Source organism: Nuphar pumila, chromosome 1, assembly GCF_984573655.1.
Source record: "Nuphar pumila chromosome 1, dmNupPumi1.hap1.1, whole genome shotgun sequence".
In the NCBI taxonomy this organism is placed as follows: domain Eukaryota; kingdom Viridiplantae; phylum Streptophyta; class Magnoliopsida; order Nymphaeales; family Nymphaeaceae; genus Nuphar; species Nuphar pumila.
The window spans coordinates 24,747,189-24,819,277 of record NC_143249.1 but is presented as its reverse complement, the minus strand read 5'-3'; the positions used below and the strand labels follow the sequence as shown (position 1 = coordinate 24,819,277).

The window sequence follows — 72,089 nt, the reverse complement described above, 5'->3', positions numbered from 1 at the left end:
GGTCATCGTGCCAGCCCAATTAGAGCCCGACGGGCCAGACCCATATTCAGACCCGAGCCCAGCCCTATCCAGTTATATTCGGGCTCGGGTTGGCTAAGGATCAAGTCAGATGGAGCCCTTTAGGCCCTACCCAGTTAACTGGTCAGGACTGTCAGGCCCTGTGCATTTTGCACATGGGCCTGGCCCGGGCAGAGCCCGACCCGATTTAAATCGGGCCGAACTGCAAAATGCAGTCCGAGCCTGACCCGATACAAGCAGTTACCAGACATCCTATCCGATGGCCACCCACCCCTAGGTAAAACCCTTGAGATCACCTGCCCACAGAGAGTACACCCAGCTTCTACCTTGCTTTCAATGTGACTTTTCATCAATTGGTGGCATTCACAAGTCTCCCCTACCTTGTGAACCGTTGGCAATAAATATTTGTAAGTGGGCAATAATTACCCTTCACATCAAAGATTGATATGGTGGTCAAGACTCGACACAGTTTTAATCACAAGACACCTTGCCCATGGTGATTGCATTAACGGGGATAGTACTAACATGAGAACCATCTGTATGATGTTGTCATTTGCTGATCATACTTGACACCCTTGTCAACGTTTAGCATAGTCTCATGGGCAGGGGTCCTAGCTTAAGAGTTTTATGCTGCCAGCAGGACGATCGTAGATATGACACCCTTATTGTCTAGCTTTTTCCTTCCATCACCGTGTGGTAAGTTCCACTTGGTGATTTCAAAACCAACAGGATATATTATTGGATGCCAATGAATTTCCAGAATTTCCTTTCCTTCTTCAATTACCTATCATGACTTGGAACTTCAATAGCCAAGAGTTCTGAAGTTAACATCAGAGTGTATGTTTTGGATGCCATTGAGAATCTAGGAAACAGAATGCCAAAAATCAAGAACCTCTAGATTTCTTGTGGCATCCAACCAACCAGGGAGGTGGCTGGGGGTTTGCATGCCCCAGCTATCACAAAATCCCCACAACTTCCTTTCATTTTGAAAAAGGACATCAAATTGCATCACTACAGTATATTTCTGCCCAAGCTGAGTCAAACTCTACACTCATACTGGGTCAAGACTTGATATACAAACCCAGCTATGCTTCGTTTATTTCCACCATAGACTCGAGCCCATGACCAACTTCAATCTCTACAAGGTTAATTCGAGTCCAATTGTCGGCTTGTTTGGACCTGCTTTACCACTTAGTCACTCTGCCAAAAAAGATAAATGGTAACAATCTACCTAGGCTGAGTCAACCTTCCACTGGATCTCAACCAAGATTGGTCCATACCCAACTGCTACCATATAGAGAGTTGACTTGTAAGCCATACTTTATTTTCAAATCATATCTGTGGGTTTTCCTTCACACCATCCACCATGGTGAACTGCAAAATCCATCTCAAGTGAAACAAGTCAATTCCAAGAAAATTGTCCATGTTGGACTGAGTTATTAATCTAACTGGGCTAAGTCAATCCTTCTTGGCACTCAGCCAAGTTCATGATACAACCACCTTTACTGGCACATAGTTGGGTCGAGTCAAACCATACTTTATAGGGCCGGAATCATGTCAAAGCTGCCCGCAGCTAGCCGACTATGGCCATGTTGACCCCAGCCAGATCATAGTTTTGACAGGCTGGGTTCGACTGAACTCAGCCCATTGACAGTCTGGTCAGACCGTTTAGAAAACCGATCGAGCCGGCCTGTTGCCCACCATAAATTACTTCAGCTTCCCATAGTCACGGCCTTTAATTATAGTCCTCTTTTTACACCACACCATTCAGCATGGTGTGTCTGACTTTGATGAAATCAGTCATCTCTTGGAAATGAATGAACTCTAAAGTTTTGGTGAATAATGCATCTTTCTCCATTTGTTTATGTGTTTCACCATGTCTTTTGTAAGACCAAGGAAGCGCAAATCCATCCAAATATCACACCCAGACTTTTACCATCACCTTTTCAAACTCGAGAAAAGACAAAGGGTGCTAAAAGCTGAGGTACATCTACCGCTCCACCGTTGGACGTTACTTTCATGCATTTCATTCGCAGCCAACTGATGGCCCGACATAGGCTTTTATCGCCTCTGCCTCCTCCACACGGCATGGTCGTCAGATAAATATTTTTACATGTGACCAATTTTGTGTGCCCTCATACACAGTGGTCCAATTTTAGAAGCAGGCAGACATGTAACATTTTCCCTTCATTTCTGCTGAAATTGGGGACACCCAGATTCATATTATTCCATGTCTTGGCTTTTCCAATCACAAAGCTCAAAACCAACCAAAATCATGTGGGTACCTAAGAATAATTGCATATATTTTATGTTAGAGTCTGTGAGTTTGGAATCTCTCTTGAGTGGTTGATTGGCATTTGGAGAGAGAGAGGGGGGTGGGGTGTGTTTTGGGGAGCAGAGGTGGGGAGTGTTTCTTGAGATGGGTAATCAGGCAACATGCATGCCTAAGAAGGATGGGAAAGATGTTGTTAGATCTGGGAGTACGAGGGCGGCAAGGTCTCAGAGGAAGATGGGTGCTGAGGAAGAGGCTTTGCATATGCAAGCGTTGGCAATGGCCATCCAGCAGCACTCTCAGAGGTTTGATGGGTCCATGTCAAGGAGGATTTTGGGTGCCGATGGGAAGCAGAGCCTTCCTGGGGTGTCTAGCTCTAGGAGGAGGAACCTGTCAGAGTCCTTCGCACATGTCAAGTTGGTTAGTCCCGGAACGGTTCGCTTTTTTGTTTCATTTTGTGACTCAATTCCATGTTGGTAGTTTGTTATCTTTCGAGTAGTTGGATGTTCTTAATGGAATTAGTTTCTTCGAGGAGAATTGAACACGGGAAGCATGAATATCTGTGCTTTTTGTGGTTGCGCTCAATAGCTTTCCGGTGTGTCTGTCTATAGTTCAATTTTGCTGCTTGGTTTTGGGGTTGGTAGTTCTTGTTTTTCACTTTAGATTATGGACCACCAGTTTTTCTTTGTTGTGTTATTTTCATGATGGAATATATGGAAAGGTGTGCTAGGCTTTTGATATTTGTGTTTCTAGGATCTGGTCCGTTCTTCTCTTCTCTTTTGTATCTGTTTCAATTTTCAGTTTAACAATATTTTTGGAAGCAATAGCATCATTATGAATGATGAATCTTTCTTCAAGAAAAAGAAAAAAAAAGAAATATGACTCGATTCTCAAGCCTTAATGGACGCCTAGGTGAAGTGCCACTCGGGTGTGGAATGCTACTAGTAAAACATGCATAGTATGATTGTGAATTTACCAGTAGCATTCCAACCTCGCATACTTGTGAATAGAGACTAATTATCCAATGGCTTTGAAGTCATCTAAGTGGGGGGGTTTTGGCATATTTGTTGTTTTACTTGGATCAACTTTCAGCTTTTAGAGTTCATCATATGTTTACTAGTTCTGGCTTGTTTATTTGCCTCAATCCATTGACTGCGACTAGCTCATATAGTATTCCATATCATATTCATGTGTATGCATAGAGTATGTGCTGTTTGGAACTTTAATTGTGCTCATATTTGTTCAATGTTGGAACCTCATAACAGTTTCTAGTTTATCATTGGTTAGGCGGTGATTCCATTTGAGGCAAAGTGTATTCTTTGTTACCAAAATGAAATTCGCAATCATGATCTAGCAACATGTTGATCCACAACATGAGATCAATTATCTGTTTAATGTTGTGCTAAAGTCCAGCATCATCATGTTCCTACATTCCTACATTGTCGTCTTTAAGTTCCCAAACGTGTATCACACAACACATTTAAGCTATAAACAAGTCATCAGTACCCATAAAAAAGCTAAAGAATGATAACTATATAGAATGGGCAAAGGATAATGGTTATCCTAATACTATACGCTATTTACAGGATATACATTTCAGGCTCCATTAAATGATTATGAAGGCCCATGATGACAATGAACTTCCTGCCCTTAAAGCACATAACTGTAGCATGAAGGTAGAACATGTGGGGCAACATTATTTTGAAGTAGCAAGGGCCAAACCAAGATATATCATGAAACTGCTAAGCATTTGTATCCATCACAATTAGCATGCATTTGCTATAGTTATGCCCTTAAAGCACATAACTGTAGCATGAAGGTCGAACATGTAGAGCAACATTATTTTGAAGTAGCAAGGGACAAACCAAGATATATCATGAAGCTGCTAAGCATTGGAATCCATCACAATTACCAAATAGGTCTAACACTTTTGCATGGTCATAAAGCATGCATTTGCTAGCAAGATGTTTGCATATTTCTGTAGATGCTCATCACACACGTCTTCAATTGAAGATTGGTTGGTGAAAAGGATTTCACTATCTAGATGGTCCCAAAGTCCAGATAAATCTTTGAAGAGAAAATAGTTCATCAATGGCTGTATTAGAGTGCTAGTATCCCAATTCGACAAATAAAAAGGAACCTTGATCAACCAAGAGTGGAAAGTTGATTTGATGTATGCTTCTCTGTTTAGGATCTAGCATACTAGAGTAAGCATCATTATGTACTTCTGGGTTACAATGACATATATATGACATGGATACAACTATGAGGTATGGTATATTACTGTTTCCAGAGTTTTCCATCTAGCGTTAAGTTTCATGGAGACAAACTGTAAGTACAATAGAGTATCAACGTGGAATAGAGTGATACTCTCTCTCTCTCTCTCTCTCTCTCTCTCTCTCTCTCTCTCTGTGTGTGTGTGTGTGTATAGATATTGTGAATGCAAGTCGGTCTCTTTTAAACTTTTTCAAGCCTTCTTTTTCTGAAATTTTGGTTAGAAATATGAAGGTTTTGTGCACCAGACAGTTGATTGTCCCATTTGGTTCAAACAACAAGTGCTTTATGCATTGTGATTTTGATTGGTGCAAGCAAGTTCACTGTACTTATAACACAATTATATTTAGCCACTTTGGTTTCTTTTTAAGATCTATTTTTTTTTTTTTGGATTCCACTGAACTGTCATGTTACAGCGACTTTCTCCAATCAGAACAACAGAAAATGCCTTTGTTAATTAGCTTACAAGTTATCTAAGTTACATATGCACCATGTTCACCATGTTTGATTTACAAAAGAATGTTTCTAATTGCACACCCTCACTGAAGTCCATCTCTAGGCACCAGAGATTTTTGAGAGTTTGGAAACAAAAAGAATTGTCCTAATTCATGGAGAAGGATTTGGAGCTTGGTGTTGGTACAAATCAATGTCCTTTTTGGAGGAAGCAGGATTTCTTCCCACTGCACTGGATCTCACTGGATCAGGTATCAACGAGGCTGACACAAACAGTATAGCATCGTTAGCAGAGTATGCAAAGCCTTTAATGGATCATTTATGCAGCCTACCTGAAAATGAGAAGGTGAAATAAAATAGGTTCTTGACTGTTTCTCCGATAATTTTTGGAACTTTTAGATTGCAGATTTCCCTGCAGTCCATGTATAAACCATGTGTCTATACAGGTTATTCTGGTTGGCCACAGTTGTGGAGGAGCTTGTATATCTTATGCCCTTGAGTTGTACCCAAAGAAGGTCTCAAAAGCTGTTTTTTTAAGTGCAACAATGGTATCAAATGGGCAGAGGGCATTTGATGTGTTCTCTGAAGAGGTATGCTATCAATAACTTGCAGGTTATAACTTTGTAGTGACTTTAGCCAATTAAAAGATGTTGAGGTATAGTTCAGAATTACTGCCTAGTTCAATTAATACCAATGGATATGCTTCTTGGCCCAAGTTTTTTTTTCAGCCTAATTGACTGTCAAGTTGACTTGGTAACAAGTCTAGGCAGATGAAGTCCATTAGATCCAAGTTTGCCAGTCTTTCATTAAAACTGTGCATCTGTTACTTGCTATGTAGTGTTCTCTAATGGCAACCCTTCTTCTTCACAGCTGGCATCTGCAGATACTTTTACACAGGAGTCACAGATGTTGATGTATGGGAATGGTAAGAACTTGCCTCCTACAGGACTGAAGCTGGAAAAGCACCAAATCAATGAATTGTACTTTAATCAAAGCCCAGCTAAGGTATGATGGGAGTTTTCAGCATTTTTTTATGTTATTTATGGTATATTCATTCTGACATTTTGAAAATATCGTGATGTTGTCTTCATGAAACAATGTTCAAGACATGCTATCCATCTTGTTTGTACAACAATTTGCCTCTGATATTCGTTAATATTTCCAATCCAATGGTACAACATTGAGTGGAATAGAGTGCTATGTTCTGCCACCTCAATGTTGATCTGAGTGTGGAGTACTCTCCCTATTGCACCAACCATAGTTACCAGAAGCTTCTTGCTGCATGGGGAAGCTCGCTTCCCTGGAATCTTGCTTTGGAAGCGGGAAACTCTTCACTTCCCCGAAAAGAGGGGAAACTTTGAAAAACCCACTTCCAGAATATGGGAAACTCGATTCCCTTAGTGGGAAGCCCACTTCCTCTTTATTTCTTAAATTGATTCCCTTTCGCTTCCTTAATGTCTCTCTCATTTCTTGTCATTTGTCACTCACTTTTCCCTCATTTTCTACGCTTTTCATAATAGAAAGTTAAAATATTTTTATAACAAGCTTGTGTGTTGGTTTTATATTTATTTATGTTTGTCTTTACGTCATTTCTTATTTGCTTCTACCCCCGGTTCATATTACTTTTTAGGTGCTTCTTTTTCATTTTTCATGTTCTTGCATAATTGCTTCACAACCGTATCCTGCTTCCCGCTCCATACTACTTTTTAGCATTTGCTTCCCTGCTTCCGCCTCACGCATTGCTTCTCGTATCCATTTTGTTTCCTGGTAACTAGGGGTGGCAATCGGGTCGGGTTGGCCGGTCGTGTCGGCGGGTTGGCAGGTCAGCATACCTCAACACGAACCCGACCCGTTTATTAAACGGGTCGGGTCGGGTAAACGGGTTGGTGGATCGGGTTCGGGTAAATGGGTTGACCCGCCCGCCTAACCCGTTTATTAAACGGGTCAGCCGGGTTGGCGGGTTGGCATACCCCTAACACAAACCCGACCCGTTTAATAAACGGGTTAGGCGGGTCGATCCGTTTACGACACGAACCCGTTTAAGCCAAACCCGAACCTGGCTAAGAAGCGGGTTGGCGGGTCGGGTTGGCGGGTCGTGTCAGATTTTTCCACCCCTACTAGTAACTATGGCACCAACACAGTTGCAGGAAAGTGAGGTGCATGTATCGTGATTAAGTTGCAGCAGATGTGGTTGATTTTTGCAACAAAGTACTTCTGCACTTGGGCCTGAACAGGGCAGTGACATCTCCCACAGCAGAAAATGACCTATAGCACAGCAATAGAACCGGACATGCTATCTTGCTTTCAGAAGAGATCAGCATTTTTCATCATATCAAGATGTTTGGAAAAAAGATTAATGAAAACTTTTCCAATATTTTACAATCTAGAATCCTTATTTTTAGTTGTTTCTGTTTTCCAGTTTCTTTTTCTAAAAAGTACTGAAATATTCTGAAGATTTCACCAAGAAGATTTAAAAGTTGAAAGGGTATTTCTTCAAATTTCTAGTTATTCTTCAAGTACATGCATATTTGGACAGGATATCATTAAAGGGATTAATGTTTATAACAGAATTTATCGGGTCTTACTTCTCTGTAAAAATGTAGGTCAATGGCTCCAGATTACAATCGATTTATTGGCTGAGGCTGATCTACTGAAAAGCGATAAGTACTAGAATGTTCTTGATAATGAAAAACAGAAGTATGATTCTGGAAAAGTGTGCAAGCAATCTGAAAATCATAAATCTATTGAAAAGGGAGAAGCTAATAGTAGAACAGGGAAAAAATTTGTATATAAATCGATAAAGTGTCCAAGAAGAAAAAGGGCAGTGAACAATTTATTTTTTACATAATTGAATATGATCATGTTTCTTATTCCCTATATTTTTCTACCATTCAGTATCTTCCATGAGTTTCTTTTAGAATATTGTGAAGATATTTTTCATAATCTTGTTTCTTTTTTTCCCAAAATACCAAAATTTCTCAAGACTTTTAGGAAAACGTATAATATTCTGAGAATTTGCCTCATGGAGATATTGCTAAAGGATACTGGTGAATATGTTTTCATCAAACCAACTAGCTACTGACATTTTAGAAATAAAAGGGGAGGTTTACATTTGTCCCTATTTTTTGGGCAAATTCCTAAACCCCTCAGGTTTGGGAATGCCAAATAAACTCCCACAGTTTGATGAACGTTCCAAGCCCTCTAAGTTGCCTTATGACAAAAGAATTCAAATAGGAAAAGTAACTAAGGTTTGTATGTGTTTGGGACTCAGGGTGGTGAAGAATGTAAATCTCCCAAAAATGAAAAGAAAATACAGTGAACAAGGAGGTAAATTTTCTTTCTCAAAAAAATAAGGAGGTAAAATTTTAAATCAATAAATTCATTTCACCCTGATAGCTTGCAGTAAAAAACAAAAAAATTTGTTTAGATAGTCCTCAACATTTTTTTATGGTCCAGATTTTGGCCACTAAGTTTGTCTTTTACTGTTGAAGCTTAACCAGGGGTTGATTTGTGCATATTTAGTTTTTATCCTAGTTCCTTCAACTGTATATGGCCCATTTGCACAGCCATGTACTACCATCTTTTTGGAGATCTCTATGGTCCATTTCTGAATGATTTTGATTATAGTGGATATGCTTCTTGTGCATCTTGGGAACATGAGTTCTGGTCCACGTGATTCTTTTCATACATCTATGGAATTGCTCATAATTGGGGAAGTGAATACAATTTGGTTTGCATTGGAAGGTCTCACTCCATGTGGGGTTTAAACAGCAAACTTGTCTCACTTTGTCATCTATGTGTTGATATTGTTATAAATTGGTTCAGTTCCATCTCTCATTTTATTATAATGCCACTTTCCCCCTTGTTTGCAGAGGAATCTGTCTCCCTTCGTTATTCAAGACTGAGGAAATGTGGAATATCCCATATAGTCTTCTTTGCAAGGGGTTCACTCCTTATTTTGTTTACATGATTCCCCTCTTCATCTTTTATATTATGTATTTGGTAAATAATAATAATAATAACAATCATTAATAATAATAATAATAGGAAATAAGTTACATCAATGCAAAATATCTGAATTTTGCATGTTGCTTTGTTGATTTAGATTTTTCTCACCATTCAGCATAGATGTTTGCAAATTCGTTGGAGATGCAAGCATTTTTTCTTTCTGAATGATGTTATACATAGTATGGGATTATGTGCTCACCATTGCAAAAGATAAGAATTTTGACAAGGAAGAATCCTACTTGCATTGAGATCTATTGATAGTGAAAACCCCATATGAAAACAAAGATAACATCACTGGAATGTCTATTGGTACAACCAATAACAGATACTTGTGCAAGAAGTAATGCCCTGGGCTTATGTCACATGGACACTTCAATTAGTGTGTGTGTGTGTGTGTGTGTGTGTGTGTGTGTGTGTGTGTTGAAACCACATGACAGCGACAGTAAATACACCATGGCACTCCATGGACACAGTCAAACCTGTGAGACATAGTCAAGATTGTGTCTAGCATCATCTATTGCTTTTTATGATGTTTGACTGTATATTTGTGTGTCCTTCCATATTTTTCTTTCAACTTGTCATTGATTACATTGTGTTTCGGTTTGCATTTTGGACTTATTATTTATTTTTTAATCATAATTATTTAGAATTAATATTCAAGAATTTGCACTAAAAATTTTATGCTTTAATCAGTTTAAGAGTTTTGTATGTGAATTATCATATGGACACAATAAATAAATAAATAAATATATATACTGCTACAGTCATACAATCATTTGTATGTACAAACACTTAGGAAATCCTTTGTTTTTTAACTTTTTTTAGTAAATCCGACCCATGGATGTGATCTACATTCTCCGTTTAGTGGGGATCACCATGTGGATCGTCGGTTTCTGACACCATAGCATGCTTTTTCACCGATTGAAAAATCAACTGTCATCAATGCTTCGAATTTTTTGACTAAAAAATAAAAATGTGTTTTTCATTAAAAAAAAACATGATCCAAGGGTCAACTCCCACTAAATTGGGCATGTTGAACACATCTATGACATCATATTGAGTCAAAACATTGTAGCACACACATACACACACACACACACACACACACACACACACACATTACTACTCTTGTTAATATGAAACCCCCTAGTTGGAACTCAGAGAGCAAGGTTTTGACTAAATCTGACCCTATGGATGTGTTCAACATGGTCAAAGTAGTAGGAATTAACCCTTGGATCATATATTTCAATGTAAAAATCTGATCTGATCTTTTAGGGTTGAAATTTTGTATGTTGTAAGCCGTTGATTTTCCAACCGCTAGAAAATCTGACATACGTCAAGAAAACATGATCCAAGGGTTGTTTTCTACTAAACCAAACATATTGATACATCTGAAGGGTCAGATATGCATTAAAAAAGTAGTAGTTTTCACTGGGAGGCTCCTTACCCATGAGAGAAGCATATATTATCCACACACACACACACACACACACACACAAAACAGATGGTTGTATCCCCATGTCCTAGTTTTACAAAATTCTCATGTCATCCCTAGCACATCTGTGCCCGTGTCTCTGTTTCACATAACCCCTGTTACATCCTAATTTGTGCTCACCTGTGCAACTAGGAACTTATTTTTAAAACTAGACCCTAAGATCTAACATATGCACTTAGGACTTAATAATTAGTCCCAAAGTCATCTGTTTCAAACGCTTGTGATGCCCTGTACACCTTTTGTGTATCAGCTTCTTTTGTCCCAAATATGAGCATTTGGAGTGAACGCAGTGTCACTTTGTTTTTTTCGCAGGTCATCACATTTAGCAGAATCCTACTTTTTCATACGGCTTCCCTTTAGTGTGTTTGTTTTTCTTTTTCTTGTACTGGAGATATTTATTTTAATGGTTTCTAAAGAGGAAAAGGCATTTGGAAGGACTACAGCACATCCCAAATGAAATTCATCTTGTTGACAGCCACTGTTTGTGTTTTTGGTGTCTTTGACTTTGAAGAGCTCCATGCATGTGGTTTAGCTTGTACTTTTGATATGCGTATGTTGGTACATATTTGCTGACTTTAACAGGTTTAAAGGAAGAAGCATTATCAAGCAGAACCACAATCACAACTTTCACTTTTTCATGTTTCACTACACTTGAGAAAATACCATGGTTGTGATTTGCAATCATGGGAAACTGAGAAATTCCAAGAATCACAGGGCATTTTAAACGTGCCCATAAATCTCCTCAATGTTTGGATTTTACATTGATTTTGTCGTAATCATATCTTCTTGCCATGCCCAGGATATAGCCTTGGCTGGTGTTGCCATGCGGCCTGTACCTTTGGGACCTATAATGGAAAGGCTGTCGCTAACTGAAGGAAATTATGGAAGCGTCAGGCGGTTCTTCATTCAGACTCTCGATGATCGTTTGCTCTCACCCGACATTCAAGAGAAGATGGTGAGAGAGAATGCACCGGAGAGGGTGTACAAGATCAAAGGCAGTGATCATTGTCCCTTCTTCTCAAAGTCACAGTCATTGCATAAACTTCTGGTTGAGATTGCACAATTGCCATAACAGAAACAACGGAAAGCTTGGCTACTGAATTTTTTGGAGCATTCAGAAAAAAAAATGAATATGGGATCGACATTCACTGGATCTTTCTGTTGATAGCTGCTGATCGAGAGAGGTCCGCACTTCCAAATCGAACACTCAAAAGTGCTACCACAATATACAGTTGTCTGTTCAAAGGACGACCTTTTCCGTCATTTCAATTCAGAATCGTGGATGAGTTTTTTTTTATTCAGTAAATTTTCAATGTTGAATAGTTGAGATTAGCATACTCTCCTATTGGAGAATGATGTTGCACAGTATGTAATATATAGTGTGCATTATGATCTGTGTGTGTATGTGTGTGCGCACGCTTGTGTGTGCCAAGATCCTTCAGTGTATGATGGCAAAATTTAGGCAATTAAGAGTGGCTAAGACTGGCTTAAATTAGAGGCACAAAATGGATCGGATATAGTTGGATATTTGATCCAAATTTGACATGTTATTTTTTGGACATGGATACTTGAGTAAGATGTCAGTGTGCGTTATGTTGGATATTGATATGTTATATCCGATTGTTTTTTCCATGAGGGCTCTGCTCATCTGGTATGAGCGACTTGTGAACGACATCAAGTTGACTGGATGCCATGAGTTTGAAACCCCTATGGGTGCACCTCTTTGCTGCTAGGTCAAAGTGGGTGCACTCCTTAGTGTGCAACGGAAACCTACGGTTTTATGCTAATGAACTCAATTATTAAAAGAAAAACATGGGTTTTTTTCAGATTTAGATTGAAATTCGATTAGTATTTTAAATCAGCTCTAATTTAAATTGAACACGGACCTAATCTAATTGCAGTTTTTTACAATTAAAAAAAAAATCAATCTTTCTTTTGCTGATCACCACATCATAATTTGGGATCTAAGTTCAACCCTACCTCATCGGATATATTGTTCACATTTTGCATTCAGATTCAGATGTGGCATATTTGCACCTCTATCTGATCCGTTTCAATTTCCATATAGAAAAGACAAAAAGATCACAGTAATCAATCACAAAGTTTTCCAAAATTGATGTTCAGGCACACGTGCGCGCACACACACGTAAAAGGACTAAGAAGTCATTTTCCAAAGAAATTTCACTTTAGACTCAGACATTCATTCGATGCTGCACTTCTGCAAATTAGAAAACAGTTCTGACCAGTGTTGTCAGTATCGGTGTGTGCGTATCGCCAAAAAATCGATATAATGGTGACCTGAATTGGCTATTTTTTAATAAATATAAAAAATACCTTAAATTTATTTTTTTTAATATTATTTTAACCACTTTAACACATGTCTCGTTTTGATTGACAGGTATTTTTTGACCGATTAAGAACAATTCACCTGAATGGCCCAATTCCGATACTGACAACATTGGTTTTGACCAAGTGGTATCCCATGTGGTAAGCAGGGTCCTGTGTCAAGCTGAAGGCCAAGGATCGAACCCCACTGACACATAAGGCAGCTGTTGATCTGGTAGGAATCTGCCTAACCCCAGCTTGCCTTTAAAAAAAACATTGGTTTTGACCCACTTCATAAGAGTGTTTGAAAATGCACCTGTGGAATCAACGTGTTCAGCAGATCAGGTCAAATGCAGAAATTGGATCCATGACAAAAAGAAACGAGGAAAATGGACGCCACAAAATGAAGGATTCTCATTTCTTGAAAACCAAGAATCGTTGATTCCATCAAACTTAACATGATAAAGCATCACCTCGGAACCAGCACCGGATAAAACAGAGCCTGCTAGCACCTGAACCAAGGGTGCAAGCAGTTCCGTTCTGGTGAATCATGACTGATGTGGTTCAGAGCCGACTCTTCGTGCAGCATCGAGTGCAGCATCGATCGATCAACATCCAAGCATGGACAAGCTCAGCTTCAAGTCAAATCTTGATTAGACCAAGGTGGAACATGACATAGTCAAAGTCCACGCAAGAAAGGGTTCTTTACCAGCATAAGTTCAGAGTTGATTAAAACCCGACTCGAGCATGCGTACCCAATTCCAACAAAGTTCAAGAGGACAAGAACCGAGCCTGAATATGCAGACAACAATGTTCTGAGTTGGACCCAAGTCAGCTTTATCAGCAATTCATGTAGACCATCAATATCCTCATCTGTTTAAAACTTTAAAGTGCTCTCTCTCTCTCTCTCTCTCTCTCATGCTGAATGTAATAAACCATTTTTGGTGTTTAACAAAACAAAGGCCCAATAAAATTCTCCCTCCAAAGCACAACATATCATCAAAACAAATGCATATATATCACCATCATCATTAGCACCTTCATAGGAAAGACTGATTGATTAGATACCTATAACCAAGGCTTAGTATACGCCTTGTGAGGCCACTGAAAAAAATATACAGCATCACCTGAAGACTACTTACAATCACTACAAATGTTCTCATTTAGCAACACCAGGAGCACCTAAAAACCAAATCACCATAATACGAACCGAGCCATCTGGTTAGCATGCACACCAGGCAACTAGTCTTCCAGCAACAGGCCACCACTTACATTCAAACCCAATCCAAGAGACTCTTATTTACCTTAACAAGTTTTCCCTGTTATAATTCCTCCCAACTTGAACTATATCCAGAGTGGGTAAATGCAGCACCTTCTGATTCAGTATGTACAATGGTTAAGTATGAACAAACCGATCAAATTACCAAAATGTCCTTCCAGATCTCAGCCAAGTGAGTAAGACCGCCAGAAAATAGAGCAAGAGGAAAAGCCAAACCTGCTTTGTAACTTTACAGCACCCAAAACAAACTTTCACTGCAAATGGCATAGATTGAATCTTGCATGATGCAGCAAGATCTGTTTGTATATTTCCTAATACCAAGGGCCAAGAGAAAGTCCATATCCCCTTCTTCCAATACATCAGCTTCAAGAACACTGTATAAACAATCTACAATACCTTGACACCATATGTTTGAAAACTTCTCTCCAACCTGCAATGTTAATTTTGATGCCTTGTTTATCAGAAAAGAAGTTGCTCCCCTTGACTCCCACAAAATTACGGTACAACCATATCTTGCATGTCACAAAACCATCACGGGTTCATGTCACAAAAAAACCCAGAACTTATGGGGAAAGCAAGGTCCAAAAACGTCTTCACTTTGATAATCCTGCTCAGGAGATAAAATAATCAGAGAGCAGCCATTCGTTCAGCTTTTTTATTGCATCCGTGAAAACAGCTATAAAAGCAAATATGGAAAAGAGAGAGCATCTTCTCCATAGAGTTTATTGTATCATGTTATATGCCAATGCAGGCATGCATGTGCTCTGAAAGGGAGAATTGAAAAGCAAAGCAGCAACCTCTAGTCATTACAAGTGATATTTGGAACATAGTCGCAGATGTGGGCGACATTTTGAAAATATCACGATAATATCACTGAAAATTCCTAAAACAATATTAAAGGCAAAATCTTGTGACATTTTGCAAATATCAGAAATTTATAGATGCCGTGATATTATCACTATGATATCACGATATAATCAGTTACTTTTACTTTTTAGTACTTCTTTTCTATATCTTGAATATTTTCTTATTTTTTATATTTTTTACTTATTTTTTGTCATGTGTATTTTATTATCGCCGACCCCAATTGTTTTGGGATGAAGGCGTAGTTGTTGTTGTGTATTTTATTATCTAAACACATTATTTTCTCACTTATATCTGCTATTTTATATTTTTCAAAATTTTAAGGCCCGATCTTTTCCCAAGATTTATCAATTAAACCTATATTATCATGAGAATTTTCCGTTTGAGATGTAGCAGAGACCGATATTCGTGACTGTGGTTTGGATAATGTTTAATGACGGAATGTTGTCAATTCTACATGTATAAGAACTAAGCTGAAAATTGCTAACTAAAAAGGAAACAATTACTAGAATTCTAGTGCTACCATACCATCTCCCTTCACTGACCAAAAAAAATAACCATCTACTAAGTTACAAGAAACATAACCTGAACTTAGGAACTAGAATCACAAATTTACACACTGAAAAACAATTTCTTGTAGGTTCTGATTATGTCTCTGCTTCATTTGAGTGTTTACTAAATTCTTACTTTTTATTCGCTAAGGATAGGTTACCTTCATCTCCTCAATCTTTCCCTTGAAATGTACTAATATTATTGATAGTGTGTTCAGAACTAACTTCTCTACGGCTGAAACTATCAACTTAATGATCTAATCTATTCTTCCATATGCGGAGACAATTTTTCTAGTCTGCAAACTCGTATTGGATGCAATAAAGGTGCTTGAGCTCCTCTCATAAACTGATGACCTTTCTATTTTACTTGGTTAAAAAATGCAAACACCCTCCAGTGTAAATAGAACTCTTCAAACATTTCCCGCCTGAAATTGAACATTTTAATGTTTCCAACAATTACAAAAACTACTAAAGGGAAAAAATATTACATTCGAGGACGTGAGTACTGAAGAAACTCCAACATGAAACCATCAAAGACAAAGAATGCATTATCCCCTAATTTATCTTCTCTAGTTCTTAAACTCATCAGAAAACTGTTTTACTCAGTATTTTATATCAAGTTCAAAACAGATTTCGACACTCTAAGACACCATCTTATCATACTAACAAAATCAGACATTAAAATTGTTCAGCGAGATGCACAAGAGAGGCAAGGAGATGCTCAATGAGGAAGATAGAAAAGCTTCATTAGTCTTAACATTAGGGTTACAACAAACAAGATAAAAGGGAGTGTTGACCCCCATAGTGTCCACTACAGGACAAAACAGAAACAGTGTAGTGGGATATAAAGTTTACAGTAATACCCTTAAACTAGAATGTATATACAAAAAGATACAATAGAAAGGGCATTACACACAATAGTCATATGGCATTTCCTTAACACTATCCCTCAAGCTTGAGGTGATGAGAATACAATCAACCCAAGCTTGAACAAGAATGATTGGAAAGCCTTCATCGGTAATTTTTTTGTAAAACAATCAGCTATCTGGTTCTGAGTTTCAATGTATGTCAAGGATATAACTCCATCCAGATATGTCTGACGAGTAAAGTGACAATCTATCTCGATGTGCTTAGTCCTCTCATGAAATTCTGAATTTTTGGCTTGATTGTCACAATGCAAAGTAGTGGTCGTGTCTATGTTAACTCTCATGTCTTGCAATAACCACCTCAACTAAATGATTTTTGCATTCACTTGAGCCAGTGCACGGTATTTTGCCTCAGTAGTGGATAAAGCAATTTTTTGTTGCTTCTTGCTCTTCCACGATATTAATGATTTTTCAAGAAACACTTAGAACTATGAGATAGAATGTCTATTTTGAGAAGATTTCTCAAAATCTGCATCACAGTATGCTTTCAACTCCAATAATGATGTAGCAGAAAAGAACAATCCATAATGCATGGTACCCCTAACATATCTAATAATTCTCATAATTGCTGCCAAATGAGATGATCTAGGGCCACTCATGAACAGACTCACCACATAAACTGCAAACATAATATATGGCCGCAAAATGGTCAAGTAAATTAAACTCCCAACTATCTGCATATAAACTATAGGGTCATTGAGTAGTTAAACATTTGTATGTTTTAATATGTAGTTAGCTTCCATAGGAGCATTCACTTGCTTTGTATCATTTGCAAGCATTGCCTTCCCAATCAAGTTTGTTGCATATTTGTGTTGAGTCAACAAAAATCCTTGTTTGGAGTATGCAATCTCAAAACCTAGAAAGTATTTGACTTTTCCTAAATCTTTCATTTCAAAGTTTTGAGCTGCAACCATTGCCCTATCATCACCAACAATAATCATATCATCTACATAAAGCAAAAGAAGACTTTGGATTTTATCTGAAGATGAATCCCAACCTCACCATTGCAACACTAAATTTCTCAAACCAATCCTTGCAGCTTGTTTCAACTCATACAATGTTCTCTTCAATCTACACACCCTGACTTCCTTATCAACAATTCCTTGAGGTAGCTCCATATACACTTCTTCCTCTAAGTCCTCATTAAGAAAAGCATTTTTCATATCCATTTGTCATTGTTCTCATCCTCTTATTGCAGCCACTACTAGCAAGGTCCTAATAGTAGTCATGCGGGTCACTGTTGCAAAGGTTTCACCAAAGTCTTGTTAAATTATGTATCAACATTGTAATCTCGTATATATATTCATATATAGAGAGAGAGATACATATACATATGTACTATGTATATATGTATATGTATCTCTCTCTATATATAAATATATTTACCTATTTATTTTTTGTCTTGTTTTTCACCCGAAAAGGGTATTTCTGTAAATTCCTATTTTACGCATATTCCATTTGGAATATGATTGTAACTTCTTTTAATTCTTTTATTTTTCCTTTTCTTTCTTTTTATTTTATTTTTTTGTAATATGTGCCACATAGGGAGGCTCCCCAAAGAGTCGTTGGGGAGCCTCCAACGGTCTCATAAATAGGGGCTTCACCCCTTTTGTATTTTCATGGCTTTGGGTCAAAGCCCAAGTTTCTAATAAAATTTGATTATTTATTTTTATGTTTTTTGTGAATTTGTGAGAGTTTGTGAATTTGTGCTTTTATGCACAAGTGTTCTAAGTGTTCTTATTGTGCATGTGTTGTTCTTTATCAAGAATATTGAAGTTTTGATCGTAGTATCTTGTTGAAGATACTTTCACATGGTATCATAGCCTCGTTTGAAGGAGGATCGTGCGTTTCTTTATTTTTGAGTACCTCGAAAAATGTGCCTTCAAGCTAGATCATCTTCTTCGGGCAATATTTTAGAAGCCTCCTTTATCAAGAAAGACTTGAAAAGCCCTTGAGGTACGTATTGTTTTTCATCATCTCTCCTCTCTAATGGGTGAAAAAGACTCATTTTTCTCTTGGCTTCAAACTCAATGGATCCAACTATCATGTTTGAAACGAAAACATGGAAGCTCACATCAAAGAAAAAGGGCTTCAGGGCTATGTCCAAGGCTCGATTCCCGAACCGGAACCTAAGATAACCTTGCTAGAGAAAGGAGAGATAAAAATTCTTGAAGGTGATGAAAGAACCAAGGCTCTTGAAGAATATATGAAAAATGATGAAGAATGGGAAATGAAAAATTTTAAAATCCTCTCTTGGATTCTTTCACCAGTAGAAACGAGAATTAATGCAAATATCATCAAGTTCAAGAAGGCTTCTTAAGCATGGGAATATCTTGAGAAGATGTACACCTCTAGGGACTTGTCCCATAAGTACTATCTCCAAAAAAGGGCGTTAACGCTTCAACAAGGGGAAATGACTATAAGAGAGTACTTTGCCGAGCTCTCTTCTATTTGGGACGAGCTTGCTATGATCGAACCTAAGTGGAGTGGAGAAGCCATAGAGCTTCACCATAAACAATTGGAAGAATATAGATTTTTCAATTTTTTGAATGGGCTTAGGCCCGAATTTGAACAAATCTGATCTTCCCTTTTATCCACCTTTACTTTCCCCTCTCTTGAAGATATAATTACTAAACTTAGTGGGGAAGAGACTCGGATGGGTATAAGCAAGAAGAACCCAAGTGTTCTAGCTACACCTTCCAACAATGAAGAAAATGAAGGTGTTAATGTCGTCTCAAGACCGGGGAGCAATTTAAGGACCTATAAGCCTCCTCACTTCAAGAATCAAAACTCAAGTGGTCAAAAAGCAAAGAGGGACTATAGCAAGCTTACATGCCACTTTTGTAAAGAGTCGGGGCACATTAAACCTATTTGCCCAAAATGAAAGAAATTACTTGCAATGGCTATGACATCTCAACCAGAGGAACAGTCATCACCGTCAAATGGGTCTCTTTCTCTTCAACAAATCGTAGAAGCTTTACAACCTCTTCTCAAGGGAGGCATTTTCGGAGCCGCTATGTCTACATCCTCACCTCCAGGTAAGACATCTTGGCTTCTAGATTCCGATGCATCTTTTCACATGACTCCAAGTGCTTGTTCTCTTTCCAATTTTTTTAAAAACTCTCTTCCATCTTTTGTCTCAACGGTGGATGGAACACCTCTTGAAATTAAAGGAATAGGCAATTTTGAAAAACAAGATTTCTTTGTTCCAAAAATTTGTCTTATACCAAAACTAAATTTAAATTTACTTTTGGTCTCTCAACTCTCGGACCATGGTTGTGATATAAAATTCTCTTCTAACAAATGTTGGATACAGGATCGTCGGTCCGGGAGGTTGATTGGGGAAGGCTCTAGGAGAGGAGACCTCTACTTTGTTGATTTTCTTCAAATTCCCAAGAACCAATTTTGTAATGTTGCTTAAAACAAAAATATTCATGTATGGCATAAGAGACTAGGACATCCCAACATTGTTAAAATCTCTTATTTGCCTTTTATTAAACATCTTTGTAAAGATGATTTTTTATGTAATGAATGTATTCTTGGAAAGATGAAAAGTCAACCTTTTACTCAAAGATCCATGTTTACGACAAAACCCTTTGAAATTGTTCATTCTGATGTATGGGGTCCGGCTCTTGTGATATCTAAAGGAGGATTCTCATACTCTATAATTTTTGTGCACGATTACACTAGATTTTGTTGGATATATTTTCTTAAACATAAACATGAAGTTTTTTCAACATTTAAAACTTTTCATATGATGGTTTTAAATCAATTCAATGGAAGTTTAAAAATTCTTAGATCTGACTCTGGTGGCGAATACCTTTCAAACGAATTCAAGAGTTATCTTGAAAGTTATGGTATTCTCCATGAAAAATCTTGTCCAAAAACCTGACAACAAAATGGGTTAGCTGAACGAAAGCATAGGCATGTCATTGAAAAAACTAGAACCTTGCTCATTTCGCAAAATATTCCGAAGAAACTCTGGGCTGAGGCAGCTCTTACATCGGTGTATCTCATAAATAGGCTTCCATCAAAAAATTTGAACAAGATTTCCCCATTTGAAAAATTGTATGAGAAAGAACTTGATTATAGCAGGTTAAGGGTTTTTGGATGTAAATGTTTTGTCATTACTCATAAAAACCACAAACTTTCCCCAAAGGTCATTCCTTGCGCCTTTCTTGGTTATTCTGAAACTCAAAAGGGTTTTCGATGTTATGATGTTAAAAATGACAAATTGTATGTTTCTAGAAATGTAAGTTTTTTGAAAAATCTTAGTGGTTTTGAAAACCTTGAATCTAATGACGAGAACATAGATTATTCTTATCTATTTGATCTATTAACTGAAAGTGATGATACTAGTGATGACGAGTCAAATCAGAATGACTCAAGTGATAATGAAACCAAGGAAACCAGTCCTATGTCCTCTCCATTTCATCAACATGTCGATGAGGAACCTCCTAGAGATCCCATCACCTATACTCGTAGAGATAGAAACACCTTTAGAAGTGCCCTTGAAAGATATGATGATGCCAGTAGGACTGCTCCTCAAAGTGAGGAGAACCTTCGTAGGACCGAAAGACATAGAAAAACTCCATTTAGGTTCATCTCATATGAATCTTTTTCACCTAAACATAGAGCCTAGAAACTTCGAGGAAGCACAAAAATGTCCTGAATGGATAGCCGTCATGGATAATGAACTCGGGGCTATGAGAAGAGCCAAGACATGAGAATTTCAAGACCTTCCTAAAGGTAGGGTATAGATGGGTATTTAAGGTCAAGACTAAGAGTGATGGATCCCTCGAGAGATATAAGGCCTGACTGGTTGCAAAGGGGTATAGTCAAGAATATAGGATTGATTATGAGGAGACCTTTGCCCCGGTGGCTCGAATGGTCATTGTCTGATGTATTATAATTGTTGCCTCAATCAACAAGTGGAACATCTATCAAATGGATGTTAAGAATGTCTTTTTAAACGAAGATCTAACTGAAGAAGTTTATATGGATTCTCCTCCTGGAATGAAGACTCCTAAAGGAAAGGTGCTTCGCTTTCAAAAAGCACTTTATGGTTTGAAACAAACCCCCAAGGCTTGGTATGATAGGTTTAATTTCATAATGAAAGAAAATGGTTTTTCATCCTGTTTTACTGATACTGCTTTGTTTGTTAGAAAATCCAATGCAAGAATTGTCATCTTACTGTTGTATGTGGATGACATGCTCATAACTGGTAGTGATCCTAAAGGGGTTAAGAGCATAAAATCAATTTTGAAAGATAAGTTTGAAATGTCTCATCTGGGTTTTCTGGCTTATTTTTTGGGTATTGAAGTAGCATACTCTCATAGAGGGTATTTCTTATCTCAAACTAAGTTTGCTTCTGAGATCATTGACAGATCAGGTATTACAGATGAAAAGGTTTGTGAAACTCCTGCTATAGTAGGAGCTAAAATGAAGATTGATGATGGTGTTCACCTTTCGGACCCTACTCCCTACAGACAGCTTGTTGGATCATTGATGTATCTGAGTATCACCAGATCAGATATCTCTCATGCAGTTCATACTGCAAGCCAGTTTCAGCATGCACCAACTTCAGTCCACATGAGTGCCATCTTGCGAGTCGTAAGATACATAAAGGGTACTCTAAATAAACGAGTTTGTTTGTCCTCTTCTTCTGATTTAAAAATATTTGCTTATATTGACTCTGATTGGGGAGGTGACCCAAATAACCGTCACTCCACCACTGATTTTTGTGTGTTCTTAGGAGACTCACTGATTTCATGGAGATGTAAGAAGCAACAAAAAGTGTTCATATCATCAACTGAAGCCGAATATCGTGTCATGGCAATTACTACCATGGAAATTGTATAGATCCATCAGCTGCTTGAAGACATGGGGATCACTATTGAAGGGCCCACTAAGCTATGCTGTAATAACAAGAGTGCAATTTATATTGCCAAAAATCATACTTTCCACGAGCGGACTAAGTACATTGAAATAGACTGTCACTATGTTCGTGAAGCCTATCTAAAAGGAGTCATTGATCTACCTTATGTTACTTCAGAATATCAGTTAGCGGATTTCTTCACCAAAGCTTTATGTACACCAAGATTCAACTTTCTCCTTGCAAACTTTCGGTCATTATGCCCTAAGTTTGAGGGTGAGTGTTAAATTATGTATCAACATTGTAATCTTGTATAAATATTCATATATATAGAGAGCAGTGTTGTTAAAAACGCGCCTCAAGGCGCAAAAAGCACGCCTCGCCTTAAGGCGAGGGGCGTTATGCCTTGAGGTGCATGTGTGAAGCGCAAAACCCTCGAGACGTGCGCCTCATAGGCCTTGAGGCGCACGCCTCGAGGTGAGGCGCGCCTCAGAATGAGGCATACACGCCTTGATTTATTTGGTCAAATGAGGGTCAAAACCCTCATTCGACCAAACATTAAAGCTTAAATGAAGCACCCCCGACCCTAATTAGGGTCTGGGGCCCTTTATTTTTTATGCTCATTTTTTTCTCTCTACTTTTTTTGCTCACAACCGTCTCTCACTCTCTCAACTCTCACGGCAGCCTCTATCTATCAGCTCTCAAAGTAGTCTCTCTCGTGGTGGAGCCTCGAAATAGGTATGCTCTCTCTCGTCTCTGATTTTTTTCACTTAGTCTCTTTCTCCAACATTCTCTCTCTCTCTCTCTCTCTCTCTCTCTCTCTCTCTCTCTCTCTCTCTCTCTCTCTCTCTCTCTCTCTCTCTCTCTCTCTCGTGGTGGTGGTGGTTCCCTAAAACAGGTACTCTCTCTCGTTAACTATATATGTAAAACAGCATAAAATATATGTAAAAAGAGAAAAACGTGTTATTGGTTTGGCTGCGTGGCTATCTAGATTTGTTAATCTCTCTCTGTCTCTCATTTGTTGGATCTCATCTTATATGGTACCTATACATGACTTATACCAACTATACGAAAATTCAAAATTAGGATTTGTATTTCATGGCATTGAGCAATTCATTTTTGTTTTATTTCAGATTACCTGAATCAGATCCATAGGTTGGATGGTCAAACGATCAATCAGATCCAAGATCATGCTTAGGCAGCATAATCTGAATCAAATTCATATGCAGATTTGATATATATGGTGCATGAAAGTAAAATTAGTGGTCATGCATGCTTGAGCCTGCATATTACCTGCTTCTTGAGCAGATCAAAATTTTTACTTGCATATCCAACCAAATCATGTCCAGTTTGATTCACAAGCAAGCCTCATCCGATTGGAAAGCAAGCAATCAACTAATGGAAGAATAAAAATTTAGGAAGAAACCTGTATATTGACAATGAAAAAAAACTCACTACCACCCTACGCTGCATATTTTTGCACATACAAGCATGTAGATTAATAAAAAAAGATACACATCACTTATTAATTGCTACAAAAGATTTCGACCATTCAATCACCTGAACAATACTTCCAGGACGACATGCAAGATCATTTTCTCGCCTATCTGACTTTAGCCAATCCACACCCTGCGCTGCATATTTATTTGAGATTTTTTATTTCTTGTTGGTTGTTGCTTCATCAATAAAGCATTTTTTATTTATTTATAATTGAAGATATTTTTTATAGTTTTTTTAAGTTTAAAAAAAATTTTTGAGGCTTACGCTTTACGCCTCGCCTCATATTTTGGTGGAGCGCCTCGCTACGCCTCAACGCTTTTCACAACAGTGATAGAGAGCGATACATATACATATTTACTATGTGTATATATATATATATATATATATATATATATATATATTTACCTATTTCTTTTTTGTCTCATTTTTCACCCGAAAAGGGTATTTCTATAAATTCTTATTTTACGCATATTCCTGGAATATGATTGTAACTTCTTTTAATTCTTTTGTTTGTTTTTTTCCTTTTCTTTCTTTTCTTTTTATTTTTTTGTAATATGTGCCACATAGGGAGGTTCCCCAAAGAATCGTTGGGGAGCCTCCGACAGTCACATATGTGACCGTTGGGGGCTCCCAACAACTCTCTTGGGAGCCCTCTATGTGGCTCCTTTGTAAGGTTATAAATAGGGGCTTCACCCCTTTTGTATTTTCATGGCTTTGGGTCAAAGCCCAAGTTTCTAATAAAGTTTGATTATTTATTTTTATGCTTTTTGTGCATTTGTGAGAGTTTGTGAATTTGTGCTTTTATGCACAAGTGTTCTTATTGTGCATGTGTCATTCTTTATCAAGAATATTAAAGTTTTGATCGTAGTATCTTGTTGAAGATACTTTCACAAGTCTATCTCATGTTACTGTCTATATCCCTTTGCTACAAGATGAGCCTTATATCTTTCAATAGACTCATCTGCCTTAGTTTTGATCGTATACACCCACATACAACCAATTACATTTTTCTGTCGGCGATTCAACCAACTCTCGTGCTTTCATTCTCTCCAAGGCCTTCAACTCCTTTGTCATTGTCTTTTGCCACTCTGGATATGATGCAACCTCAACATGAGATTTTGGTTCACTACATGACTAAATCATAATTATAAATGCTTGATGAGTAGCAGAGAAGGAATTATAGGAAACAAATCTAGAGGAAAGAATAGAAAGTCTACAACTACTATGCACCTGAGGAACAAGAGGAGACAAAGGTTTTGACTATGAGGATCGGCTTAGAGGATATCAGGACTTGGCTCGAGCAAGGGATCTTTCCCTTAATCATTTTTCTCGAAAAAGGGTTGTGTAGGGCCCCTCTAATGGTCTTCTATTGTATGTGACTCATTCCTTGTCATTTCTTCTCTTAGAAGTCCCTATGAAAAGCACCAAAAAGGATAAGGTAGATTCCATAATCTTCTTTGACTCATTTTGACTGTAGAATGGCATATGTTACCAAAATTATACATGCTTTCATGTCCACACTTTCCTACTTCCATGATCAAAACATTTATTATAGCCTTTTTTTGTCCTTTAGGATATCCTATAAAACAATACTTGATTGCCCTGGGGGACAACTTATCTTTGAATTGTTGAGAAATTAGAACAAAACATATACTTCCAAATACCCTCAGTATGCCATAATATGATTCTTTCTCAAACAGTCTCTTATGAGGAGAGATCTTTTCAATTACCTTAGAAGGCATTTGATTTATCAAGTGTGCAGTGAGAATTGTTCTCACTGCTTCCGCCTAGAACTCCTTAGGCATTACAGTGTGAAATAACAATGCTCTGGTAGTCTCCAATATATGTATGTTCTTCCTCTTTGCCACTCCATTCTGTTCTAGAGTATAAGAACAGGATCTTTGATACACAATCCTTTTCTCAAGCATAAATTCCTGCACCTCAGTACTCTTATATTCTCCTCCTAAGTCAGAACGTAAGATTTTTATTTTCACTACAAATTGAGTCTAAACATACATAGAGAATCTTTTACAAATATTAGTCAACTCACTTTGATTTTTAATAAAATGAACCCATGTATATTTGAAAAAATCATCTATAAATGTCACAAAATACATGGACCGTCTTTAGAGTTCAGTATTTCAAAAAGGACTCACACTCAATTTTCTTAAGATTGAACATGAGAGCATGACTCTTAAATAACCTACAGCTCTCACAACACTTTACATCATTAGAGACTCCATACTTACAAGAAGATCCAAGCAAACCGAGGATAACAAAAATTAAAGTCTAGAACTTGACACATGACTCAACTGTTGATGTTACTAATTTACATCTCCAAGTTTGGGTTTCACTGAAGTCCCATCAAGAAAACCACTTAGACCTTTGTCATCAACGATGGCTAACACAAAATCAGACCAAACAAAATAAGTCAGCTGAATATATGAGTATCTTCTTTCTCCATTTCAACCCAACCGCCAAACTACACCTTTTGATGGCTACACAAACCAGCAAAATACAGCAAAAAGAACCACAATATGTTGTACGAAATCATAAGAATACGATAGATTCTCAAGCCACTAAGCTTCAATGACACCTCTTTTCAACTACCCACATAAACGGACATAGCATACACACTTCCAAAATGCTGCACTCAGTCACACCACAAATATGCAAAGACCCAATACAGTGTATAGAGGCGAAACTGTGCAATAGAAGACCCAAACCCGATAAACTTGAAAGTTCGAGAGGCACCTGTGAAAGAGGAAAGAAAGGAGAACAAAGGATGCGGCTGTCACGATTTCAATCCAAATGAAATCGTGACCTAAACATTCTATTAATAAGTGTAAATCAGTATGGGTCCGGGTCTGGTGTAATGTCCAGACCCGAAAGACCCAAAATGAATAAAACATACAGACTCGGGTCCTAATATTCAGACTGTACATACAATGGATCCGGTACATACAATGGATCCGGGTCTTACTATCCAAAATACACTTTTTCACCCCCCCCCCCTCAAGTTGATCATGGTTTTGGACCATGAACAACTTGCCTTTAAGCATCCAAAAACGATCTTTTGTCAAACCCTTTGTAAATATGTCTGCAACTTGTCTTTCAGTATTGACGAACTCAGGCTCGATCTTTTTTTCTTCAACCTTTTGTCTCACAAAATGTTGGTCGATCTCAATATGCTTAGCACGACTGTGATGTACAGGATTAAATGACATGTTGAGAGCGCTTTGATTGTCACACAGCAAGGTAGAGTGAAATATCTTTTCTCCCACTTCAGTTAGTAGATGCCTGATCCATGTGGCTTCGGCAGTAGCGGCAGCCATGGATCGATACTCAGCCTCAGTGCTTGATCTAGCGACAGCCTTTTGTTTTCTACTACTCCAAGAGACTAAATTTCTACCAATGAAGACACAATATCCTGATGTAGATCTTCGTTCATCAGGATCTCCTGCCCAGTCTGCATCACAATATACAGTAAGTTCATGCTCATCCTTGCTGCCAGATGACTGTGGTGAATATATCAATCCGTCCCCAATGGTTCCTTTCAGATATCGAACGATCCTCTTAACTGCTTCCATATGTCCAGTACGTGGTGCATGCATAAACTGAGACACTTGATTGACTGAATAAACAATATCAGGACGAGTGAATGTGAGATACTGTAACATCCCTATTAGACTGCGATATCTGGTAGGGTCCTCATACAGGTCTCCATCATGAATGCTAAGTTTTTGGTGAAGCACACTTGGAGTTCCTAGAGGCTTGCAGTCTTTCATACCTGCCTTACTGAGAACATCTACAGTATACTTGTGCTGAGTGAGAGTCAAACCATGAGCTTGGCTGTCAACTTCTACACCAAGAAAGTAACGCAAGACACCAAGATCTTTCATTTTGAACCTCTGGCCTAGCAAGTTTTTTACTTCTTTGATGTGAGCTTCAGAGTTTCCTGTGATGACAATATCGTCAACATAGATTAACAGAAGGGTGGTCACATTCTGACTTCTAAAAATGAATAATGAGTGGTCCAGTAGAGAACGTGAAAATCCATGCTTTTGAATCTCAAGCGAGAAGTTGTCAAACCAAGAACGAGATGCTTGTTTTAGACCATAAATAGCTCTCTTTAGCCTGCATACATGGGTTTTGCAGTTTTGTTCTTGATATCCAGGAGGTTGTTCCATATAGACTTCCTCCTTCAAATCCCCATGCAGAAACGCATTTTTTACATAAGCTGACTCATCTTCCATCCATGTTCAACGGCTAGGGAAAGAATGATTCGAATCGTTCCCATTCTCACCACCGGGCTGAAGGTCTCATCATAATCTTGCCCTGCTTGTTGGGTGAACCCTTTTGCCACCAGTCTTGCCTTGTATCGTTTAATGGTTCCATCTGGTTTATACTTTATTTTGTAGACCCATTTGCATCCGACAACATTTTTGTCAGGTGGTCTGAGAACAATTTCCCAGGTTCCACATTCATGTAATGATTCATTTCATCATTCATGGCTTCGACCCATTTGGTAGAAGTAGTTGTCTGACAGTACATAATAGGTTCATCTTCCTTATTGAGGGCTGTTAAAAACAGCTGAAAATCCAAGGAAAAGTTGTTGTAACTTACCCACCTATCAATAGGATGTCATATGCGATTTGATCTCCTAACGTCAAGGGTACGAGAGGGAGTAGGGTCGGTTGCTGATACGGGATTTAGATAACTTGATGTTCTCGTTCTCTGTCTAGAATAGGAAATGCCCTTGTATCTGCCTGGTACGGATGATGATACTTCTTCCTCATTCTGTGATCTCGATGTCCCGGTGGTTTCAAACACTTCTTCTTCTTGTTGCACACAATCTGGAGGACAGACTTCATTAGAGCTAGTAAAAAGTTCTGAATTCAGCCAAGAATAATAAACTTCAGTTGCATTAGGGGACATGTCCGTTGTATCGACTCTGTGATCAAAATTTTGCTCGTCAAAGACGACATTCCTTGAGATTTTGATGCGCCTGTTGGTTGAATCATAACACCTATATCCTTTGTAGTCGTCTGCATATCCCACAAATCTACACTTTTGAGCCTTGTCCTGAAATTTATTTCTCAAGGACCGATCAATGTGCACATAACAAACACGTTCGAAGGCACGCAAATCATGATAATTAGGATGAGCTCCAAAAAGACAGTAATAAGGGGACTTATTTTTCAGAACAACCATAGGCAGTCTATTTATCACATGTACGGCAGAATGAAAAGCTTCGGTCCACAGATTGATGGGAAGATTACTGTCATGAAGCATACTCATGGCACTTTCAACGATATGTCTATGTTTTCGCTCAGCAATCCCATTTTGTTGAGGGGTGTGTGGACAGGACACCCTTCTTCCTATCCCATTATTTTGAAGAAAGGAAATAAAGTCACTAGAGTTGAACTCCCCACCTCCATCACATTGGAAAAATTGGATAGACTAGAATTGAATTTTTACTAAGGAAAGAAAATTTTGAAACAAAGAGAAAACTTCCGACTTATTTTTTATGAAATATATCCAGGTGTATCGAGAATAACTGTCAACAAAGATTATGTAGTATCTGCTTCCAGATCCAGAGGTAACTGGGGCGGGTCCCCATACATCAGATTATCTCAAAAGGTTTTAAAGCTCTCTTATTAATGGAACAAAAAGGTAATACATGACTTTTGCATAAAAGACAACTGGAACACTTCTGACTGTTCTCGTCCCCATTGAGACTTTCTTTTGGGATGAGATTATTCGAGACAAGTTTCTCAATAAAATGACTCCCACAATATCCTAATCGACTATGTCATAAGAAAGGCTTATTACATTCAGAAATACTAAAAACATTTGCAGAAGAGGAAGAACACGACTCTAATGAAGACTTCGAATCCAGATGAGCAGGGGAGACGGAATGACATGGAGCTTCTTCAAAGACATACATATTGCCTCGTCTCTTTCCTTTAGCGAATGTTTCCCTCGTGCGAAGGTCCTTGACCTGCACAGAGAAGGGAGTGAATTCAACTGAAGCATGATTATCATCAATAAGTTTGGAAACAGAGACAATATTTTTCTTGATGTTGGGAGCATGAAGAACATCAGAAAGTTCAAGGGTGGAATGTGACATGGGAATGACAGTTTTTCCAACATGAGAAACAGGATGGTGGGATCCATCGCCAGTGACAATTTTACTTTTGCCAAAATAAGGAATAGGGTTGGAGAGTTTACCTGCATCACCAGTCACGTGAGTTGCTGCCCCTGAGTCAACAAACCAAGCACATTGATCATTCTGCTTCAATTTCAATTCTGACAAGGCGGATATCAACAGATCTTTAATCTCTCCATTGTCTCTGATATTGGTGAAATTTCTTTTGTGTTTTGTCTGTGAAGCCTTTCCTTTATTTTCTGGATTGTGCCAACAATTCGCCTTGATATGCCCCCTTTTGTTACAAAGGAAGCAAGTGGGGATGGATCTTTGTCTCTGTGCATGAGTCATCATGTTCGAAGTGGGGAGCAAACCACGTCCTCCGTGTCCACTTCGCCCTTGCCCCCTCGTCCTTTTCCTCGACCGTAAGTCACCCCTGTGGCAAGAATTTCTTGGGAATTTGTATGAACATGAGTTTCTTCAGAAAAACCTTTAAGAGTCGTTTCATACTGAATTAATTTAGCTCGTAACTCATCAAAGGTAGGAAGGGCAGGTAGACACAATAGTGAAGTAACAATCATGTGGTAGTCAGATCCCAATCCACTCAGAGTTTGTTGCACCATATCACCGTCACTTACGGCACATCCTATAACTGCAAGTTGGTCTGTGATAGTCTTCATCTTGTTCAGATATTCCATGATGGTCATGGAATCCTTTTTTAGCAACTGAAATTCTCTCTTGAGAAAAACCATTCTCGCCTGTGAAACTTGTGAATACGTCTGAACCAATCTTTCCCAGAGTTGCAGGGATGTACAATTGTCGGGAATGGCAACAAGAACCTCTTGGGACAGGGTAGAAGTGATATATGCAACTACTGCTTGATCTTTCTTTTCCCAGTTGAGATACTCCACATTTTTAACATACACAATTGAACTTACCCCTTTGTCATCTTTCTCTTCTCTCGTAACAAACTCTAGTGGTACTGGAGTGGTTCCATCCAGGTGGCCTAAGAGTCCTTGGCTCCTTATAAAAGGGATGATTTGTCTCTTCCAGATCAAGAAGTTTGAGGTGTTTAGCTTTTCGGAGACAAGCTGATTTAGAAAACTCGAAGAGATGCTCGATTGAGAGGAACGAGAATCCATGAAGAGAAAGGAGGGAGGAGAAAATTAGCAATAATAATCACGAAGTGAAATGCTCAATTTGTTGCCGAGAAGGGTACTGGTCACCCTCTTTTTTTTTCTCGGTTGTCACTTTTCAAGAGATTGACGATCTGAGTCTGTCAGATCCAAAAAAATCTTTTCTTCCCTTTTTTATAAGGCTTATGTTTGAAGTAATAAAAAAAATGAACAAATAGCCGACTGTTTTCTGAATACCAAATGAGACAGCGTGAATAGAAAAGATACAGACGCTGGTTAGGAATGAAAAAAGCCTCAGATCTGTTGTAAAGGTGAGATCAGATCTGGATATATCAGACAAAAAAGGAGGAGAACTGAATACTTGAGATATTTCCAAGTACAAACGATCAGACCAAAACAGATCGACTTTAGGGACTCACGTGAAACGTGAGTCCACCAGAAAATCAGGGAGACAAACGAGGGATGAGGGAGAAAAATCAAAATTTCAGGTTACCGTGATGGAATTAGGGATTTCACGTGAAACGTGAATCCACATAGAGATAGAGGAGGGAGACACGGTTCGCGTTACCGTTATGAGATTAGGGATTTCACGTGAAGTGTGAATCCACAGAGGAGAAAAATACGAGAAATGAAGAACACGAGAGAGATAAAACCTCAAACCTCTAGTTCTGGTTGAACCCTTCTTTGAAGCCCCTTCGACCTTCGATCCTGGATCTCGGCTCTGATACCATGAAAGTTCGAGAGGCACCTGTGAAAGAGGAAAGAAAGGAGAACAAAGGATGCGGTTGTCACGATTTCAATCCAAATGAAATCGTGACCTAAACATTCTATTAATAAGTGTAAATCAGTATGGGTCCGGGTCTGGTGTAATGTCCAGACCCGAAAGACCCAAAATGAATAAAACATACAGACCCGGGTCCTAATATTCAGACTGTACATACAATGGATCCGGTATATACAATGGATCCGGGTCTTACTATCCAGAATACACTTTTTCAAAACTAACTGGCTGAAAATCACAATCAAGAGGGACTGTTATCTACCGATGCCCAGTTTGTATGCAAAAAACAGCACAAAAGCACACGCAATATGCCACAGATTGAGTATTTGGATCAAAAATAAACACAACACATAAATCAGCATATCGATAGCCAAAATACCAAATTATTGGTTACCGCCCCCAATATTCCTTAAAAAAAATCAAAACTCCACATAAAGTAAATCTCAGCCACCATACTCAAAAAACGACCAGAATACACCTCTTAAGAGGTGCCAAAACCCACACATGCAAACAGACCAAGCATTTTTTGCAAATTTGTACACTGTTCACCCTCATATCCAGAAAATACAAGAAAATTCATAAAAAATGAGATATGTATCCGATTGCCAAGATCTTTTATTCACAAAACTAGTAAATTCATAGTCTCAAGAATACCCAAACCAAATCACAAAAATCTGCACTGATTGTACAAGTCAAAGCCTTAGGAATGACATCAGCAAAATCTATGTAGATCCCAGATGAAGCGCCCTTCTCCCTTGCACCAACACACTCAAATTCCTCTCTGGCTTGCTTGTATGGCTTTAATACCATGTTCAGCAAGATGCACGAGAGGCAAGAAGGCGATGCGCCGATGCTCAATGAAGAAGATAGAAAAGCTTCATTAGTCTTAACATTAGGGTTACAACAAATAAGATAAAAGGGAGTGTTGACCCCCATAGAGTCCACTTCAGGACAAAACAGAAAAGTGGTGTAGTGGGCTATAGAGTTTACAGTAATACCCCTAAACTAGAATGTATGTACAAAAAGATACAATAGAAAGGGTATTACACACAATAGTCATATGGCATTTCCTCAACACAAATTAGAATTTCTGACAACAGGGTTTTGCAAACTATCTCTTGTATTGATTGATAAGTGATAACCAATGCCAGAGAGTCACAACTCAATCTTGATACCTTAACCAACTTCCTAGTAGATTAGCATTATTTTTCATGCCTTCAAAAGCTATCTCCATGTGGCATGCGCTATTTGTTGTGCTTCTTGTCAATCATCTTCCTATGTGGTAAGTTTTTTCATTCCAGTTAGGCAATCACATACATCAGCTGTTCTAATAATCCTATAATACGACGGTGAAATAGGCACATCTCTCTCTCTCTCTCTCTCTCTCTCTCTCTCTCTCTCTCTCTCTCTCTCTCTCTCTCTCTCTCCTCCTCGTGTTTTTCTTCTTCTTTGCCTCCTCTTTTTCTTTTTCTTCCTTCTCTTCCTGTCTTTCTTCTTCTTCCTTCTCATCCTCCCTATGCCTCCTCCTCCTCTCTTTCTTCTCCTTCCTTCTCCTCATGTCTTTCTTCTTCTTTCTCATCCTCCGTCAGCCTCCTCCTATCTTTCTTTTTCTTATTCCCACTCCTCCGCCTCCGTTTTCTTCTTCTTCCTTCTCAACCTCCTCCTCTCTTTCTTCTTTCTTCTTTCTTCTTTCTTCTTTCTTCTTTCTTCTTTCTTCTTTCTTCTTTTCTTTTTTTCTTTTTTTCTTTTTTTCTTTTTTTCTTTTTTTCTTTTTTTCTTTTTTTCTTCCCTCCACCACTTCCTCCTCCTCTCTTCTTTTTATTCCTTCTTATTATGAAGCAAAAAATTATTAAGACCATTACCTCATCGTCATATACATTGTATATGATATACCTTTGTTATGTCATTATACATTGTTGATTCTTTTATTAGTATAATTTACTTCTTTTTTACTTGACTTGTTTGATTATTTCAAGTTTTCTTAATTCACTTAGTGTAGCCATAATATATTTAGGTTGATTTAATTGTTGTGTTATTTTTTTATTGACGAAGAATAGCAATTGTAGATTGTTATTTTCATTTATTTCATGAACTTATGTATGATGATGATATGATAATTGTTTTTATTTCATTAGTGTTAATTTGAAACTGTTAAAAATTATATATATAACCTCTCTGCACCCCAGCACCCAAGTTTTTTTAAACTGTCGCATCCACACCTGCATCTATGTGACAGCCTATAATCACAAAAGTCATCATGTTAAAGATTTCTTTTTTTCTTTACCATCACTATTGCAAATCCTGCTATCCTTTTGACGGCTTTTTCTGATGGAAATAATTTTTTAACCCAGCTGTGACTTTGAAAATAGATCCTGACGGTGAGCCACTAGCAACTGGAAAGTGTTTTTTTTTTTTCAATAACCAAGTTGAGGGATAGACCCTGTGGTGGATTGAAAGCCAAGAACCCTTGGTTATGACAGTTATTAAAAGCTTTCCTTCCAGCCATATCGTTCAACCTCTGACAAAGTCATTAAAAGCTTTCCTTCATCTTTACTTATTGATCCAAATACACCCCTAATTTGGTACAACTCGCAGCATGATATGACCAGCAACTTTAACTTTTGGTTTCTGTTCAAAGTCAATGCACTGCCACCCTTTTCTTATATTTCATGTTCCATAGTGACAAATGCAAAGCAGCAATTAAATAGTAGGTGAAAATTTTAGATGTTTTATATTTCTCACATTTTTATCTGCAAAATATTGGTGAAAGTAAATAAATTAGATAATAAAAAGATAAGCAAAAAGGAATCAAAAATTTTAAATATGTAAAAACATAAAACAGGTTTTTTCCGTTTTCAGATAAGTATAAATATGATGATATCTTTCAAAAATATTGTGATATTGGTCATTATACCCATTCCCTATCAATGTTATAATTTGATAGTATCTTTAAAAGTTTAAATATTAGATCAATATAATGAACACTATAAATATGTTAGGTATTTTTTTCAAGGATAGACATTCTTGTAAATATAACTGATTCATCTATCTATTAAAAAAAAAGAGCACCAATACAATTTCATCAATAACTGAAGTTGTAAAGTTGCAAATATAAGATGTGAAATGAAATGGGGATCTTCGAAACACGAGCTTAGATTAACAAGGGCAAGTGTCAAGAATGACACTAAAGCATAACCCTTAAAAAGGGTATAACTGGAAACAAAATAAAAATAAAAATGTATTCTTTATTGATATGAAAAACCAATTGCTTAAGAAGCATTGGAGTAAAATACAAGAGGGGCTGCACCCCTTTATATACACAGCTGAAAGAGGACTCAATAGAGCTGTTGGGCACAGTCCAACAACTCTATTTAGAGCTGTTGGAATGTGTCAGTCCAACAGCTCTATTGCTAGTCCAACAGCTCTATTGCTAGTCAAGTCTGGACAGGACTTGACTAGCAACAGTCATTCTAGTTCAAACTGAACTAGATGACATAAAAACAAAAAATAAAAATAAAGGAAAAAAAATTACAGAAAAGAAAGAAATGAAAAATGTATTTATATATATATATATATAATATTATTATATATACATATATGTACAGTTTTACATTTTAACACTCCCCCTCAAACTTACGGTACAATGAGTGAAAGTTTGTCTAAGAGAAAGTGAAATCGGGGAGCAGCGAGAGGCTTTGTAAAGAAGTCTGCTAACTGATATTCTGAAGTGACATATGGCAGATCAATTATCCCGTGTAGATATTCCTCTCTGACGTAGTGACAATCCATTTCGATGTGTTTGGTGCGTTCGTGGAATGTTCTGTTACTGGCAATGTAGATCGCACTTTTGTTGTCACAACACATTTGTGAAGCCTTTGTTGCTTCAGCTCCCATGTCAGCAAGCAGTCGTCGGAGCCAAACTACTTCCATGGTCGTGGTTGTCATGGCTCTGTATTCAGCTTCGGTGGATGAGAGAGATACCTTCTGCTGCTTTTTACACCTCCACGAGATTAATGATTCCCCTAAAAAGACACAAAAGCCAGTGGTTGAGTGTATATTATTGGGATCACCTCCCCAATCAGCATCAGTATATGCAATTAAATCAAGAGAAGAGGAAGATAAGAAAAGTCCTCGTGAAAGAGAGGACTTGATGTATCTGATAATACGCATGACTGCTCCCATATGAACAGAAGTAGGAGCATGATGAAATTGACTTGTTGTATGAACAGCATGCGCTATATCTGGTCTGGTAATGGATAGATAAGAAAGTGCCCCGACAAGCTGTCTGTAAGAAGTAGGGTCTGCAAGAAGTTCTCCATCATCAATCTTCATTTTAACATTAACAACTTCTGGAGTGTCAACTTTCTTATCATCAGTAATACCAGACCTGAAAACAATATCAAAAGCAAATTTAGTCTGAGATAATAAATATCCTCTAGGAGAATAAGCAACTTCAATGCCTAAAAAATATCTCAACAAGCCCAAATCAGTCATTTCAAAATGAGATTTAAGAAGTGTTTTGATTGTTTCAACTCCCTGTTTATCGCTTCCAGTGATGATCATATCATCCACATAGAGAAGAAGCACAATGATCCATGCATCAAAATTCTTAATAAACAAAGCAGTGTCAGTTAAACAGAATTGAAAACCAATATCAATCATAACACGACTAAACCTATCATACCAAGCTTTTGGTGCTTGTTTAAGTCCATAAAGAGCTTTTTCTAAGCGAAGGACTTTACCCTTAGGAATACTTAGACCAGGAGGGGGTTCCATATATACTTCTTCAACTAGCTTTCCATTTAAAAAAGCATTTTTGACATCCATTTGAAAAATAGACCATTTTTTGATAGAAGCTAAGGCAATTAAGGTTCGGACAGTAGTCATACGAGCCACCGGAGCAAAGATTTCTTCATAATCAATCACATATTCTTAGGCATAACCTTTGGCTACTAAACGGGCTTTATATCTTTCAAGAGTACCATCACTCTTGGTTTTAATTTTATAAACCCATCGACATCCTATAGTTTTCTTCCCTGGAGGAAGATCTTGAATATTCCATGTAGAAGCCTTTTCAAGTGCATCTAATTCAACTTTCATGGCTTCTATCCATTTGATATCATTTTTTGCTTGAAAATATGTGGATGGTTCTTCATATGAGTGAATTAATGCAATAACTGCCCTATATGTGGGTGAGAAAGACTCGTATGATATAAACTTTCCTGGAGGCCTCGAGATTCGGGATGATTGTCTAGTTGGAATGTTAGAATATTTCTCAAGTGCACATGGAGGATTAGACTCTTGTCGCCTGGAATATTGAATACTAGTATCTCTATGAACTTCTTCATTTTCAACATTAAGATCAATAATTCTTTGATCATCATCAAAGTTACAGTCAAGGTCATATTCATCAGATGTTGATGTTAGATCTAGCAAAAAGGAGTACTCAGTGACATCTTTTAATTTTCTAAAATCAAAGAAGCTCTCCTTTTCAAGAAAGGAAACATTTCTAGACACATATAGTTTATTATTTTTGAAGTCAAAACATCTATAACCTTTCTGGTTTTCAGCATATCCTAAAAAGGCACAGGGAATCGCACGAGGGGAAAGTTTATCATTTTTGTCAGTAAATATGAAACATTTGCACCCAAATATTCTTAGTCTAGAGTAGTCTGGAGAAATGTTCATAAGTTTTTCAATGGGAGTGATATTTTGTAACGAAGAAGATGGCATCCTATTAATGAGATAGGTGGCAGTTAAGGCAGCTTCTGCCCAAAAGTCTTTCGGGACTTGATTTGCTATTAATAAAGTCCTAGTGGTTTCTATAATATGGCGATGTTTTCGTTCTGCGAGTCCATTTTGTTGAGGTGTATAAGGACAAGATCTTTGATGTGTGATGCCATGCAATTTAAGATAATTTTGAAAATCTGTGGATAAAAACTCTCCCCCTGAATCTGTGCGAAAAATAGTAATATCATTTTGAAACTTGTTTTTAACCATATTATGAAAAGTTTGAAAGTATGAAAATACTTCAGACTTATGTTTGAGAAAGTACATCCACGTATGTCGGGAGAAATCATCGACAAAAATAACATAGTAAACAAATCCTCCTTTAGAAATTACTGGTGCAGGACCCCAAACATCCGAGTGTATTAATTCAAGTGGTCTTGAAGAGAAAAAGGTTCTGTTCTGAAATGGTAATCTTTTCATTTTGCCGAGAATACAATCTTTACAATCAAATGATTTAGAGTTACAAAATTTCCCTAGATTTGAAAAATGTTGGATTTTGGCTATATGTGGGTGACCAAGTCTCTTATGCCACAGTTCCAACTCTATTTTTTTAATATTATAACAAAAAGCTTTCTTCGGCATTTCCAAAAAATTCATGTAATAGAGTCCTCCTTCTCTATGGCCTTCCCCAATCAGCTTGCCTGACTGGCGATCGTGTACCCAACAACCATGAGAAGAAAAAGAAATATTACACCCATAATCAGAAATTTGAGATACAGATAAAAGATTTAAATTTAATTTGGGAACATGTCTAATTTCTGGAATAAAAAAAAATTTTGTTTTATAAATTTTTTCAAAATTTCCTATTCCTTCTATTTCAAGAGAAGTCCCATCAGCAGTAAAAACCTTTGACACACTTGTTTTATTTTTAACACATTTGGATAGACTTTGATTATTTGGGGTCATATGAAAAGATGCACCAGAGTCAAGAAGCCAAGAAATTTTACCTAGATCAGAAAAAGATGAGGCTGCTGCGCCGGTTGAAGCTTCAGATGAGGAAGAGGCACCTTTGATGAGATGCTGAAGAATCTCCATTAGTTGGGCAGGGAAACTGGTGCATCCTGATCTTTAGGCTCCGATCCAGCAATTGCAGCTCTTTTTTCTCTCAGCTCCTTAAGTTTGGGACATTGTGGCCTGTAGTGTCCCGGTTCATGACAGTGATGACAAATAACTTTCTTCTTATCATAGTCACCATTTTGTCGGTTAAAGTGAGGAGGCCTATATGATCGAACATGATTTCCTGGTCTAGACACGGCTAAAACGGAATCATCTTCAATTTTTAAAGAACCTTTCCGGAGACGATTTTCTTCCATTGTTAACTCTTCAATAGTTTCAACAATAGAAGGAATTTTTCCCCGTTGAAGTAGGGTCGATTTAGTGGTTTCAAATTCCGGCCTTAATCCAGTGATAAACTGGTAAAAATGTTCAGCATCGAGTTGTTTCTGACGAAGCTCGATGTCTTCGGCACAATGCCACTTTGGTTCTAAAAGGGAAAGTTTTTCCCAAAGTTCGGACAACCCATTGTAATATTCACGAATAGTTTTGTCTCCTTGTGTCATCATTTGAACTTTTTCTTGGAGGTTGCACACGTGTGCAATATCTTTAAGGGAATACATATTCTTAAGGTATTCTCATGCCTTATCGGCATGATCAAATTTGGCAAGACTTGAGCATTTTTTAATGTCAACGCTATTGATAAGCCATGACATTATCTTCGCATGAGATATTCTCCATTCTTTCCATTTCTTCTCGTATGAGGCAATAGCCTTGATTTTCTCTTCTTCTGATAGGGGGACCTCTTTATCTCCCTCCTTTTTAGTAAGAGATAGCTTAGGTTCCGAATCGGAACCATCGACAATCTCCCATAAGCTTTTTCCCCATATATAGTGCTTCATGATTGAAGCCCATGTTACATAGTTCGTATCGCTTAGTTTCATAGGCATGATGGTGACTTTATCATTGTCATCCATCGATTACAAGGAGAGAAAGAATAGGGATAGAAGAGAAACAAGAAGGAAAATGAAAAAGAAAGAAAAAAAAACAATACAACAAGATGTGAAATCTTCTCCAATGAAGTGATAAAACACTTCTCTTCAAGTGGCGAACACTTTTGCAAACGGGCACGGAAACCGAGGCAGCTTTTCCTCAAGATTTAGTACTTCCACGGCTCTGATACCATGAAATGAAATAGGGATCTTCGAAACACGAGCTTAGATTAACAAGGGCAAGTGTCAAGAATGACACTAAAGCATAACCCTTAAAAAGGGTATAACTGGAAACAAAATAAAAATAAAAATGTATTCTTTATTGATATGAAAAACCAATTGCTTAAGAAGCATTGGAGTAAAATACAAGAGGGGTTGCACCCCTTTATATACACAGCTGAAAGAGGACTCAATAGAGTTGTTGGGCACAGTCCAACAACTCTATTTAGAGCTGTTGGAATGTGTCAGTCCAACAGCTCTATTGTTAGTCAAGTCCTGACTTGACTAGCAACAGTCATTCTAGTTCAAACTGAACTAGATGACATAAAGACAAAAAATAAAAATAAAGGAAAAAAAATTACAGAAAAGAAAGAAATGAAAAATGTATTTATATATATATAATAATATAATATTATTATATATACATATATGTACAGTTTTACATTTTAACAAGATACATATTAATCTTATCTAAATGCAAAGACTTCATAAATAGTACACCAATCTGCAACTTACCCAAGAGTTTTTTCATGAATTGATTCAAATGCAAGCAACTCCTTAATGTAAATAGAAATTCTTAAACTCAATATTCACAAAAAGAAAAGTAAAATAAAAGAAAATAAATATATATAAATATACATATATTATATATAATTATATATATACACATATATCTACACTTTTTAACACTCTCCTTCGAACTTACGGTACAATGATCGAAAGTTTGTTTAAGAGAAAATGAAATCTAAGAGCAACAAGAGGTTTGGTGAAGAAATCTGCTAATTGATATTCTGATGTAACATAAGGCAGATCAATAGTCCCACGTAGATACTCCTTTCTAACGTAGTGACAATTCATTTCAATATATTTGGTGTATTCATGGAATATTCGATTGTTGGCTATATAGATCGCACTTTTGTTGTCATAACACATTCGTGATGCTTGTCACTTCAACTCCCATGTCAGCAATCAGTTTTCTCAACCAAACTACCTTCGTCGTTGTGGTGGTCATGACTCGATATTAAGCTTCGGTTGACGAAAGAAAGACCTTTTGTTGCTTCTTGCATCACCACGAAATCAAGGATTCACCTAAGAAAACACAAAAACTAGTGGTTGAGTGCCTGTTATTGGAATCACCTCGCCCGTCAGCATTAGTATAATCAATTAAATCTAATGAAGATGAAGCAGACAAAAAGAGGCCCCGTGAAAGAGAAGACTTAATATATCTAAATAATACGCACAACTGCTCTCATTTGAACAGAAGTGGGAGTGTGATAAAATTGACTAGTTGTGTGTCAGATCTAGTGATTGAAAGGTAGGAGAGGGCTCCAATAAGTTGTCTGTAAGGAGTGAGATCTTCAAGAGGTTCTCCATCAAAAATTCGCATTTTGAAGTTGACAACCTCAGGAGTATCAACTTTCTTATCATCTGTGATTCTGAACCTGAAAACAATATCAAAAGCAAATTTAGATTGAGATAATAAATAACCTCTTGGGGAATAAATAACTTCAATTCCTAAAAATTATTTTAATAAACCTAGATCAGTTATTTCAAAAAGATTTCTAAGAAACTTTTTAATGTTTTCAACTCTTTGTTTATCTCCGTCGGTGATGATCATGTTAGGCAAGAATAATAAAACTGTATCAAAAATCTTAACAAATAAAACTAGGGATGGCAGTGGATCGGGGGACAACGGGGCTCTTCCCCGCCTCGCCCCATTTGGACCGGGGATGAAGGGCATGAAACAGGGATGGAGGCGGGGATGAAGGTTAAAATCTATCCCCGTGCGGGGATGGAGGCGGGGATGGACTTAAGCTTTTCCTTGCCCCGCCCCGTCCTCGTCTCAATCCCCGCCTAGCCCCATCCCGTCCCCAATCCTTTAAGGGATGGCTATAGACTAAGGGGAAACGGGGGCCTGCCTCGCCCCCGTTTGGACCGGGGATGGAGAACATGAAACGGGGGTGGAGGTTGAAATCCATCCTCGTGCGGGGATAGAGGCGGGGATGAAGGTTCGGATTTTGAAACGAGGCGAGGTGGACACCCTATCCCCCGGCCCGGCCCACTGCCATCACTAAATAAAACAGTGTCAGTCATGCAAGTTCTGAATCCAATATCGAGCATAACATGATTAAACCTATCATACCAGGCTTTTGGTACATGTTTAAGACAATAAAGTGTTTTTTTCTAAACGAAAAGCTTTACCTTTAAGAAACTTCAACTAATTTTCATTAAGAAAATCATTTTTGACATCCATTTGAAATATAGGTCATTTTCTAACAGAGGCTAAGGCTATTAAGGTCCTAATTGTGGTCATCCTGACAATTGGACCAAAAGTTTCTTCTTAATCTATGTCATACTCTTGGAAATATCTTTTAGCAAGTAATTTAGCTTTATATATTTCAATAGTTTCATCATTCTTGGTTTTAATCTTATAAACTCACCTACAACCTATAGGTTTCTTTCCTTGTGGAATATATTAAATAGTCCAAATGTTAGTTTTTTCTAAGGCTTCTAATTCTATTTTCATGGCTTCTACCCATTGTTCTTTAGCTTGAGCATAGGATGAAGGTTTTACATACGAGTGTATTAAAACAATGAATGCATTATAGTTGGGAGAAAAAGATTCGGAGGATACAAATTTATCGGGAGGTTTAGAGATTCTAGATGGCCTTCTGGTTTGTATTTTTGAATATTTTTCTAATGCATATGGATGATTGGAATCCTTACACCTGGAGTACTGCAAACAATTGGTGTCCCTATGGGTTTGTTCTTCACTAATTACATTTTGTTCTTTATCTATGACATTTTGACCATCATCAAAGTTACATTCATAGTCACAACTATCAAAATTTGAAGTCAAATCTATCAAAAAGGAATACTCGATTACTTCCTTAGCTTTTTCAAAATAAAAAAAAAAATCTTTTCCAAGAAGAATACATTTCTTTATAGATACAATTTTTCATTTTGAATATCAAAACGCCCTAAAGCCTTTTTAGTTATCTGCATAACCTAAGGCACAATGAATGGCACGAGGAGAGAGTTTAGCATTCTTGTTGGTTAAAACAAAACATTACATCCAAAAACTCTTAATCTATAGTAATCAGAAGTTAATTTAACAAGTTTTTCAATTGGAGTTATGTTTTTTAAAGAATTAGCATTTTGTTAATGAGATAAGTAGCACTTAAAGTTGTTTCAGCCCAAAATTCTTTTGGTATTTGATTTTGCTATTAATAAGGTCCCAATAGTTTCTATAATGTGTCAGTGTTTTCGTTAGGCCAAACCAGTTTGTTGTTGTGTGTAAGGACAAGATCTTTGATGTGTGATGTCATAAAATTGAGATAATCCTTAAATTTTTTGGCAAAAAATTTCTCCCTAAATCGGTACAAAAAATGAAAATATCATTTTGAATCTTATTTTTAACCATTTTGTGAAAATACAAAAAAAAAACATATTTATGTTTAAGGAAGTAAATCCAAATATGCCTAGAAAAACAAAAATTACATAACATTGTATCCACCTTTTGATATGACTGGTGTTAGACCCCAAACATTCGCATGTATTAACTCAAGTGACCTAGAGGAAACAAAAGTTCTATCATGAAATCTTCAATTTACAAAGAATACAATCTTTACCAGTAAAATTTTCAGAATTACAATTTTTTTCTAAATTTGGAAAATGTTAGATTTTGGAAATATGAGGACGACCAAGTCTTTTGTGTCATAAATCCAGGTTCAATTTCTGAACACTATAACAAAAAATATTCTTGGCTAATTCTAAAAAATTCATATAGTAGAGACCATGTCTATGGTCTTCCTCAATCAGCTTCCCTGACTCGTGATCCTATACCCAACAATCATTAAAAGAGAAGAAAATGTTACATATGAAAAGAAGCACCAGAGACAAGAAGCCAAGGAGATTTATTAGGAACAGAAAAAGATAAAACTGATGCTCTGATTGAGGCTTCAATTGAGGAATATGCTCTTTTGAGAAGAGGTTGAAGTATTTTCATTAGTTGTGTCATAGATACGAGTGTATCTTGATTGCTTTTGTCTTTTGACTCTTGTGATGAGCCGACCGAAGTTTTTTTTATCTCTTCTCTTTAATTTTAGGCATTGAGGCCTATAATGTCCCGGCTCATGGCAATGGTGACATATCACTCTCTTTTTGTCATAATCATTGCCTTATTTTCCGAAATGAGACGGCCGATATGTATGCATAGAATTTTGGGGTCTAGATACGGCTAGAACAAAATCATCTTCATTCTTTGAAGTATGTTTTTTTAGCTTATTTTTCTCTATAGTTAATTCCTCAATAGTGTCAACCATAGAGGAAACATTTTGTCTACTAGAAGGGCCGATTTGGTGGTTTCAACGAAAGCAAAAATGCTCACAACAAGTGTTTATTAAAGACACATTAACCACAACCCACAAAAGGGTACAAATGAGAAGGCTCAAGAGTAAAAATAATAATCTTTATTTCATTCATATAAAATGCTTAAAAAGAATTAATACAATGAGAGGAGAGTTACCCCTATTCATACACATAAGAGAGAGACCTTGAAGATACTGAAAGAAAGTCGTTGGAGGTAGTCCAATGGCTCTATTTGTAGTTGTTGGACTAGTTCCGGCTCTTAAACTAGTCAACAAAGTGTTGACTAGTTTGAGCCTAGTTCAAAATCAACTAGACCAACTAAAAAGAAAAGTAAAATAAAAGCAAAGAAATATAGATATATACACATTTTAACATACCCAAGGTTATATTACCTAGGCAAAGGAGCAACAACAATAACAGACAATGCTATTATACAGTACATTATGATATCCATTACGATCATCATCAAGTCCTATCCTGACTACAACTTTTTTATTAGTGCAATATAATAGGATATATCCATTTGTATCAGAAAACCAAATGTACCATACTATGGGTGTGTTTGATAACCACAAATCTTAATCCAAGGTTATCTCAAATCCTAAGAACTGTATCCTATCATTTTTAATCAGATCCCAAATCCACTGTTTGATGAGTGTTTCACTATGTCACATGGGTGCGGGTGCGGGTGCGGGTGCGGGTGCTGGTGCGACACGGGTGCGGCGCAATTTCAAAAAATTTGGACACGGGGACTCGGCTATATATATATTAAAAAAAAAATAAAAATAAAATATATATATATATATATAAGACTCGGTCAAAGTTGTGCCCATTAGGGGACAGGTGATGAGTTGTGAAGGCATTCTGTACACTTTCTTCATACAGGAATAATTCATTTTTGGGCACTTTCTTCATACACTGTAATAATTCACTTTCTTCATACAGGAAAAAACCACAAAAACTTGAGTTGTGCCCATTCTGTACTTAAAACTTGAAAGTGTACAGGTTTTTTAGTTGTGATGGGTTTTTTTCCTTACAGCTGTAGCCCAGAAAATTTTAAAAAAAAATTCAAAAAAAAAAAAAATCAAAAAATGGACCAAAATGACCCTGGGTGCGTTGACCACACCCAGGGTCGGGTTGACCGAGTCCGAGCCGCACCCGTGTCCGCACCCGTGTCGGTGCGTGTCGACGCGGGTGCGGCGACCTTGGAGCCGAGTCCGTGTGACATAGGTGTTTCATGAGAGGAGAGTGGAAAACATGAATCTGTGGCTACTTTTGAATCTCAGATTCAACAATTTGAGAACCCATGGTTGCCAAAAACATGAATCAAGTTCGGGCCCCATGCAAAAATCAAGACAGAGACTAGAGATCAGTAGCATTCAAGTACACCCTATATGAATACAACGCGTTACCCATATGGTACATGGTTTGCATTCTCGGGATTGTCTCGTATCAGCTATGCTTGACACAGTGACTCGGGAAAGTCAAAATTATTTTATTTTATTTTATTTATTAAAAATAACAAATATTATATATATATATATATTTTTAAAAGTATATTCATTGAAATATGAATTTATCATAGATATATTTATATATTTATATATTTATATTTATATAATTGTCTCTCGCAGCCAACTAAGGATGTTATCTTCAATTATATATTTAATGATCAACCTAAAATGGTATAAATTTATTGACTTAATTCTTAGAGTTGTATGTAGTTGATGTTTCCCCAAATAGTTTTATTTTCTAATTAAGTCTGATTTAACTAATTCTTATTAAAAATGTAGCCACCATAACTCATGCCTGCGTATAGGATGGCTCGTGAAATACTTTATTTGGAGCTCAAGTTTCCTCTCCCAAAGCAATGATTTTTTTTGTGGGATTGGTCTCTTTGGACAAGGTGAATAATGAGCATAACCTCAAGAGGAATGTGTTTCAACTAGTTTGCCCATTCATCCAAAGCTGTGTCACATGGGTGCGAGTGCGAGTGCGGGTGCGGGGTTATGGCAAAAATATAAAGAATTATATATATATATATATATATATATATATATATATATATATATATATATATATATATATGTCCAAAAGTTGGATATAAATGACCCTGGGTGCGTTGACTGCACCCAAGGTCAGATTGACCGCATCGGGTGTGGGTGTGGGTGCATCGCGGGTGCGGCACCTAGTTGGCGAGTCTCTATGACATAGATCCAAAGGCTTTTCTCTCTTGCTTGTCCAGCTATGACCATCCACTCAACAAAGAATTGTGCATAAGGAAACTCCCAAACCTGCCCAACTTTCGGAAAAGCAAAAGATAGTGTATGATTTGGAAATGGTGACTTCATTTGGTTTGTATGGTTGGAAAGGAACAATTGTATAACATAAATGCTTGTGCTAGGAGAAATGGACGAATAAGGTAATGTTGTAAGTACTGTATTTTATGTATCATTACTACGGAGATTATCGATACGATACACACTCGTATCGCGATAAAAGTGTGTATTGTATGTATCGCACGACATAGTGTATGTGCACTTAAAAAATAGCCTAATCATAATTTTTCAGTTTTGGGTTTTAAAGATCTTTGAGGGTCGACTCTCTCATTTGTGTAGAAGCCATTAGAGAGATATCAATTGTAACTCCCCCAAAATCACAAACTTGTAACTTTTAAGGAAAATGTTGAAACCCTTGTAATCATTCTTTTATCAGAGTTTAAAATAGCAGTTTAGCGAAAATGGTGTTTGAAATAACAAGTCCACAGACCTTGGGCGCATTACGGGTGAACATTTTCCTTTACACAATGGATTTGTAACTCACTACTTTCATTGAAACCAAATAGATTCAAAACGAGGTTTTGAAGTTTATACAAAAAGTAAAATTTCAAAGAACCCTTATACCAAGTTACAAAAATGTTCTCAGGAGCGAAACGTCAAGTAAAGAGTCTTATCTTGATATCATCACGTCATCGTATCATCGCTTGTCATATTGACCTAATAATCACTTGTACCCATGAAAAATGGTCAGATTGATGAAAATCCGATAGGTATATAGATATCAAAAATTCAGAACAAAACTAACATATATGTTGTTCCTTTTGTGATGTGCAGTTTAGAATAAGCAAAATGAGCATGATAATCTTTTTTCGATATTAACTGTACTGAAGGTACGCAAAGGAAAAACATAGAAACAACTGAAACTGCTTAAGGGTTTGTTATTCTATATATTTTGATATCACGAACAAATAGTCGAGTTTGCTCCTAAGGAGACAACCAATGACCGAGAGAAAATTCTCCAGAGGCCACTTGTTCACGGGGATGCATCCATATTTCTTCAGAAGTATGTGGGGTCTACCACCTAGAATAATTTTTGGTAGCCTCGTCCTCTATCACCGATGACTAGTAACACTGAGTGATTTGCTCGAGGAGTGTAGTTGTTAACAACCTGTCCATCAGAGTCTTTGTACCATCCCATCATCTTTCTTACATAACCAAAGAGATGAATGGGTATGTCAAGTTTTATTTTAATTGACGACCCATTCTACATGTTCTGGTCTTTCAAACCAGACCGAGCATCTTGCATATCAAGGCGATCATCAACATTTATGTGATTTCCTTTTCATCCTTGTACCTTTGCACGTTACAAGGTTACCGTAAACCTCTCATCCAATCATCGTAGTACTAACATGTCGTGCATGTCTGATAGTATTGCTATGATGAGAGGGGTATCGGATTCTCAAAAATAAAAATTCACCTTTATTGTATTGTGAAAGAAACGATGTAACTATTTTAGTTTAATTCGACATGCTCAAACAAACTCGAGCATCTTGCCTGTGGAGGCGATCACCATTTATGTGATTTCATTTTTATCATTATGCATTTGTATGCTATGAGGTTACTATAAATCTCTCATCCAATCATCATAGTACTAACATGTCGCACATGTCTAATAGTACCGCTCCGATGAAAGGGGTATTGGTTTCTCAGAAGAAAAAAAACCCAACTTTGTTTAGAAATCTCAAATTTTTGTACTTTAGGATGGGGATATTTGAGTCATTTTGGATATCAAAATGAGGGATTGTAAGTACCACTCAGGGCTACGCAGGGTTGAGGGAAAGATGTGGTTGTGAATACGCAACCACCAAATATTCGTTTTTACTTTTCAAAACAATGAATATCACGTGCTTTGAAATCTTGCATGTGAATTGCCTATTTTCTTTAAAGACTTAGCGAGTATGCGCAAATATGCATCTTAAATGCAAGCATAATGCAAAGTACGCAGGAGTACGCAAAGTTGTGTACTTTACAAAGTTACATATATGTATATATAATACATATATATATCAAAACGTAAGCCTATGCACATTCCAATGCGATGGCATAATACATATATACCAAAACATAAGCCCTTGCACATTAATGTGTGGCGGTAATGTAAATTACATAAAGCAAGACTCGATTTGTGAAACCACACATCGAGCTAAATAAACTACATAAGTGATGCACGATGCACGCAATCGTATATCGACTAAATAAATTGCATAAACAGTGCACGATGTACGAAATCGTACATCGACTAAGTAAATTGCGTAAGAAGTGCACAATATACGAAACCATATATCGGCTAAATAAATTGTGTAAGCAGTGCATGATATACAAAATCGTACATCGAACAAATAAATTGCATAAACAATGCACGATGTACGAAACTGTACATCAGCTAAATAAATTGCATAAGCAGTGCAAGATGTACGAAACTGTACAACAACAAACAACAACAACAACAACTACGCCTTCATCCCAAAACAATTGGGGTCAGCGATATGAACCAAAAAAGAAATTCATTTTGGGTCTTCCACATGAATCCTTTTCCTCCAATCATTTCTATCCAACGCCATGTCCTCGGTGAGGTTCAAAGCATTCATATCCTTTCCTATCATCTCCATCCAAGTCTTCCTAGGCGTACCCCGACCTCTTTTAACTAACATATTTTCCCATTTCTCCAACCTTCTAACTGGAGCATCATTAGGCCTTCGCCGAATATGTCCAAACCACCGTAAATGATTCTCTCACATCTTATTTTCAATGGGTGCAACACCTACCTTCTTACGTATCTCTTCGTTCCGAATCTTATCTTTTATTGTATTTCCACACATCCATCTAAGCATCCGCATCTCAGCTACACTCATTTTTTGAATATGATGTCTCTTGGCAGCCCAACATTCCGTACCATATAGTAAAGCGGGTCTAATAGTCGTCCTATAAAACTTTCCCTTCAACCGCAATGGCATTCTACGATCGCACAGCACTCCAGTAGCACTTTTCCATTTCATCCACCCAACCTTTATCCTATGATTTACATCTCCATCAATTTCTCCATACTTTTGAATGATGGATCCCAAATATTTGAAATAATCATTCACCGGTATATCTTGCTCACCAAGCTTCACTACACTCCCATCACTACTTCGTTGCTTACTAAACCGACATTCCATATATTCAGTCTTACTCTTACTCAACTTAAAACCTCTAGCTTCCAATGTCTGTCTCCATAATTCTAACTTAGCATTAACCCCAGCTCTAGACTCATCAATCAAAACAATATCATCAGCAAACAACATACACCACGGTACATTTTCTTGAATTGATCTCGTAAGCTCATCCATCACTATCGCAAATAGGAAAGGGCTTAAAGCAGATCCTTGATGTAACCCAACCGTTATCGGAAAATTGGTTGTCACCCCTCCACAAGTGCGGACATTGGTTACTACTCCTTCATACATATCTTTAATTATACTAATGTACTTTAGGGAAACACCTTTCTTCATCATTGTCCACCAGAGAACGTCCCTAGGTACTCTATCGTATGCCTTCTCTAAATCAATAAAAACCATATGCAAATCTTTGTTCCTCTCTCTATATCTTTCAATAAGTTGTCTAAGAAGATGTATAGCTTCCATAGTTGATCTTCCAGGCATAAAACCAAATTGATTCTCCGATATCATGACAACCTTCCTCAACCTAGACTCAATCACCCTCTCCCAAAGTTTCATAGTATGACTCATGAGTTTTATACCACGATAGTTTGTGCAATCTTGTATATCACCCTTATTCTTATATAAAGGCACCAAAGTACTCTTCCTCCACTCATTAGGCATCTTATTTGTTCGCCAAATCAAGTTAAAAAGATTTGTCAACCATTCTAAACCTTTCTCTCCCAAGCATTTCCAAGCCTCGATAGGTATACCATCTGGGCCAACTGCCCTTCTTGATTTCATTTTCTTCAAAACCTCTGCAATTTCTTTTTTTTGAATCTTGCGCATGAAGTCACGATTTATCTCATGAAAAGGAATGGAGAAGTCTCCAAGATCTTGAGCATGACTATCATTAAATAGCTTATCAAAATAATATTTCCATCTCTCCTTAATCTCCTCATCTTTGACTAAAACCCTTTGCGTTTCATCTTTGATACATCTAACCATACCCAAATCCTTCGATTTCCTATCTCTCATCTTTGCAAGCCTATAAATATCCTTCTCGCCTTCTTTGGTATCCAACTTGTCATAAACCTCCTTATATACCTTAGCCCTCGCGTTTCGAACAACTTTTTTAGCACTCTTACTTAGATTTCTATAACACTCTCTTTTAACCTTAATAGCTAATTTGACATCCTCATTCCACCATGATGTATCCTTACCTAGTGGTGCACCGCCTTTAGACTCACCCAATACCTCCTTAGCTACCTTTCTCATACCACCCGCTATCTTATTCCACATTGATTTTGAATCCTCCTCGAGACACCAATCAACTTCCTTAACTACCTGCTCTACAAACATTCCTTGTTTAGCTCCTTTCAGTGCCCACCACTTAATTCTAGTATCTATCCTATGTCTATCCCTTTTGCGGCGTTGTCTAATTCTAAGATCTAAAATTAAGACTCTATGTTGTGTAGCTACACTTTCTCCCGGTATAACCTTACAATCGATGCAACAACCCCTATCTCTCTTTCTAAGTAGGAAAAAATCTATCTGACTCGTATTAACCCCACTTTTAAATGTTACTAGGTGAGACTCCCTCTTCCTAAACCAAGTGTTTGCTAAGATCATATCATAGGACAAACAAAAATCTAAAATCCTTTCTCCACTTTCATTTCTTTCTCCTATACCATAGCCTCCATGGATACTCTCAAATCCATCTCTACTAATGCCTACATGTCCATTAAGGTCACCGCCGATGAAAAGCCTTTCTCCATAAGATATCCCTTGTACTACTCCATCTAAATCTTCCCAAAATTGATGCTTAATGGAATCATCTAAACCTACTTGAGGTGCATAAACACTAATAATATTAATAATATCCGTACCTAATACTAATTTAATAAGTAAAATTTTATCACCCTTCCTACGGACCTCAACTACATTATCTATAAACTGACGACTCATAACAATCCCTACTCCATTCCTATTCCTATTTATTCCTGTATACCAAATCTTATATCCCCAAGGTTCTATCACTTTAGCTTTCTCACCTACCCATTTGGTCTCTTGAAGACATAAAATATCAATCTTTCTCCTACACATAACATCTACTAACTCTACCAACTTACCAGTTAAAGACCCTATGTTCCAAGTGGCTAACCTAATTTTATGGTCTTGGACTAACTTCTTTACCCCCACCCGTCCAACAAAGTGAGGGAACCCTTGCCTATTTGACACCACACCCGGGCGCCGGTGTGACGCGGTAACCAGTGAACATAATACTGTGGCAGCAAAGTAAATGACAAATTTAAAGGGACAAGGATTCGCAAAACTGTGTCCTTGAGTTAAAAGCATATATATGTATATATTTAATATATATGTATGTATATACGTATACACATGTTTAGAAGTGTTCTGCCATTGTCCTCGTATGCAATTTTCTCCTACCTCAGAGATTGTCGGATTCGCTGATGATTCCAAACGTAGGCTATCAAGGTTTCGTGCCTTGGTGCGTGTGTTGTGTTTGTTGCACCGATGTGGCGCGCTAAAAGATATTTTGATCAATTGCAAAAGAAACGATGCAACCACTTTAATTTAACGAAGTAAACAATGCTTGTGTCGCAGGGGTCGAACTTGAACCCAATTCGAGCCGATCAAACAGAGTTGGGCTCGGTACCAGAGGCACGACAAGGGCGGGCCCTATCGGGACTCAGCTTGGCTGAGCGGGGTGCGACAGGGATGTCGGGACTTAGCTTGGTCGAGCGAGGTACGAAAGAGGCTGGCCCTGTCGGGGTCAGCTCGACTGAGCGAGCTGCGACAGAGCTGGCCCTGTCGAGGTCAACCCGGCTAAGCATGGTGCGACAGGGCTGACCCTGTCGGGACTCAGCTTGGCTGAGCAGGGAGGGTGAGCTCAACAGTTAGGCCGAGCCCAGCCTGGCACCCATGCTACGACAGCAAGGGGTTGGGTCGGGGGGGGGGGGGGGGGACCAACGAGAGGGCTCAAGCGAGCGGGGGTGATGGGAGAGGGGGCAAGAGGGTGCTACCCACCTGCGTTGGTCCAAAAGAGGGAGAGGGCAGGAGGGTGTTGCCCTCCTGCGCCTGTCAACATAGAGCGAGGTCAGCCCTCTTGCGTTGGTCCAAAAGGAGGGATAGGGCATGAGGGTGTTGCCCTCCTGCGTTGGTCCAAAAAGAGGGAGAAGGCAGGAGGGCGCTACCCTCCTGCACCTGTCAACAGAGAGGGGCGCTACCCTCATGCGCCTGTCAACAGAGAGCAATGAGAGGGGCGCTACCCTCATGATCGATTTGGGGGTTGATATGTGCGCAAGAGAGTGGGCTTTTGTGGTTTGTTCAATAGCGCATTTTCACCATTTTCCTACAAGGAAGTGGGTTAAGGTAAAAAAACTTATTTTTTGCTTCTTATTGAGTTTTTTTGGAAAAATATGGCATCAAATGATTCGACATGACAATGGGGCACTCGAGTAATGAGTGAAAACCGATTGAAAATCAATTTCAATTGTTGTCATATTGTATTTTTGAGTGGTATCTCTCTGTTAAAGCAACATTTAGCTGTTGAGGCATGCACGTCAAGGAAATTACAGAATATCGTGAAATGACAATGTCAATAATTACTCATTGATTTGGAAAAAAACAAGAAAAAAGAGATGAGTGAGGCAGAAATTAGGCATGTGCAGCCTTACGAGGGCGAATATAAGCTCCCTACTTTTGATCGTTCTTCGAGAGAAGGTAGAGCTAGAGGCTCTATTACAAGTTTTTTCCCTCCTAAAATTGTCTCTGGGGCGGAACCCGACATCTGTACTGCCATGACTCCTCCACAGTTAGCCAAGCAAGCAAATGTCGTGGTTAGGAGAGTTTTATGATACTTGCAATCCTTTCAATGTGGCAAATTCTTTTCGTTTTCAGGTCATAGAAGATATCATAACCAGTATCGGGTTTGGATATAAAATGCCTTCATATCATGCTTTGAGAGAAAAAAAATAGATACTAATGTAAATGAAGTGAAGGCATATTGTGATGAAATGAGGCAGTCATGGAGAGAAGTTGAGTGTAGCATCATGGAAGATGGGTGGACAGACAGAAAGTCAAGGACCTTGATAAATTTTCTTGTCTATATTGCCTTGAAGAAACTATATTTTGAAGTCAATTAATCTGTTTGATACGCCCAAGACATCAAATGCATTGCTCAGGGTATTTAATCGCGGAAGAGGTTCAACCTCAAAATATTGTTCAAGAGTAGCAGTTAAAGAATTGTCATAAAATTATGGGTCATTCTTTTGAACCCCGTGTACTGCCCATTACATAGACCTCATGTTTGAGGACATCGGCAACATGGATGTGATAAATCACACAGTTGAACGTTGCCAAAAGTTACTAAATTTATTTACAATCATGCATGGATTTTGAGCTTGATAAGAAAGTACACTAGTGGTGTTGAGTGTTAAAATGTACCCATCAATTGTTGTAATTAGACATATTTTATATATATAAAAGATGATGCATATATATATGGTATATATGTATATGTATCATCCTATTTATATATATAAAATATATATTTTCCTTTTGTTTAGCCATAGGGGTATTTTAGTCTTTTCCTCTGTTTTACGCACATTCACTTTATGAATGTGATTGTAATTTATTTTATTTTTCTTTTTCTTTTATTTTTTATTTCTTTTTTCTCAAGTACCAAAAGGTACCTTGGGGGGCCCACTCAAATAGACGTTGGGCCCCTTCCAACGGTCACATTTGTGACCGTTGGAGGGGCTCCAACGTCTATGAGTGGAGCCCCTCCAAGGCTCCTTTTTGTTGTTATAAATAGGGGCTCTCCCCTTTGTATTTCTTACTTCTTGAGGGAGCTTATGCTCCATTGTAATGGGGTTTTTACCCCTTCTCCATTATTCTTCAATGATATGCAACTTATGACTTTATGTCATATTTTTCCCTTTTTATGGGTTTTATGTGTTAGCACATTATGTGCTTATGTTGTTTCCCTTTAATGGGTATATTTGCACTTCACGTGCATAGATATGGGTTCATTATTGAACCCAATGTATTTCAAGTCACTTTCTAACATGGTATCAGAGCGAGGTCACGATGGGTTTGTCCTTTGGTGCAACGGAAAGCGTGTCGCTCAAGAAATGGTGAAGTATTCATTGCTCTTCCTAAAGTATTTTGCTTTTGAAGTTATTCGGTATGTATCCCTTTTCTTAAAAGTATTATGCATTTGAAAATATGTTTCTTGCATATAGTTTGTTCATTTAATGGTCATGATAGTTGAATTATTTCTTTTCACATTTCGTGTGCTCATATATTTTGAAAATATCTCCTTTTAAATTTGGTGAAATCGTTTGTTGTCCAAATATAAAATTCGTGTTTTTCGAACTACTCATCGCATATAATAGTAATTTATGTTTTTAAAAATTACCTTCAATTATTTGAGATTTATAGTTCTTATATAAATATTTCATGATTGACCTATAAGTTAACTTTTAAAAATTATATATATGATTTCTTGCTAAAATAATGATCTTTGCTTAAAATTTTTTAACTCTCATATGAACTCTAATTTGATTCGAGTTCCCCTCTTGATTATGGATTTTAGTGCATTTTTGAAAAAATTGATATAATCATTATATGAGAATCTCTCACATCTAAAATCTTTGTTGAATCCTAAAGTAGTTCTTGTTAATGATGACTTATAAGAACTCCTAAAAAGTTTTTCAATGTTTCTTTTTTGAAAAATTATCTATGATAAACCATTAGGAAAGATTGTTTTAAAAGGAATTTCCCACATAGAGTGCATAGTTCATCTGTTACATCCTTTTTTGGTATAAATGATTTCATTTTTCATCCTTTTAAACTTGTTGGTTTGTATTTTTCATAAGGTTTTGAAACCTCTTAATAATATCTTTAAAGATGCCTACATTGGCCATAATATGGTTTTCTTTGTCCTCAATTGCACTTATCAAGCATGTAATTACATAATTAAAATTTGAGAATTTCAAGCATTGCTCTTTTTATAAAGTGCATACTTGCTCACTTTTGTGTATTTTTGTATTTTGTGCACATTTGCTTCTCAAATATTTTGTGCTTGTATGCATTCCCTCTTTTTTATGATATACATGCCTTAGTGCATGTTTGTTTACACCTTGGTGTGTATTTGTTCAAGTATTGTATGAGTGCCTTCGTGCACATCTTTTATAAAGCCTTGTGTGCTTACATGTGTATTGTCTCTTCGTAGACATTTTTTGCATTATGGAGCCTTTATGCACATTTCTTTTGTGAAAAATATAATGAATTTAGATATTGAGTTCTTGTTAAATCATTGTAAGTGCTTATAGCACTTTATATGTGTCCGCATATCTCATCACAATCAAAGAATATTTTAAAATTGTTGTATGGGATTTAATTCCAAATCTATAAATTTTCAAGTGTTTTTTGAATATTCTTTCCTTGAGTATTGTGTTAAAGCCTTCTTTGTGAACCATTACGGTTCTTATGATTTCTTTGATTAAAAGCTTGATTGTCTTGATGAATTCTTTATGTTGTTGTGTTTGTTGCTTAATAAGTCTTTTTTGGTACAAGACTTCTTTTGAAGATTAAGCATAATTCGTGTTTATGCAAAATTGTTTTGATGGATTATATTGGACCTTTGATTCAATTTGTTAATCGGTCCTCTTGGTAAAAACTTTTATTTGGAAAATGATTCCTTATGTGGTTACTGCCCTTTGTGGCACTTATATTTGTCCATCACATGTTATTTAATGCATCATTTATTTGGCCTTATTTTTGTTATATTAGAGATGTTTGTCGAGGTGAGTTATGGGCACCTCGTGTTGTATCATTTTAGATTGTCCACCTTCCATATTATAGATGGTTGTTGAGGTGAGTTATGGGCACCTTGGGACTCTAAAATGATTTGTTATTTGATCTCTAATTATGAGTGTGTCACTCATTTTTTCTCTTGTGGCCATTGATATTATGGATGCCTCTATGTAAATGTGATGGACATATGGTGTTTGAAACCTTAAATGTTTTAAGGTATATTTAAAATCAAGGTGTTTTGGGATTATAGCCCAACCTTTTATTTGTTTAAGAATCTTATGAGTGCACTTGCACATTTGTGATTTCGTATGTTGTGCTTGTTGTGCACATGTGTTCTTGTGTTTTTTCACAAGTGTTCTTGGTGTGTGTATGTTCACACATTTGTTCTCAAGAATATTATTTTATCGATTGTAGTATCTCGTTGAAGATACTTTTTACATGCATTTATTCCAAAATGTTATTGTTATGAGTATTCTTTTTTAAAAGGAATATTGTTTCATTCGAGGTTTTATTTATATGTTGTCATTACAAGCTTTATTGCCTCAAAAGTCCTTTCCTTTTATGCCCATTATCTAAGTGTCATCATATGTATACAAGAATTTTATTACACCTTCGTGTGTTTTTAGCCCTTTGTTGGCTTTTGCTCTCTTGGTCTAGTAGCTGAACACACTTGTCTTGAGTGATCTTATATGTAGACAAGACACGTTGATTCACACCATCGTGTGTGATCTTAGTCCATGTTGGCGTTTGTGTTCTTGTTCTAGTCGCTTAGATGTATGCCCATGGTTGGCTTATTTCACTCATTTCAAGTGTCATCTTATGTAGACAAGAGATGTATTATGTTTTAGCCCATGGTTGGCTTATTACTCTTGTTCTAGTAGCTGAACATACTTGGTTTTAAGTGCATTTTTACGTAGACAAGAGATACTTTTTAGTTCATGTTGGCATGTATTCTCTTGCTCTTGTCGTAGATGCACTTATTTCAAGTATTATTATATGTAGACAAGAGGTTCGTTTATACACCTTTGTGTGTGTCTTTTGCCTTTAATGGTTTTATATTCTTGATCTAGTAGCTTATACACTTGATTTATGGGTTTTGGAGGACTAATGAGGAAGTTGTTTGTAATGAATAAACTATTATTGAAATTTGCAAAATTCCATTCATGACTTGTGTTTTTCAAGTAAATCATCTTTTTGATATGCATATCAAGTTGATTTCTTAGCATTTAATCTATATATTAAGTGCTTATGGTTTTTGCCACCTTATATGTAAAATGTTTTTTTTATTAAGTGTGACTTTCATAAATGTTTTTAAAAAACCTTGTGAACTCTTGGGTTTATTTTGCCTAAAGTATGCTTGGAGACTTCGTTTCTCTTTTTTGGATCTTCACTACATGTTTGAAGCATGTTTTAGTTCTTTGAGTATCAATTCATATTATGATTCGTATATGCATATGCTCTTTATGGCCTTTTTTGGGCTCTCATTCAATAAAGCATATGTATGTTATGCCTCTTCGTAGGCTTCTTGTGGTATCCCTTAATGGATCATTTTGTTATTCCCCATTATGGGGGTTATATTTGTCCAATGGTGGACCTTATGAATGCATTATGCATTCTTTAATTTTTGCATAATTTGCTTCCGCTCATTTTGTTTTAACATAATGTATGATTTAGAAACTTTGGTTTTCTAAATTTTTTGTTTCATACTAAAGTAACTATCATATTATGCATAAATTTTGCACCTTGTTAGGAATGTTCCTTTTTGAGTAAAGTGCAAAGATATTGTTTACTTGTTCTTTGTTGTTTTCTTTTCTCAGGATCTTGGAGATAGAACAAAGGGAAGTACCCTGGATGGTTCGGGAAATGGGTTCATCATTTGAAGACAATTGGAGGAAGGCTATTTCAAGTTTCATTGCATCCTTGCCGAAGCCTCTTGGAGTCGCCGAAGCCTCGTGGAGTTTTGCCCTTTTTTCAATCTTTTTGTTTCCCTGCAAAGCTTGAGGGGGGGTGTTAAAATGTACCCATCAATTGTTGTAATTAGACATATTTTATATATATAAAAGATGATACATATATATATGGTATATATGTATATGTATCCTCCTATTTATATATATAAAATATATATTTTCCTTTTGTTTAGCTGTAGGGGTATTTTAGTCTTTTCCTCTGTTTTAACCACATTCACTTTATGAATGTGATTGTAATTTATTTTATTTTTCTTTTTCTTTTATTTTTTATTTCTTTTTTCTCAAATACCAAAAGGTACCTTGGGGGGCCCACTCAAATAGACGTTGGGCCCCTTCCAACGGTCACATTTGTGACCGTTGGAGGGGCTCCAACGTCTATGAGTGGAGCCCCTCCAAGGCTCCTTTTTGTTGTTATAAATAGGGGCTCTCCCCTTTGTATTTCTTACTTCTTGAGGGAGCTTATGCTCCATTGTAATGGGGTTTTTACCCCTTCTCCATTATTCTTCAATGATATGCAACTTATGACTTTATGTCATATTTTTCCCTTTTTATGGGTTTTATGTGTTAGCACATTATGTGCTTATGTTGTTTCCCTTTAATGGGTATATTTGCACTTCACGTGCATAGATATGGGTTCATTATTGAACCCAATGTATTTCAAGTCACTTTCTAACATTGAGTTGATTCGTAGTGCAATCGCTAGATTTGCTACGAATTTTTTGACAGTGGGGAATGCATATCTACAAACAAAAAGAAAAAAAGTCGAGAAATTATAATTCAGAAGTGAATTTTGGAATTCAAGCGTGAAGTTGTTGAGAATCACTATACCTTTGGTGAAGGTACTTAGACGGGTTGGCAGTGAAGACAGACCAGCTATGGTTATCTCTATGAGGCCATGGATAAGGCAAAAGAAGTCATCAGAGATAAATTGAATAAGAAAAAAATTTTACATCCCTATATAGAACACCATTGATCATACGTGGACTGGACAACTTTATCAACATCTTTATGTTGCACCATATTATTTAAATCATGCATTTAGATATTCTCCTACATTTAAAATGGACAGGGAAGTCAACAAGGGACTCTTCAATTGCATTATAAGGTTGTACTATAATTATGGCATTCAAGATCAAGTTTATTAGAAAATGAAAATTTATGATAATGCGTTCATGTAATTTATTTTGTCTATTTTAATTTTAATTTCATATTGTTTAGTTATATTGTTTTGTATGTGTAATTTGTATTTGTTAGTCTTATTGATTTATCATTTTTTTATTTTTTTTCAAACATGTGGTGGACCGGGTTTGAAAGTGATGTTCCAAACTTGAGAGCTTTTGTCATTCGCATTCTTAACCAAATGTATAATGCAATGTGAGAAAATTAGAGTCTTTGAGCAAATACATACAAAATGAAGAAATAGATTAGAGCACAAAAAGCTCAATGACCTCGTCTAAATTCGCTACAACTTACGGTTGAGGCAAAGGTATATATAAATTTATAAGGTTTATTTGTTATTTTCATGTGTTTATTTAAAGTTTTTATATCATACAAAATCCAACTAATTTAATTTTTTCATGTCATTTTTTTAGGGAACTAGAAAAGTTATCATCAAGGAAGCACAAAGAGCAATTTGATCTCATTAGTTTGAAATTTTTTGATGTATTGGATGCATGAGTTCAAGAAGAAGCTGACATTCTAAATAAAAAGGACATTTAGTGGATAAACATGGAAGGAGCTCAGGACGTAGATAATGAAGAGCCCTTGTACATTGGAGATGATGTGAATGTCGAAGGAGGAGGAGAAGAAGATAATGATGATGATTGATGGTATATTTTTTAAAACTTGGTTATTGTTTGATAACTTATTTTTTAAAAACTAAGTTATGATGTCTTATGCATCTCATAGAGACATAAATGTTTCATAAGTGGTTTTATTGTTGTATTTTGTGCAATTCATCATTGTTTCATGTGTTATGATGTTTTTTAAAATTTTCGCTAATTTTTTCTGATTTTTAATAGAAAATAAATTTTTAGAAAAAAATTATTAAAAATTTATAATTTTTACGATACGATACGATTTGTATTTTATTTTGGACCCGACCAATATGAGTAACGATACCATACTTACAACTTTGGAATAACGTCTAGATCTGGCACTTTATGAAGACAGGAAAATGTTTAAGCTACCAATATTGACAACAAATATAACCAACTGCCAAAAGTTCATGAAAATGTAAAGTAATGAAGAGAAAATCAACAAGAACAAAATGAAGACAAGTTTCTATGTCATCCAAAGATGAAAGACTCATATCTGAGATCCTTGTTCATTTTCTCTATAAGCACCACATATAGAAATTTAAAATTTAAAGGATATTCGAAGGCGGCTTTACAGGCTTTTCCTGGTCGCAAAAATATGACATTCAAAAATTTGAACGTGAAGATTAACAAACATAATATTCAATATTCACAAACACATATAGCATAAATATGCTAAAAAAGTATAGAAAGGCCTCACCATTTTTTAACTTTTAAGACATTAAGAACCTGATCCTGATTTTTGTACCCATATTTGCTTCTGCAGAACAAACAAAAACATGAACCAGAATAACATTAAAGGCCAAAATGAAGCCATGTTTGGGAATCAGAGTCACAAAGCAAAACAAGATAGAAGACAACATAAATTGGGAATTCTTCCCATACCTCATGTGCACCATATCCAGGAGAACCTCTCTTTAAAGGCTTCCCATCAAGTGTACCAGGCAAATTTTCAACTTCTTTTGACCCTAGTATTGGGCCACGGCGACTGGATCTATGAGAGCCTAACAAAATGTCAAAACTTCGTACTCAATATGCACTGAAAAAGCATATACCTTTCTTGACAGCATGCAGTAAAACCAAACAGGTAAAACAACACAATGATTCCAGATAGTTGAAGAGTTATACCATTCTCTACAGACACACCACTACCGCGTCCAGCCCCTTGGGCCTTAGCTTCTCCGCTACGGCTAGTGCCTGCAGCATCAACTTTAGTGTCACCTTGATTTAGTGAAAGATCAGGAGATGATGAAGTACCACATCCTAAACGAACATTCTGAATTCCTGCATCCTGACTTCGAGGTTTGCCTCTTGTGAAAGGTTGGTTAGCAACAATGCTATCGACAGCCTCCAACCCATCATCTCCATGTTTACCAGTAGCAATGTGTTTGGAAATATGCATGCCATCTATAATTTCAGTTGACGACCGGCTTGGCAAACCAGATGAAGTAAGAGAATCATCAGTTGTCTGCAATTCATCAGAACGACGAAGAGGAGCCCACACACCTCTATCAGGTCTCTCCTTGTTTCTTGTTCTTCTATCAGGTTTGTTGATAGCAGGGCTAATCCCATGTGAATCACTGACAACAGTCTTCTCATCCAAAGACCTTTTAGTATCAGACTCTAACACAGAAGCACATGATGCATTGCCAGAAAGATGATCCTTTGAAACTGAACGAGTAGGCCGAGGTGGCCGTTTTTCCTTCTCCAGATGTGATGCCTGAAATTGCTGCTCAGCCTGGACAGATGCATGATGTGGTTGATTCTGATGAGCTTCCTTGTTTGAGAGTATGCTTTTGATGATCTTTCCACTAATCTCACGCCTGTGGTTCTGTTTGAAAGATGTTGAGCTAGCTGAATTCTTTACTGGAGATGTTACAGTCAACTGTGATACACCACTAGATCCCTGAGTGGAAAATAAGTTTGGTTATGGATATTGAAACTCATTGATAAGTTTCATGGAGAAACAAAAAAAAAAAGCAAAGTGCCATGTTTACATGAGAAACTTCTCTCTCTTTCCCCTTTAAAAGTAAAAGTTTCTTCTTTCCAGTTTCCACATGTCCAGATGCACCTGCATTTGTTATGTTGGAAAAGCACAAGACACAATTGCCATTCACAAAGTCATAAAAAGGGGCCCTCAAGTTTAAAACACATTAACATGTAGAGATCAAAATGACTTGTTAAAGTGAACCCCATGTAACATCAGATTTTTCCACCTGAAAGCCCATGAAATCTTAAAGATAACAACCAAAACAAAAGCAAGAAAATAATCCGGGCTGGACATGTTTTCATGGCTAGTTCATTCAATATTTTGTCTGCTACCGTACCATCAGGCATAAAAAAAATTGTCAAACAAAAACATTCATCACTCATCCTTTTTCAGATTGTGACTTAACAAATGTGGATCCAACCATGATACTTGAGAAAAAGATATTCTGAACATATGAAAAATGTCTAACGAATTTAGGACAAAGTAACAACAAAGAAAGCTATCCAGTGCAATGAATATCATGACAACCATGCAAATATGGTGGCAAATTTTGGTCAATTAGATCACCTAGATTAGAACATGGAGAATGTTGAATTATACAGAGGAAGAACAAGAGCCTATTGTGCACCCCTAACAATACTTGGGTTAGAATGCAAAACTGAAAACAGAAGTTTGATTATCATAAAAATAGATAAAAGAGCAGAGTCATAAGGTGTCCGACTCCTGCAGGCCAGTGACAGAACACTAGAGTGTCATCACAAAATGCTCTTTAGAATATTCAATATTAAATGAGCACGGTAAACTGTAAACAGCAACTTGTTAATAAATTTAAGAATCAAGAAAAAGAACATTTGATCAGGCAAAGATGAACCTAATCCAATAAAAAACAATGATTCAGTAACCCTCTCCAAAAAAGAGTATTTACGCCCATTTATTTTTCGGCGGCATGGCCGACCAACTTGAAAGGCATCAACAATAAGAGGAGAATGAGCACATAGCATGACTAGAAATCAAGGGACGTGACAATACTCATATAATCAGCTTCCATGCATACCACTTTCATCTTCCAACATATCTGATCCACCAGCAACTACTACAGGACCCAAGTTGTCCAAAGTCCGCTCATCCTTCCTTGCTACTACGATGTAACTTGACTTTTCCTTGCCACTTGAAGCCTTAGCACTGTCCCTCAAAACATACTGTGCACATGAAAAGAAGTATAGTAGCCCATATTTTATCATCTCAATATGTTGCTTATGTACAGATGAAAAACAACTTAATATGGATAAAATAGAATTTTGGAGGCAGCATGCCAATAAATTGAATATAATGAATGAAGTGGCAAATGATAGAATAAGATCAAAAGCAAAAGCATAATGAAATAAGACCGGGTGATCAAAAACATATTAGTCTATTTCTAGAAAAAGAAAACAGATTCCTCAAGTCCAGATAGAAGAGGGAAGTCATGGTTTGAAATACTATGAAGATACCACAGAGATATCAAATTGCAGTACATGGTCTTCTCCAGCTGCCAGTCTGATCAGGATCTTTGTCCACTAAGAAGAAACAAACCATTCAAGTACCACCACTACACCTACTAATGCAGAGGCCTTTTACAAAGATCTCTCAAATACTTTAGAAGTTTAACCATGTCAACCCAAGACTGCAAAAACAATTTCAACATGGATCACCTATCATGTAAGCAACATATTCGCTCATACAAATAATTTTTTTCTCATGGATTACAGATAGTCGTTCTTCACATACTCAGAAAGGATTAGACAACCTCCTATCTCTAACATGGATGCTCTTGCACATTAAGTTCTCAGAATACATCTAAAAAAATGGAAACCATAGGGCAGAGAGCATCTGATCCTGCAAAAGCCAAAATTGAAAGAAGCAAAGACATTAACTCCAAATCTCACATGAAACATTGAAACCACTGTTTGAGTGATCCACTGATGAGGATGCATCAAAAGGAAAGCTGTCCTCAGCAGCGATGTTTGTGAGGAGCTATGTCAACATATCACTCTTAGGAATGTTTTTACATGAAAACATTTTAGAATTTTTCTAGGAAATTTAATTTTCACAAGGAACTTCAGACAGGAATATAGCATAACTTTGGACAAAAGATTGCCAACACATGAATGTGAATCCAATGGCTCTGTAGGAAATTTTCCCATAAGTTATAAAACCACCAAGATTTAATAAAATGCACTATATAAGCAAACACTGAAAGAACCTTCTGCAGTTTCTTGATAAGCATCTTCATATAACAGATACATAATTATCCACAGTTATTAACTACAGGAAATTCTCCAACTTTCTCAATGACAAGGATTCATAAACAAAAAGAAAAAATCTAAATTCCCCTGCAAATTTATCATCATCATGAAGGATGCCAAAAGAGTTGCACTGCATGCAGCAAACACTCTAAGACTGTTAGAAGCACAATAGCATACCATGGGAGTTCTCCTCTTCTCGGGCCCTCTCTTATGAGAGACCGGTGTGGAAGTAGCAGCTGAAAGTCCCCCAGTTCGCCTGCTCAGTTTGCCGTTGGATGATGCCCTCTGTTACATTTACCATTCAATCCAAACATGAAAATATGCAGAAGTCATCCGGAAGTCATGATAATTGCAGAGTCATACGTTAGTCATGATAATTGCAACATCCAAATGTAATATCCTAAATCCTGAAATGTGAATTGGAAATAATAAAAAGTACCAAATAAAATCAAGAACTAGATACCACATAAATGCAATAGAGAAGACCGAACTATAAACTTTCATAACGAATAGATGAAGGAAACAAGCCCCAAAAATTGCTCAAAGAGAGACAAACTAAGAATCCATTGCCAATATATGTGAGAAGAACAAAATGAAATGAAAAGCAATACAACTTTAAGTTTCAGATGAGCTACATAAACACTGCATGATGAAACCCAATTGTAAAAATGGAAAAGAAACAATGACACAATTGACGTCGCACAAAGAGAGGAAAAGGTAGTGACTAGCTCCTAGCAAATGAGTCACATGGCTCCAGCCTTGTCTAGAGATTCAGGACAAGATTGCATTCTGACCAAGTTAAAAGAATTGAACAAGTCACAGAAAAATCCTAAGTTATACTCTCATAATGTCTTATTGTATTGGCTGCTCTTCTCTTATCAACAAAAATTTTTTCTGTTACCTTCGAAAAAAGAGGAAGAAAGGCATCTTCTGATGCATGAGAAACACCACACAATGAATGATATACATGTCCTAGTTTTATTTTCTTACTGAGCCTCTTAACAAGCTTATTAAGCTCTTAACAAAGCTCAAGTTCCTGGACCTGATGCAGTGAAGCACCCATAAGCTATTATATTACTACTATTGGTCAGTGCCCTGTATTCAAGTTGTTAAATTCCATGAAAACAATGAGCAAGCACAAGTTTATGCTTCTCAGAAATCAGTTTCAAAGTTAAACCAAAGAAAAATGACACCAACACTTCATCATTGACGCATTTTTCAATTCGTTCTTACTGACCACAGGTTCCAGTTCAGCACCTGCCCTGATATCTTGATTCAGATCTATTAGCATACACTCCATGAGCTGAAGGCTGAAGCATATAACTGACCCATGAGTCCATGACACTAGTAGACAAATTTTTATCCATATGCAGATCCTTGTTGATACACTTACCTATTTCCCTCTCTTTCCCTACCGAAGTTCTAACCTTTTACTTACATGTCTCTATTTCCACTATTCAGCCCCTCCCTTATAACCTTCCAATTGATGTGCAAGACTCTGCATGCTCATCCAATTAACCCTATATGTGATTCTTTCCTCTCCCTAAAGGCCAAAACAAATTCAACAACAACCATTCTTTATGTGCAGTACATTTATAGCTAAGGCAATTACAGGACTTAGAAAAAGCCACTCCAATCTGAAGTCCAATTTGACAAGTACAAAAAATTATTTTAACGTATCTTCCCACTATTTTTTTCTCACATTACCTCATTGATTGAATGTTGTTTGGAATCCCTTCATATGTTATGTATCCAAAAATCTACATCAGCTAACAAATAATAGTTAGCAACTAACCGATAGGTTTAAGCTCGTGTCTTAATTGCTTCCTCTTGAAAAAAAAGAAGAGATTAATTGCCAAGCAATGCCATTGATTAACAAACAAAGAAGAAATTACATGATTATATTTTTAGTTTTCTGATCTCAATAGAATAGAGCCTCAACTGCTAAAGCATCTTCAGACTTATAGGGTTATTCAAAAAGAATAACCTAATGCAATTTCTGCTGATCAAAAATATCTATCAACCATCTGCTAAGAAAATGGTGAATCAACAGATTATGGTTGTTTTCACTTTTAAGCAATCAAAAGAAACAGAGGCCATTTTGGAAATATTTATCCCAAGTAGTGATCAGAATCACTAAGGATCACCAAATTTTGACTATATTAATCAATACACAGCAAATGCTCTTTTAGTCAAAGCCAGTAAATGTATGTTGAAGCTAGGGGTGGCAAAACCTGACACGACCAACCAACCCACCTCTTAGGTGGGTTCGGGTTGGGCTTAAGCCAACCCATTTAATAAACGGGTCGACCCGCCTAACCCGTTTATTAAACGGGTCGGGTTCGGGTTGGGGGTATGCCAACCCGGCTGACCCGTTTAATAAACGGGTTAGGCGGGCGGGTCAACCCGCTAACCCGACCCGCCAACCCGTCCGCCAACCTGCCCACCAACCCGCCCGCCAACCCATTTTCCCGATCCAACCCATTTATTAAACGGGTTGGCGGGTCATGTCGGGTTACCCGTTTATTAAATGGGTCGGGTTAGTGTTTGCCACAGCCGACCCGTTTAATAAACGGGTCGGGTTCGGGTTGAGGTATGCTGACACGCCAACCCGACCCGATTGCCACCCCTAGTTGAAGCCCACTCTTTACCTTACTTATCTCAACTAAAAAGTCAACCTGTTTATTGCAACTACGAAGAAAACATGTACAGCAGGAAAAAAAAAATATGACACTAAGGGAAAAGTTTTCCTCACCTGAGACCCACTCTTAGAAGCCCTTTTCTGCCGAACAAACTCCATAAGAGGAGTAACAATGAGTGCCTCCTTTGCTCCACCTGCACAGACCGGACACATGATGTAATCAAGAAAAGGGAAGGACAATAAACCACCAACTTTTTAGCATGTTAAAAACTAACTAGCTCGTTCTGCTTCTCTTCTTTCCAATTGTATCTCTGCACTTGGAAGATTCTCAGCTGGCTTTGCAAGCATCTCCAAGAACTCCAAATATTCACTGTCTGGTAATTCATCAAGCAGCATATGATTACAACAGAAGAATTTTGATGCGCATGAATGAAAGACAACAATACAGACTTTGGATTGGCAGACGGAACACAAATAAACACCAAGAAATGACAAACAAATAGATTTTTATTTTTCTGAAAAGTCAATGACAAACAAGAAAGATAAATATCATACCCTTAAAAATGGTCCCCTCACGACCATCCTTCTTTGACCATGACTTTGGAACATGTTGTGAAGGTGCATACTCAACAATGGTCTTAAACTGAGCACCTGGAAAAGCACAATGTTTTACTGAATATCCACAACATACAGCATGCTTTAACCAGCAACAACCAGTTATACAAATAGAATAAATACAATGAACAAAATTAAAGAAAGAAAGTTTAAATTTCAAGGAATCACCTTTCTCATTGACAAAAACATGTCCATCAAAGAACTCAGCAAACTCGAGAACATCTTCAGGTCTTTTGAAATCGATATAAGCTCGAGCATACCGCATGTTCTTATGGCTACAAAATTTAGTAAAATAAAACATTTCACTTAGTGTTCTACTAAATCACTCGCATAAATTAGACCATGATGAAATGGTTTCTTTGAAATGTTTGTCTTTTTATAAACTGATTCCTCATTGCTACAATTTCTACCATAGTATTTCAATTTCACAAATTAATAATGAAATATGCTGGTGATATGATTAAGATTTCCACATAACCACCATAACAGAGAAAGGTGACGCTGGCAATCAGTACTTGGAAATAAAATCACAAATTCTACCATTACAATTTATCTAAAGCTACTCAGTAAAACGGCCCAATTTGTAACATGAAACCCATCAATCAATTCTGCAGAAACCGCAATGTGCTATGCAAAATCGAAGAGCGAGCTAATAATCACAATCTGGTTGACCATTTCTCATTTTGATTGGAGCACCAAAATGCAAAAAATTAAGAAACAGAAGGAACCCCAACAGAAAGCTCTGCCACTAGACTACCTCTCTTCCAAAACCAAACCAAACCAAAAAACAGAAAGAAAAAAAAACGTACTCCATGAATTGAAACACCACAAAACCATCAAAAATCAGGAATCTAAAGGCACCAAAAGTAAACGATGCTTCGCTTCCAAAAGTTCCCCGAATTGAAATCACCATTGATAAACCCTAACCCTCACTTCCCCATACCCCAAAAAAAAACCAAAATTACAATAAGAGAACAATCGCTTCGATGCTCATACCCACCAAAACCCTAATTCCGATCAAGCAGCCAAGATGTAAAGGAGCCAAAACAAACTCACCCAGAAATCGAAGAAATCTAGAAATAACGATCGGGAAAATTTATGATCACCAAGAAATCAACAACATGACGACGACGATGAAGACTTATACGATGAGGAAGGGGGAAGGGGGAAAAAACGGACCTGGTTTTGCCGGGGCGGAAGGCGGTCCATCTGTAGCGGCCAGCGAAGCGGGAGTCGAACTGCTCCATCAGGAGGGCCTGCGAGATCGATGGTGGCAAGTGCCTCAGCACCACCTTAGTGCGATCCAGAGGGTCCTTCATGTGCGCACCAAGAAATACTCAAACAAATTGGCGAAAGGGGAGGAGGTGTTGAACAATCGCAACGTGGGGATGCAAGTTTCCCGCGGAATTCACATCTTGGGGAATTACCGGGAGCGATGATTGGGCTGTGGGAATCGCAGGCGGGGACCGATTGGGAGGAGAGGGGAAGGGGGCGTTCGCAGGTGGTCAATCTAGGGTTCGATCCGTAGACATGAGGCCGACCCAAACGTACAGAAGGCCCTCTCAGACCAGTGGGTGAGCAGTAGGGGAGAGAGGTAAGAGACGATGCACCGTTACAGAGTGAGAGAGAGAGAGAACAAAATACCGGGGACGTAAATTGTATGCTTTTATCGTGTTCTTTTTCCTCTACTACCCGGAGACGCATGTACTCTCTCGTATTCTTTTTTCTCTACTCCCCGTAGACGCATGTACTCTCTCTCTCTCTCTGGATAACGGGTCAGATGTAACCCGATATCCTACCCGAATCCGACTAATCGGATTCGGTATTAATTTTTCATTGAAATCCGAATCCAAATTCGGTTAAAACCTGAGTCCGGCTAATATCCAAATTCGATTGTGTAAATATCAGGTTTTAAGCTAGTCAAATCCAGGTTCTATCTTTTTTCCACCCGAATCTGAATCCAATTAAGTCAGATTTGGTAATGCCTAGATCTGACCCGTTGACACCCCACCCCTCTCAAAAAAAAATTTGGCAACATTTTCCATCAGCAAAATACTGAGAAAATATTTTAAATATATAAAATAAATATTTGTAAGGCAATAAAAACAAATTCTATGCGATATCTAGCATTTTTAATAGTTGGCAAAAGACCACTTTTTATGTTTTCTTACATAATATTGATATATATATATATATGGGAAATTGGTTCCTCCTACCATCTATATGGTGTAGACAGCTCTGGTGTTTTATGTTCCAAATTTCTTTATGCATATCTGTCCCTGCAGATATGTTTAGCATGGTTTATTTGCTAATAATCGGGTGTTGGATTGTACTTTTTCAATAAAAATTATAATTTTATAAGCCTTGAAATTTATTAAATTCTAAGTCATCGATTTTTGAAGCCTTATAAAAACATGATCAAATATCTTAATTGATCCAAGAGTTGATTCCTACTAAACAAACCATGTAGATCACAATTGTAAGGTTAGATTCTAAAAAATGAATAGAGATAATGAACAAATTGAAATTTAAGAGAGAGAGAGAAAGAAGTAGTTCCTATACAGCCTTGTCTCAAAAAAAAATTTATGCATAAATGGACTTTTATAATCTCAAATTTTTCAAACTGTTAATTTTTAGTACACTATGAAATTCTATTTATGCAGCAAAAAATTTGATTTAACAGCCACTTTCTAAGTTTTCTTACCATGAATATTACATTTATTTGGTCAAATTTGTCAAAAAACTCTTTTAGAAATGATTTTGAATGTATGTATAAAAGGAGGCTCCCAAACTTTTTACATGGAGTTAGATTGATGCATAGGAGTTCCTAGTGTCATTGTACATGTGCTGAAATCGGACTTTTTAGATAGAGGAACTTGAAGTGCAGTCAGTAGTGGCCTTTCTACACGTATTCAGCCCAATTGGATGCCCTTGCTCTTTGAGATGGCCAATGTTAAAAGGATCATATGATAGAACCCTCTTGGGCTTCACATTTGTTCAACCCGAGTCAGGACCAGGTGCCATCACATTGCACACTTTCAACTGTGCCGCTGCACCTGATGTTCTCTGTCATTGGCTGACGGTCTGTAAGTTGTGGGGCTCAAAAGAAGATAGAGGGCAGCCAGGTGCAGAGGTACGCTCAAAGTGTGCCATGTGATGGCACACCTGATCTTGGCTCACTCACTTCTAAGGAAACTGGTCCTCGATCTACTATTGGTCTTGCTCACTTGATTCTGCTCTGCCCGAGGACAAATACAAACTGGTTGGCGTATCTCTTTGTACTTGTTTTCTGAGAAGAGGACTTGATAGAAAAAACAGGGACAACAAGACTTGGGAGTGAGAACAGGGACAACCAGACTTGGAAGTGAGAAACGAGTTTGATAAGTGGGAAGAATCCGAAAGACTCTATCCGTACCACTCCCGTTAAAATTGTAAAAAAAAAAAGGTGCTTTTGAGAGCAGCATCCTCACTGTCCACAACGCACACAAGGACCATGAGGTCGTGAAGATGTCAAATCATTTTCTTAAAGTCCTAAGATTTAAAAGGGTATGGAGATGGAGATGACATATAGGGGGTGAATGGAACTGAAATGTCTTCTATGGGTACGACTGAGAGTGAAGGATTGCTCCATCTCCAAACAAATTAGAGTCAACAGCTATAATAAACTTTAGTCTAGTGTTATGTGTGGAACCAGTGAATTAAATGATTAATCTAACTGAAAATGATTGTATTGTCCTTGCAAAATGTTTGACAAAAAATTTGCATAGCCAAAATCATCCAATCTTGACTTTTTTAAGATATTTTTGCTTTTCTCACATGTGAACCTATCGAGGCTTAGGCAATATATAGTTACTTTATAGAAAGTTCACAACCTTTCAATAAAAAGGAGATTACGAGCACATTCACAAAATACAGCACAATATTCACAAATATAGTATCACATTTACGAAGAAACATGTGAACTTCATTTAACTAAATATTGTTTGAGGAGGTCCGCAAATAAGTAAGGACAATTTGCATTATTTGCGAATGTCTTCGTGATGTTTGCAAGATGATTCATGAATATTATTTGTATATGCAAATCTTGTGCTTCATTGGTGGGCTTTTCAAAGATTCACACATTGGACATATGATTCACACATTTTCTCAAGACTTAAGTGTGAATTTCTTTATGTT

At 37.2% G+C, this 72,089-nt stretch overlaps 2 protein-coding genes across 3 annotated transcripts; one reads left to right on the top strand and one right to left on the bottom strand.

Annotated features, from left to right (window-relative positions):
• Positions 1-2,106: 2,106 nt before the first annotated feature.
• Positions 2,107-12,026, top strand: LOC149848392 (putative methylesterase 14, chloroplastic). Its single transcript, XM_089994237.1, has 5 exons — positions 2,107-2,710; positions 5,124-5,363; positions 5,464-5,607; positions 5,888-6,022; positions 11,320-12,026. The coding sequence occupies exons 1-5, from the start codon at positions 2,438-2,440 to the stop codon at positions 11,590-11,592; spliced, it is 1,065 nt and encodes a 354-aa protein (XP_089850363.1). The 5' UTR covers positions 2,107-2,437; the 3' UTR covers positions 11,593-12,026.
• A 1,862-nt stretch (positions 12,027-13,888) lies between these two features.
• LOC149848391 (regulator of nonsense transcripts UPF3-like) lies at positions 13,889-69,526 on the bottom strand. Of its 2 annotated transcripts, XR_016429159.1 has the most exons (13): positions 69,093-69,526; positions 68,082-68,188; positions 67,854-67,949; positions 67,574-67,672; positions 67,413-67,492; positions 64,835-64,942; positions 63,427-63,571; positions 62,380-62,453; positions 61,511-62,288; positions 61,268-61,386; positions 61,083-61,142; positions 14,341-14,731; positions 13,889-14,220 (listed from the first exon to the last, which is right to left on the bottom strand). XR_016429159.1 is itself a non-coding variant. In XM_089994172.1 (12 exons), the coding sequence occupies exons 1-11, from the start codon at positions 69,230-69,232 to the stop codon at positions 61,104-61,106; spliced, it is 1,785 nt and encodes a 594-aa protein (XP_089850298.1). In that variant the 5' UTR covers positions 69,233-69,526; the 3' UTR covers positions 13,889-14,731; positions 61,083-61,103. The 2 variants fall into 2 exon arrangements, 1 of the variants encoding a protein (XP_089850298.1); XM_089994172.1 differs by having other exon boundaries at positions 13,889-14,731.
• Between the last annotated feature and the right edge of the window lie 2,563 nt (positions 69,527-72,089).

Coding starts and splice junctions, on each gene's coding strand:
- LOC149848392 (XM_089994237.1), top strand. CDS start 2,438: ATGGGTAATCAGGCAACATGCATGCCTAAGAAGGATGGGAAAGATGTT. Junction 5,364..5,463: donor GCCTACCTGAAAATGAGAAG/GTGAAATAAAAT, acceptor GTGTCTATACAG/GTTATTCTGGTTGGCCACAG. Junction 6,023..11,319: donor TTAATCAAAGCCCAGCTAAG/GTATGATGGGAG, acceptor TGCCATGCCCAG/GATATAGCCTTGGCTGGTGT.
- LOC149848391 (XM_089994172.1), bottom strand. CDS start 69,232: ATGAAGGACCCTCTGGATCGCACTAAGGTGGTGCTGAGGCACTTGCCA. Junction 67,493..67,573: donor AAGAGAAGCAGAACGAGCTA/GTTAGTTTTTAA, acceptor CGGTCTGTGCAG/GTGGAGCAAAGGAGGCACTC. Junction 63,572..64,834: donor AGAAGAGGAGAACTCCCATG/GTATGCTATTGT, acceptor TCATGTGCACAG/TATGTTTTGAGGGACAGTGC.